Source organism: Pogona vitticeps, chromosome 2 (genome assembly GCF_051106095.1).
Source record: "Pogona vitticeps strain Pit_001003342236 chromosome 2, PviZW2.1, whole genome shotgun sequence".
Classification (NCBI taxonomy): domain Eukaryota; kingdom Metazoa; phylum Chordata; class Lepidosauria; order Squamata; family Agamidae; genus Pogona; species Pogona vitticeps.
The window spans coordinates 120,569,869-120,641,957 of NC_135784.1; the positions used below are offsets into that span (position 1 = coordinate 120,569,869).

At 40.5% G+C, this 72,089-nt stretch overlaps 1 long non-coding RNA gene across 1 annotated transcript; it reads right to left on the reverse strand.

The window, feature by feature from the left end:
* Positions 1-26,350: 26,350 nt before the first annotated feature.
* On the reverse strand, positions 26,351-45,570 carry LOC144586874 (uncharacterized). Its single transcript, XR_013541945.1, has 3 exons — positions 36,712-45,570; positions 35,173-35,307; positions 26,351-33,288 (listed from the first exon to the last, which is right to left on the reverse strand). It is a non-coding gene; the product is annotated as an uncharacterized LOC144586874 (long non-coding RNA).
* Positions 45,571-72,089: the final 26,519 nt, after the last annotated feature.

Consider the following 72,089-nt stretch of genomic DNA (forward strand, 5'->3'; position numbering starts at 1 on the left):
AATATAAAAGAGTGCATCTTCTAAGCTTTATGTGAGCTGGAATTAGTCTTGGAGCCCTAGGCCTCCCCTGGTAACATTGACACTACTGAGGACTAGGAACTGAACAGAGTATCTATCTATCTATCTATCTATCTATCTATCTATCTATCTATCTATCTATCTATCTATCTATCTATCTATCTATCTATCTATCTATCTATCTATCTATCTATCTATCTATCTATCTATCTATCTATCTATATCTACCTACCTACCTACCTACCTACCTACCTACCTACCTACCTACCTACCTACCTACCTACCTACCTACCTACGTATTTATTTATTTATTTATTTATTTATTTATTTATTTATTTATTTATTTATTTATTTATTTATTTATACCCCGCCCATCTGGTCTATACGGCCACTCTAGGAGGCTTCCAGTGTGGCATAAATACAATAAAATAACACAAAAATATTACATAAGACAACCAGTAACAAATTATAATACAAAAATAGAGTAAGTAATAAATAAATAGAATAAAAGCAAGAATAATAGAAAAATCAAGTATTGACAGGAGGGAAGGCCTGGATGTACATCCATGTTTTTAGTTGAGTTTTAAAAGTACCCAGCGTGGGGGCCGCGCAAATCTCTGGAGGGAGGTTGTTCCAGAGGCGAGGAGCCACTGCCGAGAAGGCCCGATTGTGTGTCTTTTCCTTCCGGGCTTCCCTTGGCGTCAGGCTCCTCAGCCTCACCTCCTGACTCGCATGGGTGATCTTGGTGAGAGCAGGCGTTCCGCCAAATATTGAGGTCCTAAACCGTTTAGGGACTTATAAGTAAGCATTAAAACTTTGAAGTCAATGCGAAACGAATGGGCAGCCAGTGCAGCATGGCCAGAATGGGAGAAATATGCTGGTATTTTCTCACTCCAGTAAGGAGTCTGTCTGTCACATTCTGCACCACCTGAAGTTTCTGCATCAGCCTCAAAGGTAACCCTTTAGAGTGTGTTACAGTGGTCTAATCTTGAGATTACGAGTGCATGCACCAAGGTAGTGAGCGCCCCCATCCGCCAAAGATGGAAAAAGGTGGTGCGGACTGCCAACACCACCTGCATTTCCTTGGTGAGCGTCGGGTCCAGATGTACCCCCAAGCTGTGGACCCCACTCTTCGCGGCCAGGGTCACCTGCCCCAAAACGTGAGAGAGTCACCCAAGCCGCCAACCACGGGGCCACCCACCCTCGGAACTTCAATCTTGTCCAGATTCAGCCTCAGCCCATTTTTCTGCATCCATTACAGTACGGCCCGCAGGCAGCGCTGGAGGGACAGGACGGCATCACCTGCAGTTGGTGAAAAGCAGATGTAGAGCTGGGTGTCATCAGCATATTGATGACATGATGCCCCACAGCCCCTGATGACCCCACCCAGCAGCCTCATAACAGCATTGGGGAGACAATTGACCCCTGTGGAACCCCACATTTGAGACTCCACGAGGCTGAAACACTCTCCCCAAGCTGCACTCTCGGGGGGGCGGTCGTCCAAGAAGGAACGGAGCCAGGCGAGCGCCAGGCCACCAATTCCTAACTCAGAGAGCCTCCCCAGGAGGATACCGTGGTCGACGGTATCGAAGGCCGCTGAGATGTCGAGGAGGACCAACAGAGACATTTTGCCCCTGGCAGCCTCCCTCAACGCCACGGTACAGGGCGACCAATGCCATCTTTGCAAAGGGCAACCTGGATTCCCTTAAGGTAGGCTGTGGTGGGGGAGACTGAGGGCATGGATAACTGCAGCCAAGGTAGGGAGGCAACAGGGGTAGTGGGAAGGGAACAGACTATGGGGATGGGGGGGTTCAGTTTTTTTTTTAATAGACAGCCTGTCTAAAAAACCCAAACCCAACAAACTGACAAACCAATTGATGGTTTATCAGTTCATGGGAAGGAAGTTTGTAGTTTGTCAACATTTTGGCAGTTTGTCCCCATCTCTAGTTGTGATACATTTAATGCAGACTTTGCTAATAACGTATCTCATTGCCCTCCCAACCCCGGAATAAGACGCGAGACACTGAGTATGGGTTAAAATATGGGCCACACTTTATTAATATACATCCATAATCCAAACTTTTCATTCACAAGGAGGGGCCTGCCGTAGTGCGGAAACAGTTAAATGGCGTGAGTATCTAAATACTCCTAGATCAACGAAAGGGCGAGTCCCCGGCCCCAGGCTCCAGTGACCTTAAGGATAGCAAGAACCTGGCCGGCCACTAACAAACACCCCCAGACCTTGATCCCCTTTATTTGAGGATTGTTAGTCTGGAAGTGGCCCAGCGCATCTTCCCTCCACAGGCACTGTAATCGCACGATCCGCAGTGCCAGGCGGTAGGATGTACTGTTGGCTTACTTGAAATTACTGCGGGACCCACCGTAAATGCCTGTTTTTCCGCACTGCCCGCCAGTGTGACCGAAGCTGCTTCCACCAACTTGCCACAAACCTCTTCTAGTGTGGGATAGGCAAAAACTCCCCCATCCACCGGCCAATCAGGATGAGGGCCAAAATTCCTATCCGGCCCCGTAACGGCAACCAGAATAACTCACACTAGAATTGGGGAGGGCGGGTGGTGCCCGAAAAGAAGAGGGTGTTCCGGAGGGGAAGGCCCTTTAAATACCCAGCTTTTCCCCTCCCACCTGGGGATCACGTGAGGCCCGTCTCGCGATATCCCGGATGGAAGGCAAGGCCAGCTTCGCTGCTCGAGGTCCAGGGACCCTCCAGCGGCTGGATCATTTTTGGAAAGTTGGGAAGTTCTGCTTACTGAAAAGGCATAAAGTTGATTTAATCAAATTGCTTAATGTCTGTGCATTTATCACTCCAAATTGCCCCACAGGTAGATATAAAGATGTGAAAATCTGTCCACTTCACATTCATTGCTTTATATATATAAAATTACAGGACTGAAAGGATTTGGAGTGGTGGGCAGAGGTATCAACTTTGTATCTCCCAGATATCATTGGGAGATCTAACAGCTTGCTTTAGAAATTCACATTGTTGTAGAGTGTTTGGGATACGTTTGTGAAATACAAAATACCACAAAATGGTGTATACACTTTCTAAAAATGCAGGGGGGGAGAATTAAGAAGACATGTTATGGAAAAACACATGCAAAAACTGTTAGTGGGGAAACTGCTTGAAATGCAGAAAAGTTTGACCTTTAAAGCCCTAAACAGTTTGGGGTCTAGTTATGTAAGGGACTCCCTGGCTCATTATGAATCTTTCTGGATGTTGTTATGTCCAGGAGAAGCCCTCTTAAAATACCAACTTTTTAACAGCCTGACTAACAAGCAGGCAGCAGAGGGCTTTCTCTTATGTGGCTCTCACACTACGGAATGCACTCCCTTCTGAGTTGTGATCCATTTCCATCATGACTGATTTTAAGAAGGGAGTAAACTCACATTTTTAAAGACTGCTATATAGTAGCTAACCTGCCCTGTTGTGTTGTTTTTAATCTGTATCTTTTCCTGATTTTAATGGTTGTTACTGTAGGGCTGGTTTTTTTTACATTATTATTGTTATTATTGAAATGTGGTTTTATCATTTTTTATTATTTTAAAAGTTTGTAAGCAGCCCTGAGTGTTATCTTTTAGTGGAAAGGTGGGGTAGAAATGTAAAACTAAATAAACAAATAAATAAATATTTTGGAAAATACATGCAAATGTCTCCCCCACCCCTGAGACATTTATTCAGAGGAATTCAGGCAAATGCAACAAAGTAAACATAGAGGTTTTTTCATTTCATTGCCGAATCTTACCCGCATGCCCATCCCATCCAGCTCCATATTCCGTAGTATGATTTCCACTTCTCCATAAAAGTTTGTGCATATTTTAGTTCTGCTTTTAAAAATGTATATATTTTCACACAACTCTCTTAATATATTTATATATTTTCCCCCTTGTCCAAATTGTGTTGCTACACATTTTTTTCAAATATACTGTATATGATAATTTGTGCACACTTTAATCTGCACAGAAAGTGGAAGAGAGAAAATGAATCTGAAGCCCTTCTGCAGCTCTCAGTGGAACAAAGGTCAAACGTGCAATCCTGCTTTTCAAACCAGATTACATTGTATTGTAGGGCATTAAGTCATCTGACTTCTAGTGACCCTGACAGAATTTTAAAAGGATGTGAGATATTTAAGTAGTGTTTTTATCACTGTCATTCCCCCATAAGTTCTTTGGCCAAGTGGGAATCTAAACCCAGATCTCTGGAGTCTAACACTGTACGTTTTATACCACACCAGCTTTTTAAAGAGATCACCAACCATCAATTAGGTAATTAACAAAAATCCTTATGTGATATAAGTCTATTTTCCATCTGTAGGCAGAAGAGAGAATAAAGAGGAGGTGAACTGTATGTGACATCTTGAGCTCTTCAGAAGAGGTTTAAGAGGAAAAAGATACTATTAATTATCACTTAAGGGGAGATAAAGATACAGTATACTGCTACCTGAAGTGGCACCAAAATGTGTCCCCCTACAAGGACTGGCAAGTCTTGCTTGTACTACCTGCATTATGCTGCTTCACTTACACTACGTGGGTCATAGTGGAGAGTTCTGACTGAATGGAATCCACCTAAGAGTGGAGGACAAGTACAAGTAGCTCCAGAGCTAATGAAGTGGTTGGGCCAAAGCCAAAAGGACACTCAGCTGCAGATGTCCATGTAAGTGAAAGGAAAGTCCGATGCTTCAAAGAAAAATACTGCATAGGAACCTAGAATGTAAGATTTATGAACCTTAGGAAGCTGGATGTAGTCAAATAGGAGATGGCAAAAATAAACATTGACATCCTGGGCGTCAATGAACTAAAATGGGTTGGAATGGGTGAATTCAATTCAGATGATTATCATATCTACTATTGTTGGCAAAAATCCCATGGAAGAAATGGAGTAGCCTTCATAGTCAACAAAAGAATTAGGAAAAGCTGTACTGGGATACAACCTCAAAAATGATACAACAATTTCAATATGAATGCAAGGCAGACATTTCAACATCACAGTCATCCAAGTTTATGCACCAACCACCGATGCTGAAGAGGCTGAAATTGATCAATTCTATGAAGACTTACAACACCTTCTAAGAATGATACCAAAGAAAGATGTTCTTCTCATTATAATGCTAAAGTAGGGAGTCAAGAGATAAAAGGAACAACAGTAAGTTTGGCCTTAGAGTTCAAAATGAATCAGGGCAAAGGCTAATAGAGTTTTGTCAAGAGAACAAGCTGGTCATCACACACTTTTCCAACAACACAAGAGGCGACTCTACACATGGACATCACCAGATGGGCAAAATTAGATGGATTAGGTTCTCTGCAGCCAAAAATAGAGAAACTCTATACAGTCAGCAAAAACAAGACCTGGAGCTGATTTTCGCTCAAATCATCAGCTTCTTCTAGCAAAACACAAGCTTAAACTGAAGAAAGTAGGAAAAACCACTAGACTAATCAGGTATAATTTAAACCAAATTCCTTATGAATACACAGTGGAAGTGAAGAACAGATTTAAGGAATTAGATTTGGTGGACAGAGTGCTTGGAGAACTATAGATGGAGGCTTGTAACATTGTACAGGAGGTGGCAACAAAAACCATCCCAAAGAAAAGGAAATGCAAGAAAGCAAAGTGGCTGTCCAAGGAGGCCTTATAAATAGCAGCGAAGAGAAGGGAAACAAAATGGAATGCAGACTTCCAAAGAATAGAAAGGAAAGACAAGAGGGCCTTCTTAAATGAACAGTGAAAAGAAATAGAGGAAAAGAATAGAAAGGGAAAGCTAGAGATCTGTTCAAGAAAATTGGAGATACTGTATTAAAGGAACATTTTGTGCAAAGATGGACATGATAAAAGACAAAAATGGTAGGGACCTAAAAGAAACAGAAGACATCAAGAAGAGGTGGCAAGAATACACAGAAGAATTATACCAGAAAGATCTGGCTGTCCCGGACAACCTAGAGAGTGTGATTGCTGACCTTAAGCCAGACTGGAGAGTGAAGTCAAGTGAGCCTTAGAAAGCTTGGCTAACAACAAGGCCAGTAGAGATGATGGCATTCCAGTTGAACTGTTAAAAATCTTAAAAGATGACACTTTTAAGGTGCTACACTCACTATTCCAGCGAGTTTTGAAAACTTAGCAGTGGCCAGAAGAATGGAAAAGATCACTCTACATCCTAATCCCAAAGAAGGGCAGCACCAAAGAATGCTCCAGCTACCATGCAATTGCACTCATTTCATATGCTAGCAAGGTTATGCTCAAAATCCTGTAAGGTTGGCTTCAGGAGTATGTGGACCCAGAACTCCCAGAAGTGCAAGCTGGATTCCGAAGGGGCAGAGGAACCAGAGATGAAATTGGTAACATGCACTGGATTATCGAGAAAGCCAGAGAGTTCCAGAAAAACATCTACTTCTGCTTCATTGACTATGCAAAAGCTTTTGACTGTGTCAACCACAACAAACTATGGCAAGTTCTAAAAGAAATGGGAGTGCCCACCACCTTATCTATCTCCTAATAAATCTATATGTGGGACAGGAAGCAACAGTTAGAACTGGATATGGAACAAATGATTGGTTCAAAACTGAGTAAGCAGTACAACAAGGCCGTATATTGTCTCCCTGCTTATTTAACTTATATGCAGAATCGATCATGGGAAAGGCAGGACTAGATGAATCCCAAGCCAGAATTAAGATTTCTGGAAGAAATATCAACAACCTCAGATATGCAGATGATACCACTCTGATAGCAGAAAGTGAGAAGGAATTAAAGAACATCTTAATGAGGGTGAAAGAGGAGAGCACCAAAAATGGTCTGAAGCTCAACATCAAAAAAAGTAAGATGATGGCCACTGGCCCCATCTTGTCCTGGCAAATAGATGGGGAAGATATGGAGGCAGTGACAGATTTTACTTTCTTGGGCTCCATGATCACTCCAAATGGTGTCAGCAACCATAAAATTAAAAGATACCAGATTTTTGGGAGGAAAGCGATGACAAACCTAGATGGCATCTTAAAAAAGCAGAGACATCACATTGCCAACAAAGGTCCGCATAGTCAAAGCTATGATTTTTCCAGTAGCAATGTATGGAAGTGAAAGCTGGACCATAAAGAAAGCTGACCGCCGAAGAATTGATGCCTTTGAATTGTGGTGCTGGAGGAGACTCTTGAGAGTTCCCTGGACTGCAAAGAGAACAAACCTATCCATTCTAAAGGAAATCAACCCTGAGTGCTCACTGGAAGAACAGATCCTGAAGCTGAGGCTCCAGTACTTTGGCCATCTCATGAGAAGAGAAGACTCCCTGGAAAAGACCTCGATGTTAGGAAAGTGTGAGGGCAAGAGGAGAAGGGGACGACAGAGGATGAGATGGTTGGACAGTCTCATCGAAGCGACCAACATGAACTTGACCCAACTCCAGGAGGCAGTGGAGGATAGGAGTGCTTGGTGTGCTCTGGTCCATGGGGTCATGAAGAGTCGGATACAACTTAAGGACTAAACAAGAACAACAACAAAAGTCCTCAGTACAACTGTTTCCTTCAAGATTCCAACCATAAACCTAAATAATAATTTATTAACATGGAATAAGCTAGCGGACCATGAAGTCTCTCATCACTCCTCCTGTTCCTCTCTTCCTGAGCTCTTACATCTTGATAAGATATATAGTTAAACCACAATTATCCATTGTAACAAAACTCTGGTTTAATTTCAGTTTATTAAACCCTCATTCTAAAGCAAAGTGTAACATTGGTTCATAATCTTGTTTTTGGATATAATGGCTAACTATATAATGCAATTAAACAGGAATGCAACATGGTCCACTGAGATAGAAAACAATATCTTTCTCACTTTAAGCAGCCTACCTCAGACTGGAAGCTCTACATGTGGTTTGTATTAACAACAAACAAACAATGAATAATAGTTCGGAGCTCACTGCATGCTTAACGATGTGAGAAACTATATTGCTCTGGAATCCATCATCTACAAGACATGCAGAGGGAGCGCAAATATGAAAAACTAGAGAACAGAGTGTTTCTGGGAGAAGCAATAGAACTAGATGCATTAGATTTGAAGCCATGCCCCAAGAATTCTGGAGCACTACTCACAAGGGGCCCTTCATGGTCTGAGTGAAGATGATGTCTCCTTTCAAAAATTGAGGGGCACTCCTCATTGTGAAACACACCTTTTCTCCTTATTTTGCACATTTAGCCACATATCTGCTGAAGGGTTTCATTGTGACAGTCCCTTTCTCACTGATCTCTTGAAACCTGGAGTTGCCTTCATTGCAGCCCAAAGAGAAATCTGTTGCATACAAAGGAGGTAAAATACATCCTAAAGTAATTTGAGAGTGTGATATGTATTTGAAAACAGAATGTACTAAATACAGATTCTTGGTATGATTTCACAGAGGTTATACTTTCAACTTTCATCTTTATTTTGATATATGTATATATTTAACTTGTCATTGAATTCATTCCTTAATCACTTACTGCCTTTCAATTTCTGATTGCATTTGACCCTTAAGATCACCCTTCTTGATTAGGAAACCAACTTCATCAACTTAGAAATAGCTGCCTGAAGTACATTATCAGAAAGATAATTTTTGTGGAGAAAAGATATGGGCAAACAAAATACCAGGAAACTGATACATTCTTGTAAAAAACACAGCAAAGAACTTGTATGATTTATAACATTGTTCAGATGTTTACATAATATAGGTTCTCTAGCTGCCTAGAGTGGTCAAAATGACTAGATAGGCTGGGTATAAATACAATAAATAAATAAATAAATAAATAAATAAATAAATAAATAAATAAATAAATAAATAAATAAATAAATAAATAAATAAATAAATAAATAAATAAATAAATAAAATAAGAAGAGACCCATTGTTTACTGTATTTCCATCATAGAATCATAGAAAAGTGAAGTTGGAAGGGGTCTACAAAGCCATCAAGTCCAACTCCCTGCTCAGTGCATATCTGCCAGGTGATTGTCTAAGATTTTCACATATTCATCAAGAGTTTAATCTTACTTGAGCTGCAGAAAGTGGCAGAGTGGGATGAAGAAGGGAAATGGGGAGGTTATTTTGTGACCACCAGTAGAAAAGCTGGATTTAGTCCAAAATGACTGAGAGTGAGTATACATTGACAAATAATGTGGGTAATGTTCAGGGTTAAAGGTAAAGGTTAAGGTTCCCCTTGACATTTTTAGTCCAGTTGTGTCCAACTCTAGGGAACGGTGCTCATCCTGTTTTCAAGTCGTAGAGCCAGCGCTTGTCTGAAGACAGTTTCTGTTGCCACATGACTAGCATGACTAGGGAACGCCGTTTTACCTTTCCACCGAGGTGGTACCTATTTATCTACTCGCATTTGCATGCTTTCGAACTGCTAGGTTGGCAAGGAGCTGGGACAAAGCAATGGGAGCTCACTTCATCACATGGATTCAATCTTACAACTGCTGGTCTTCTGACCCTGCAGCACAGGCTTCTGCGGTTTCGCCCACAGCACCACCACGCTCAAGGATTACAGTGGTCTAATTTGCATTATTTTCTGTTGATTTCACAATATAAAAGTCAATGTGAATCTGCCCAGAGACTCCCTCTCTACATTTTTCCCCTTCTGCTGCTGATGCTTCTACATTTTCTGAATCAAATACCTTTGTATTGGTTCATGCTGCGTGATCACCTGAGCCAATGTGGAGGAGTTTATGGTCATAACATTTAATGCTATTCTAACCAACTACAGCAGTAGTGACTGAGGATGGCAGTGAGGAACATGTCTGCTGTTCGAATCCTCTCTTCCCCACACTGCCTTAATCCTTATCTTCCCTTCCCTTGGTTTAGATCCAAGCAGTCTGATTTAATTGGTTCTCAGGATGTATCCAGGAGGCAAATTAAGACACTGTATTTGTATTTACAGTGATTCAGTCTCACTGATGAATGAGAACATTGAGGTATAAGCACAAATAGTTCAGTTTATTTTCAGCTATGAACTGGGTTATAAACCAGCTTAATCCCAGCTGGCTTGCTGTTTTCACACTTCATAGCCAGTGAAAATGTGGAATGTAGAATAAATAAGCGACTGAGGACAAAGTTTCCACAGTGTCTTCATTTCTAACACCCTCAGACCTAGACATAATATAATCATTTCCCTGGTGGAGTGTCTTCTCACAATGTCAGTTTAGGTCACCACTCAAAGTTCTTTTGCCTGGCCTTATCTGTTGGAGAAAGGATCTGAATCCACTCAGTGATTGTGCTCATCACTTTGGTATGGATTGAAATCCTGCTCTGTACCTTTGATTGCATTAGTCTGGAGGCCTCCAAATATCTTCTCCAAATACCAGAAGAGGTTTGGGCGTAGACGTCAGTAAAGACTATTCTGTTGTTTTTCTGCCTCTGATCTCTGCTCATTCCCATTTATCCCAGGCTGATATTCTTAGGTGCTATTATCACCTTTTCACATTTCAGTGTCCTTTCCTGTTTCTGTAAGGAGCAAACCTCAGCAATGGTGGTTTTACTGGCACGCACAGCATTAACGGAGCGGAGCTACTTTGCTCCCCCCCCCCAGGGATGAGGTGAGATGAGAATCTCGCTTCGTGGCATTAGGGGCTGGGCCAGGGAGTGCAGCATATAGCTGTGCTTCACCTTCTTCTCAGACTCTTTTCTAGGCTTTCTATTACATAGGCATCCTTCAGTCTCAAGAGACTATGGTAACATGCTCTGAATCGAGGAGTGTCCTCTCCAGAGCATGAAGCCCAGGTAAGGTAATATGGAGGATAGGCTGTTACCCAAGCAGCAGATCCCCCCTCTCCACATTGCTGAAATGATCCAATGGAAAGGCAAGAGCCAATACAACTGGTTCCAGCAATGTCGCAGGAGTTGGCAGAACGACACATGCTGCCTTCGGGACTCCAGCTCCGGATTTTGCCTCGAGGTTAACTCCTGAAGCCTTTTCCATGAATGGATATAGCCACAAGGCAGTGGAGGTTTGAAATCAGAGTTTTCCTTTTCCTAGATGGGCTGCCTTCCATGGCTGACGAGCCCCACCTACCCGGCGGGCTTTCTATTGGACATGTTCTTTTTGCCATGTCCAGATAGGCAGTACCTCACCCAACATCTAAACTGGGTATTCCAACTAAGAAGGATTCTTAAAAGACATGTTTCGGTGTAGATCCGCATGTGCATGCATTGAGTCTCCATCGCTGCAGCAAGAGGTCCTTGCTACATCTATTTTGGCACCTGTGAGTTGTGACTTGTTCCCTTCTCTCCTATGAAACTTAACGAAATGTGTAACTTGTCATTTTCTCGGTGGAACATTTTGGGTGGCAAATATGTCAATTATCTGCTGTGCTAGCAAAAGAGCTCGTGGAACTTTATCACTGTAGCAATTAGCATGCAAAGAAGTATGTGTCCTTTTAGGTCATTTCTGCTTGAAAGTGCCTGCATGCAAAGCCGATTTACAATACAGCCCTTTGAGAATATTTTAACTTTTAAGATAGACAAATGTGGCACTTGGCGTTTCCCCTACCTCCACCTCCTGCCCCCATCAATTACAAGAAAAAAAGAATCTGCATGATTTATATTGTGCCACCATTCATAAGAGTTTGTTGGCATTCTCTTCCTTTATCTAAACAGCAATATCCAACTAAGGGGCTTTAATTGCTAGAAACCTTTTGTAAAAATTGGATTTATTATGCTAATTGGTCACTCATTTTAATGAACAATATGTATGCTTGACTGAAGAACAGCAGCGATCCTTATGCTAAAAAGAGGATATTTATACAGTATAGCCATTTGAATATGTACTCAATCCTCTGTGTTTTAGCACAAAATATTTCATTTACTGCACTCTATACAGTCCTTTGCCCTCTATGTTTACCTGCCTGCTGGAGCAATTAAAATTTTAAATCTCTTCTACAACAGGTGTGAAGGAATGGATGGTAATGGATCAGAGGAGAAATGTCCTGGAGGAAGTCATGGTGATAGTATCCTGTACCCTAGTGCTAAGGTCTGACTGTCACAAAACTAGTTCACATATCTTTCAAATATGGATGCCCTTTTATCCATTAGCAACTTAGGGTTGAACTACCTGAAGAAGTACCTTCACCCATATCTAATGTTGACTTTTACTCCACAATATGTCTACTGCAGGAGAACAGGAAGCTGCCTTATACTTAGTGAGGCTATGGGTCTTTTTAATCCAATATTACCAACACTGGCTGGGTGTGGTTCAGTAGAGTTTTAAGTAGAATCTCTCCTAGCACAGCTGGGAACATTGGGGATTCAACTCTGGGCTTTCCACTTGGAAAACAAATGGTGTATTACTGAGCTATAGTCTCCTTTCAGGCCCTTTGAGTAGCATCAGTGGGAGAAATATACAGAAGGCCCGATATGCTGCCCATGTTGACACAAGATGATACTTCACTGGTCTATTTGTGCGGGTGGAAATAGCTGTTCAAAGCAACGGCTCTCCCATTTCCATAAGGAGGTCCTGGAAGCTCTTTATGCAAGCTTCTCAAATGTCAAACCACTGGCATAATGGATCATTGTGCAAGCAGAATGATGAAAGAGGATCCTGCCTTATGCATTTACAAAAGAGAGGGCTTTCTCCATGGTGATGTGGCAACCTTAGAATGCCCTCCAAAAGTACAGCAGGCACCAACTTTATTTTCTTTTTCAGCAGAAACTGTTGGTATAATAATTTCCACTGACTTAACTAAAAATTTTCCCTCCTATATTCAGAGGTGATGGGAACCAACATTTAAAGCCCTCCTGCTCTGTTCTGAGGCAAATCCTCTTTACACACATACCTCTTAACAATTTTGACAGCAAGCTCAGAGGAGATGGGGGAGAGGATTAAATGGAAAAGCAATCAGAATTCCACCAGGCTCATCCATGGGAACATTTTCCCCCTTCCAAACCATTTGATAACATTTTGAATATCATAAACAGGCAGACTTTTGAATCTTGCAGGACTCTTCCTCAGAGTTGGTTTTCCAGAACTGGGAAGAAAAGAAACCACAGGGAAAATCCAAAATTTCTCCTGGCCAGGTGTTAAAGCCAAAAGCAAGAACTGTGTGTTTAAATACAGGGAAGTAGAGGATTACCCTGAGTGACAGGCATATCTTTGTCTATAGAGATGACCTCTACATCCCTGAGGTGAACACTGATACCACCAATGCACCTCAATTGGATTTTTTCTCTCTCTTGTCTGTCTCCATTGTGGCATTTTAGTCTAACTACATATTCTGAAGCTTCAACATCTAGCCAGGATGACATTTGGACTTTTTTGTCCCTCCCTTCAGTCCTCCCTTTAAGTTCTGAAATGATCAGAAAGTTTGCCCGTTTATGATATTTTAGCAGTCCAATAAAGGTAGTACCTCACTCTGGATTCAGGATTTTATACATGACCCAATAGTTGTGCTTCCTTTTATTATTATTATTATTATTATTATTATTATTATTATTATTATTATTATTATTATTATTATTATTATTATTATTATTATTATTATTATTAAGGGACGTGGTGGCGCTGCAGGCTAAACTGCAGAAGCCTGTGCTGCAGGGTCAGAAGACCAAGCAGTCGTAAGATCGAATCCACGTGACGGAGTGAGCGCCCGTCATTTGTCCCAGCTCCCGCCAACCTAGCAGTTCAAAAGCATGCAAATGCAAGTAGATAAATAGGGACCACCTTGGTGGGAAAGTAACAGCGTTCCGTGTCTAAGTCGCACTGGCCATGTGACCACGGAAGATTGTCTTTGGACAAAATGCTGGCTCTATGGCTTGGAAACGGGAATGAGCACCACCCCCCAGAGTCGAACACGACTGGACAAAAATTGTCAAGGGGAACCTTTACCTTATTATTATTATTATTATTATTATTATTATTATTATTATTATTATTATTATTATTATTATTATTATTATTATTATTATTAGTAGTAGTAGTAGTAGTAGTAGTAGTAGTAGTAGTAGTAGTAGTAGTAGTAGTTTACTCATTCTTCCAGGTTTTCACACAGAGTTCAATTCTTACAAAACTGAATTATTAACTTTTGGGTGACTTCTGGGCCACTCAGAACAACCCACAGCCCTACAATGAAAGGCTTGCATATATACTGTATTTCCTTGACAATTTGTGTTCTTGGAAGCAGACCTGTCTGAGCAAATGCCAAACACATATAGAACCTAAGATACCACCATGGCCCAGAAGTCATCCAACCACCCACAAGTGTGAACAACTGCAATGCTTGGCTTTTCAATAAAGTTTTGGAAGAAGGAACTGTATCACAAAAATACGAGCAGGAAGAAGAATATATTTGGACCTGATGAGATTCTCCATTTACTTCTTCTTTAAACTCTTGCCTCTCCCATCCTTGCTGGTGTTTAACAGCTACATTGCCAGTCTCAAAAATACTGAAAATCAAGTATTTAGTCTCTGGGCATATGTATAATACATCATTATATCTTCTTGATTCCATTTTAAATGTCATAAGTCACTCTTAGAAATCCTGGAATTTGTAGTTTAGGCACCTTGCTATGGAGCCAGAGACTGAGTGTTTGATTCCCCACTGAGCCTCCCTGACAGGAGCTGGACTCAATGATCCATAGCATCCCTTCCAGCTCTTCAGTTCTAAGATGATGATGATGATGATGATGATGATGATGATGATGATGATGATGATATAAGATATTCAGATTTCTTTGTAAGGTACCTCTAGTAGACTCCTCTGAACTATAATAACAGAAAATTTCAAGCATTGCTTAAGATAGAGTCACGACTGTTAAAGCGGAATCAAACTGTTTTTAACTGTTTACTGTAGATTGTTGTTGATATTTAGTGGTTAAGTCATGTCCAACTCTTTGTGACCCCATGGACCAGAGCATGCCAGGTCCTCCTGTCTTCCACTGCCTCCTCATGTTGGTAGCTTTGATGACACTGTCCATACATAGATACACTCTCTAAATGGCATTTAGCACAGGATCATTTGAAAGTCCTCTGTAAAAACAATCTAGAACATTGGAAACCCAGTTTAAAAATAATGTAAGGCCGTTTAGTTGCATGTTCAGATTAGTCATTTGAAATTTTATTTCTGAAATGTTATGTACTGATAAATGGTGCCATGAATTACAACCCCCAAGAATCTTCTGCACTACAAAAATTGCTTCTGCTTTGTGCTGCATTTTTCCACAGAGTTTTCATCACACATTGTGTGCATACTTCTCAGAAGAAGAGACATATCCCATGGAGCTCTGAGAAATGCTCCTCCTAAGAACAGAATACAAAAGTTTCAACATTTTGACAAAGTATGGCAAATTTATCTATGGTAAGGGGTTGACTCTACCTACTGTGTGGCAGCAATCAAAAACTGAGTTCACAGGCAATCCAACAAGGGGATTGTACATGTTGGAAGGTGCTCACTTTGTTCTTCAACTTAACACAAAGAAAATCAACAGTTTCAACACTGGAGTTTATGTCTGAAGTTTATTGTTGTAAAACAGGGTGACTTTCAGGTCAGCAGCAGAGTCCTTTAAAGACTGAACCATTCCCCTGCTAGTGTCGTCTTCCTAAATAGTTGTCATGTTCATGTCATACTTGTGTCTATTTATTCTTTTGCTGACCTGCCTGTGCTGTATAGACAGCAAAATGACATGACTGTCCTGCTGTGTCCAAAAATATTTGCATCAGAGAATGGAAGCTTCTGTACTAGTGAGGGATTTGAAACATTTAGGATGCATAATCTGCCCCTGTGTATTTCATCAGAATTGGTGAGAACTCATGACTGGAGTGGGAGTGGGACACAGATCCCGTTTCTAGTCTGTAAACCTCCCATGATCACTGTCTTATCAGCTGTTTGGACACAATATACAAGGGAAATGTAAAAGGTCTCACTTCAAACAATGGATCGATCACTTGTCATTTTAAGTGCAGACAAATTTAGTTTAGGCAGCATACAGTTATGGATGGAATTAACCATATGATTAATAGTATATTTTAGGAAACACTTTGTCATGAACCAGCCTCCCTCTAGGGAGCGCCGTTTGTTCGGTCAGAGTGTCCAGGCATTTCTGTACCCCTTATCAGCTGGCTGAGTCCTAGTAACACCAGCTAGGGCATAACATAAATCCTTTCTCACAAGTCTGATCTAAAAGATTCCCTCTTTCGCCTGCTTAGATCTAACAAGGTACAGGCACTTGGTTTAGTAGTCCTTTAAGACTCACTTAAGCTCAGAAAATAGGACTCTGTAAATAGCAATTGTGGCCTCAGTCCTCCCCCTCAGGGATTCAGGATTGTCAGCCTTGCTGTTCAAGAGACCACCGACTCCTATCTTTAAGATTAAATATTTTTATTGAAAAAATAAAGTTTCATATAGAAATCAGTTTAGTGCATAAGCATTAGCATCTGAATGCACTTTCTAGGATTATTACAGTTAAATAAGAAAGACTTATTCTAAGCTAAATATAAAAATAGCTAAAACTTCTAAAAGCTTCCTTCAGGGTAGGCAAAAGCAAAAGGCCCCTCTCTTCATTCTCTACTTCCCTACATTCTCAATTCCTTACCCCAGCACATGGCATAAGGGAAAAAGGAACTCAAAAAATCTTCTGGTTTATAAGGAACACTGCACACAGTACAACATTCATTTTTCTACATGCTAAACTCCTCCTTTCTCTTCTGTCTTCCAAGTTGTCAACCAATTATAATTTGCGGTGGTAAAATTAGCTCCTTCTCTGATTCTCCTGAGAATGCAGGTGTTGTTTTGTTCCTCCTATCTTCTCCTCAATTAGGACGGAATGTAGTATCTGGTCTCTTATCTTGTCCTTCCTGTACCAGCCAGAAGAAAATTTCCTCACCCTCTCTTCAGAAAAACATTCCCAGCATTTAAAAATGATTTTCCCACAGGACAATTCAGCTTCCATTTTACAATTATCAGGACTACATAAACCATTCAAATTACAGGCTTTAAATCACATATTCACGATCATGACACACTTCAGTTCTTGTCTGTATGTTTTCTCAAGCTCTGCAACTCCCTGTTGAGGAAGGTTAGGTCACCCACAGTATTTCTACATAGTCCTTCTAGCAATTATGCCTTTAATTGATGCACCCTTTAGGCAGCTACAGTATATTGGTCTGTTGTAGGAACAGGTTTCATTAGCATTGCACACCAGGTTTAGCCAAAGACCAAAGTCTAACTAAATTGACTGAGTTGTATGAGGCCTGGCTCAAAGCAGGATGACAAGATTTGGTTTGTGTGTAAAGTGAAGTAAATATTTCTGTCCAGAGCACACCTCAGATCAGATGGGTGAGAAAACACTTCTACCTGCAGAATGCGGCAGCCAGATTACTTAGTGGAACAAGAAAATTCCAGCATATCTCTCCCATTCTGGCTGCTTTGCATTGGCTGACCATTCGTTTCTGCATTGACTTCAAAGTGTTAATGATGACTTATAAAGCCCTAAACGGTTTAGGACCTCAATACCCGGCAGAATGCCTTCTCCCACCTAGATCTACTCAAGTCACTCACTATAGTCAGGAAAGACGGCTGAGGGGCCTGATGCCGAAAGAGGCCCGGAAAGAAAGAACAAGAAACTGGGCCTTCTTGGCAGTGACCCCTCAACTTTGGAACAGCTTGCCGCCAGAGATCTGCCTGGCACCCTCGCTGGGTGTTTTTAAGAGCCAGTTAAAAACTTGGCTCTTCAGGCGGGCCTTCCCTCCTGGCAATACTTGATTTCCATTTTTCTTGGTTTTTGTTGTTATCTTCCCATCTTGATTATATTATTATTGTAGATTTTTAATTGTTCTTTTTAAAATTTGTTTTGTGCACAATATATTGTGAGCCACCCTGAGTAGAAGGGCGGGATAAAAATCTAATAAATAAATAAATAAATAAATAAATAAATAAATAAATAAATAAATAAATAAATAAATAAATAAATAAAACCATTTTGGTGTTTTCTCTCTCTCTCTCTCTCTCTTTTAAAGCATATTTTAAAGGTAACTAGTATGTAACCACATGAAACTGTCTGGAGTTTGGAAGATTTAACCCTATTTTTGAAATAATCTCTTATAAGCATAGAAGGTCTTATAGTTAAGGCTGTTGCTAAACATGTTCTGCTACATTTTGTTTTAGTTTGTATTCAGAGTAAAAAAGAACCTTAAGCAGCAAAAACAGCTGTTTGATTTTGTCACTTATTTTCTTTCCCTAAACACAGGATTAGGTAAAGGAACATCACCCACCCCACCTCACAGCTGAAACTCTACTTAATATGGTATCGGACTTGCCAATTAACCCTTTTTTCTCATTAAGAATTGAGTTTTGCTTTGCTTAATTGTACTGAGGTTATGCCAAGGTATCTGGCTGTAGAGGCAGAGGTTGGAAGTTCAATTCCTCACTGTGCCTTCTGCAAGGAAAGCCAGACTTTGTGGCCTTGGGCAAGCAGCACAATCCCAGAAATGCCCCCAGAAGAAGCGGATGGTAAACTACCTCTGAGCACTCTTTACCTGGAAAATCCTGAAAAAGGTCACTATGAGTCTGAATTGACTTTACAGCACACAATGTTTATTATTCAAAAACACCAGGCAGTCAATCAAAATTCTAAAAGCATTGACTGGTATTCTATAACAGATACTTAGGTTTTTGGTTAAAATTTGTATCTCTTAAATATTGGCGCGGTATGTATGCTGTTTCTAATATTACCATTTTTTGTAGCTCTGATGGTGTGATTTCTAAGATCTGCAACTGCTTATAGTACTGTGTGAAATTTCTTGATATTGTCACCAAGGCCCCAATGACGACGGGGAACACCAAAGTGTGTTTCATCTACAAGCGAGAGGTTTTGATTACCAGGTCCCTGTACTTTGTTAGTTTTTCCAATTCTTTATTTTCAACTCTGGTATGGAATTGCAATGTCAAAGATCCAGACATTTCTTCATTCTATTGCTATTGTATCTGGTGCATTATGTTCAAAGTGTGTGTCAGTTTGGATCTAGAAATCTCACAAGATCTTCCTCATTTTCTGACACCTCTACTCGATGTTCCCATGTTTTTTTGGAGGCTGGCAAATTATATGTTTTGCATAATGACCAGTGGACTAATTTTGCCAATCTATAATGTCTAATTTTATAATCTGTTTGTGCAATCTTTGGACATTCACGGATGAGATGTGACACCTCCTCCTCCTCATCATCACAATTACAAAAAAGAATTCAAACTATTTCTGGGTTTCTAACACTAGGAGAATTTTGTTCTGTCCTTCAAGCAGCAAGTTATTGCATCCAAAAGCACAGACCTAAAAACAAAAATGCAATCATTGAACAAACCACTTTGTCTCCCTCCTGAAGTAAGGCATTGAGGATCAGATTAAACATCAAAGGTTAGATGAGAACTGATCTAAATTTTTAAGTAGAAAGATATAATACTTTTATATCCACTGTGGTGTGGTGAATAGAGTGATGAACTAGGACTCGGGAGGCGTAGGTTTGAATCCCTGCTTAGCCCTGGAAACTCACTTTATGGGACTGGCAAAACCACTCTCTCACCTTGAAAGCCCTTTTATGATCACTATGAGTTGGTTCTGACTTGAAGACATATCATCATAATAAATAGGTTTAGGCAACTTTTCTTCAGGGATAAAACCCTGAAGTAAGCAAAATGATGGCCAGAGTTTCATTATGTACACCTGCGGGATTAAGTCAAACAGTGTAAATCACAGTGACAAATTGCTGCTATTTAAGAAGTTGATTTGTGTATTTCTCAGTGTGCACCAGCTGGATGGCTTCATGCATAACAGGAAACACAAGCTTTGACTTCATAACTGGTGACTGCTGATATATATGTACTTACTTACCCCAGAATACATCCAATGGTGTGTATGTACTGTATGTAAGTAAGTAACAGGATGTTTAAAACCACATCACACTGCAGTAACGAGGAAATTCCCCTCCCCACACAAAAACGGGGAGAGTAAAATGAGGCAAATTTGGAAACTGGCAAAAAATCTGAATCTTCCTGTCCTTCCTTCATACTATTGGGTTTAGGCAACAGATTACTTCCAGTGTCTTTCTTGGCTTGGTTTTGAGTCAAATATTTTTGTGTTGCCTCTTTGTTAAATGGACATGTTTCCTGTGAGGAAAACCGTAGAAGAACACATGTAAGGGGAAACATGGCACTGGCATTTCCAGTGGAGGAGTCAAGCAGGGGACAGACTAGAAATAGAAGAATGTTTCACAAAAGGGGTTCCTTCACATGCAATGGAACAACCAGTAATGTATATGCCTTGTCCCCCAGCTTATTCAACTTATATGCAGAATACATCATGCGGAAGGCTGGACTGGAGGAATCCCAAGCCGGAATTAAGATTGCCGGAAGAAATATCAACAACCTCCGATATGCAGATGACACCACTCTGATGGCAGAAAGTGAGGAGGAATTAAAGAACCTTGTAATGAGGGTGAAAGAGGAGAGTGCAAAAAACGGTCTGAAACTCAACATCAAAAAAACTAAGATCATGGCCACTGGTCCCATCACCTCCTGGGAAATAGAAGGGGAAGATATGGAGGAAGTGACAGATTTTACTTTCTTGGGCTCCATGATCACTGCAGATGGAGACAGCAGCCACGAAATTAAAAGACGCCTGCTTCTTGGGAGGAAAGCGATGACAAATCTTGACAGCATCTTAAAAAGCAGAGACATCACCTTGCCAACAAAAGTCCGAATAGTCAAAGCTATGGTTTTTCCTGTTGTGATGTATGGAAGTGAGAGCTGGACCATAAAGAAAGCAGACCGCCGAAGAATTGATGCCTTTGAATTGTGGTGCTGGAGGAGACTCTTGAGAATCCCCTGGACTGCAAGGAGAACAAACCTATCAATTCTAAAGGAAATCAACCCTGAGTGCTCACTGGAAGGACAGATCCTGAAGCTGAGGCTCCAGTACTTTGGCCATCTAATGAGAAGAAAAGACTCCCTGGAAAAGACCCTGATGTTGGGAAAGTGTGATGGCAAGAGGAGAAGGGGACGACCGAGGATGAGATGGCTGGACAGTGTCTGCGAAGCAACCAACATGAATTTGACACAACTCCGGGAGGCAGTGGAAGATAGGAGGGCCTGGCGTGCTCTGGTGCATGGGGTCACGAAGAGTCGGACACGACTAAACGACTAAACGACGACGACAAAAATGAAGGGGCTCTTGCACAGTCTGTAACAACCTGCATCTTATTGTCTTTACAACACAGCCACATTCAAATCTATGACTTTCTAGCATCAGGAAAGACTTTCTTTGATCCTCAGAGTGAACCAAAGCTGGTTCCAAGAAAAGGACTGGAAAAACAACTTTGCTCTGTTCAGTCTGTGATGTATTTGTAAAAACATTAATGTATTCCAGTGCTTTGGCATGTGTTTGTGAAGCACAACTGTAGACCTTTGCTGTACTATGCGGCTGAAGAAAAACATGGTTGTTTTGACAGAGAAAGATGTGCAGAACTCCCAATGCTTGCCGATAAATTTGCTATGTACAGTTGTGTTCATGCTTATGCTATGGAATGCAAATGTAAATTCTTAAATTGGCTACCGGCAAAGCTTAATAAAATGAGTGAGAGAAAGCTGTAAAAGCTCATCTATAGATGGCCTCAGTCAATTTGGAGTTTTTAACTCCCCCCTCACTGTGATATGGAGGTCCTCCAACCACTATACATCTGAAAGATCCAACCCCAGAGAGCTCTAGACCCACAATGTCACTAGCTACTTCTATCTCCCTGGCCTTCATAGCTAACTTTGGCAAGTACACATGGATAGTTAATTGACAGACTACCTTTGTCTCATCTAACCACTGTTTGTACTCAGCATAATTCATTCCTTTTGCAAAGATCTATCTATTGCTCTCTCCTTTTTCCTCAAAGGACACAAAAGACTATCTCTCTAAAACCTGATTAAACACATAGATGTTCAGGCCTAAGAATATATTTTTCTGAAATATATTTTTGTCCACTAGAGGGCACAAAATGATACTTTTTAAAGACAAAACAATGGTGTGATGTAACAGGGGCAGGGGAAGCTCACCAGATGCCCATGCCAGTTACTATGACAGATTTCAAGAGATATTTTCCACATAGTAAGAGGGCAATAAGAGACAAAGATGCAGAAATCCATTTTTTTAGTTACCTGACATTCGGTTTGTGGGAGAAAGAGAGGCATTCACCTAGTTACCATGGTGAATGACAAAAGTGCTGCAATGCCTTCTGTTGCTGACAAAGTAACTAAGGTAAAGAAAACTGAGCTTTCACTAAGGTGTTTCTCGATCAATAGATGGCAGATGGTAAGCACAAGCCTAGATGTGTATTCACCATTGGGGTGAAAGGAAGTGGGTGGAATTTACTAGGGAACAAAGGAAATCAAAGCGGGGAAGGGGGTGGAATGTAATTTTCCTGCTGCCTTTTTGGATGGATGACACTGCTAGTTAAGAACATAAGAAAGCCCTACATGAACACAACGAAGATCCATGTACTCCAGGATTTGTGAGCCAGACATATTTGAAATGACTGCAAGCAGTGCCCACAAAAGTACTTCTCTCCCTTGTGTTTTGTCCTGTAGCAACTGGCATTTAGAAGTTATCATGAAGCCTCTGAACACTGAACTGTTATGTTTGCCCTGCAGAGGCCTTCTTTGAATGAATCTCAGGCACACAACCATCTGCAGTGTCAAAGAATATCTAATAAAGCCAGGTCTAGAGGCACTCCACGTGTCGATAGGGGCTAGGGATGGTATTGGGATTTTGCTGGGTTACCGCGCTCTCCGCGACCCAGCCACTTCCCTACCGGAGCTGGCCGACTCTGTCTCCGCGGCATTGTTGGGATCCCCGAGGCTTCTTGTCTTGGGTGATTTCAACGTGCACGCGGGGGCAGAGACTACAGGGCCAGCTCTTGAGTTCTTGGAAACCATGGCTTCCTTGAACATGTCCCAACATGTCATCAGCCCCACCCACGTGGATGGCCATACGTTAGACCTGGTTTTTTCCACCAATTCGAGTGAGTGTGGTCTGGTGGTGACTGACCTCGTGTCGGTCCCCTTGTCATGGTCAGATCACCACCTAATAAAATGTAACCTCTCAGTGGCACTCCCCCCTCGCAGGGAGCAGGGACCTATTTCTGTGGTCCGCCCTCAAAGGCTACTGGATCCTGTTGGATTCCAGGAGGCCACGAGAGGTGTTTCAGCTGACCTGGCTGGCGCTCCTGTCGAGGCTCTGGTTGACAGCTGGTCCATCGCTGCCACTAGTGCTATAGACACAATCGCGCCTAAACGCCCTCTCCAGCTCAGAGCTCGGCCTGCGTCCTGGTTTAACCAGGAGCTCCGAGCGATGAACCGATATAGGCGAAGGCTAGAGCGTAGGTGGAGGAAGAACCCGACGGATTATAATTGGATAGCTGTTAGGGTCGCAACTAACCTTTACCTGACTAACGTAAAGGCTGCATGTAGATCATTATTCGCTAATCAGATAAGCGAAGCGTCCAACCAGCAGGTGGAGTTATTCCATATAGTGTGTGACCTATCCGGAACTGGTTCAGGTGATAGGCCTTCCCCTAGTTTTTCACCTGACCAGTTTGCAGCCTTCTTTAAATCTAAAGTGGAGGCCATCCGCCGGGAGCTCTCTCCTTTTTTAAATACATTGAGTCGATCAGAGATGTCCAGCGCTCCATCTTGCCCGGTGACTTTTGACTCCTTTCAGCCTGTAACGCCTGACTCTGTGGCCAGGGTGCTTGATCACTGTTGAGCCACCACCTCCTCCCTTGACCCTTGCCCAGCCTGGCTAATCAAAGCAGCCAGGCCGATAACAACAGAATGGGCCAGAGTAATAATAAATGGGTCTTTCCTTGAGGGCAGATGGAAAGGAGACACTCATTAGGCCCATAAGAAAGAAACCTAGTTTGGCAGCAGACGAAACTGGCAATTATAGGCCTGTCACCAATGTTTCTTTCATGAGCAAAGTGGTTGAGAGGGTGGTGGCCGATCAGTTTCAGGCCCACTTGGACGAAACAGATGCCCTGGATCCATTTCAGATGGGCTTCAGGCCGCGCCACGGTACAGAGACGGCATTGGTCGCCCTGTACGATGACCTGTTGAGGGAGGCCGACAGGGGCAAAATGTCTCTGCTGGTCCTCCTCGACATCTTGGCAGCCTTTGATACCGTCAACCACGGTATCCTCCTGGGGAGGCTCTCCGAGCTGGGAATTGGTGGCTCGACACTCGCCTGGCTCCGTTCCTTCTTGGAGGACCGCCCCAGAGCGTACAGCTTGGGGAGAGTGTTTCGCCCCCATGGAGTCTCAATTCTGGGGTTCCACAGGGGTCAATCATCTCCCCAATGCTGTTTAACATCTATATGAGGCCGCTGGGTGTGGAGCTTCATGTCATCAATATGCCGATGACACCCAGCTCTACATCTCCTTTTCACCAACTGCAGGTGATGCTGTCCTGTCCCTTCAGTGCTGCCTGTAGGCTGTACTGCAATGGATGCAGGAGAATGGGCTGAATCTGAATCCGGATAAGACGAAAGTCCTGAGGGTGGGTGCCCCCATGGTAGGTGGCTTGGGTGACTCTCTCACATTTGGGGGGTCACCTTGGCCGTGAAGAGTGAGGTTCGTAGCCTGGGCATACACCTGGACCCAACGCTCACCATGGAAACGCAGGTGGCGTCGACTGCCTTTTTCCATCTTTGGCGGATTGTCCAGCTGCGACCCTACCTCGACACTGGGACACTCACCACCTTGGTACATGCGCTCGTAATCTCAAGATTAGACCACTGTAACGCGCTCTACATGGGGCTACCTTTGAGGCTGATGCGGAAACTTCAGGTGGTGCAGAATGCGGCGGCCAGACTCCTCACCGGAGTGAGAAAACACCAACACATTTCTCCAATGCTGGCCGCAATGCATTGACTGCCCATCTGTTTCCGTGTCAACTTCACAGTTTTAATACTTACTTATAAGGCCCTAAATGGTTTAGGACCTTGATACTTGGTGGAATGCCTGCTTCGACCAAGGTCTACCCAGATCACCCGAGCGAGTCAGGGGGTAAGGCTGAGGAGCCTGACACCGAGAGAGGCCTGGAAGGAGAAGACACGAAACCAAGCCTTCTCGGCGGTGGCTCCTCGCCTCTGGAACAATCTCCCTCTGGAGATTTGCACGGCCCCTGCACTGGGCATCTTTAAAACCCAATTAAAAACATGGTTGTTCATTCAGGCCTTCCCTCCAGCCAACTCTTGATTTTCTTTTTCTTAATTTCCCTATTTTTATTTTATTGTAGTTGTTTTGTATTATTATGTATTTCTTTGTGTTTTTATTGTATGATTTTATAATGGAAGCCGCCTAGAGTGGTCCAGTGGTCCAGATAGGCGGGGTATAAATAAAATAAAATAAAATAAAATAAAATAAAATAAAATAAAATAAATAAATAAATAAATAAATAAATAAAAAGCTGATACAGACAAGACACAAAATTGTTCCCCATCAACAAAGCAAAAAATGCAGACACCCATCTATCACAGTGACAAATAATCTCTCCTTATCACACAATACACTCACAACAAAAACACACTGATCACCATAATCACCCATCTCCTGAAAAGGACAAAAGCTGATCTCACAGCCATACTCAACTCCCAAACAAACTGCACCAGAGCACAGAGTGCTGTTCTCTGGTGAAACGTTAGGAAGAACAACCTTCAGAACACGACCAAAGAGCCGGAAACACCCAGAACAACCAAAAAATGCCGAGTTTATTCTATGATGTTCATGGACTGCAGTGTCTAATGGGTGATTCTGCCTTGTTGCCTATTCTTATTAGTAGAGCCACCTGTTGGACACAGCAGTCTGTGAACATATGTATGTGGGAAGGGCTTATGATTTCTCCCTTAGTAGCTGCAAGCATGGCTGTATACTTTGGTGCCATATGCAAGTCTGATCTGAAAATACATGTTACTACCCATGCTGAAATATTTATCTGTGAGTATAAAGCCCCAGAGATGTGTGGCTTCATGAGATTGATACTCTCAATAGTTCGTAGTCCATCCTTTTGAGGGACATTTGTAAAGCAACTCTTCCCCACCTCCACAATCTTGTATAGTTTTGTCAGGAAATTAACTGTATCCTTACATAGGTGAGATAATTGATGACAGGAATGTAGTTGTGTGTGTTTGTTTGTTTGTTTGTGTGTGTGTGTGTGTGTGTGTGTGTGAGAGAGAGAGAGAGAGAGAGAGAGAGAGAGAGATGCTGCAATGGAGGCATATGGCTGCCTCTTTGAAAATTGTTGCAGTGCCTGAAAAGCATACTTATTAATATCTTTTAGTGATTTTTTAAAAAATTGCACAGCCTTAAACACGAAGAACTGTACTCATGCAGTTCGGCATGTATAGGTACTTCTAATTATGTCTTATTGGTGCTACCATGTATCACAATCTGACAGATGAAGTTAGAAGCAAATGAGTAACTTTCCCACTCTCTAGTTTTTTAATGTATTTTCCCCATTGGTATTATAACTTCTAGTTCCAACAGTGTGTCCTCCTTAATATAGTATCCATTATGAGATAATAGAGTGTCTAATCTACTCAAAAGCCACATATTTCTAACCTCACTATTTTACCATGACTAAATTATCAGTGGCTTGCTGGGTGGGGGGTGGGGGGTGGAGGATGGATCCTAAACCTGTCAGTTTTTCTATATCATAATTAGCCATTATTAGGAGTTAGCACTATCTTTAGCCAATCTCCTGGATGTTTATGTCCTTCAGCTGATATTCACAATGCCTTAACTAATTTTGCATCCTTCTAAGCTGAATGCCAGCAGACACTTGGCATTTCTAAATGGCCATCTAAATCCTGCATAATCTTTCTGGTGTCATCCTAGGTTATTTGATCAACTGCTTAGTATTGTGTTATCAGCAAATGTGTACATCTTTTTATTGATTCTATCAGCTAAATTGTTTTGGTAGAGAGCACAAGGACAAGCGATGGGGCTAAAAATACAAAAGCAAATAGTTAGGGGTATTACCTAAACACTCAAGCATGTGCTTCATTATACACAGGGCATAGACTAACTCCTTTTTTGTTTGTTTGTTTTTTGAAGATTGCTGAAACAAAAAGATTTGCAAACATAGAGGTGACCCTTGAAAAAACAACACCCCCTCATTCTTATAGTGGTTTGGGGGTTTGGAACCTATGACCCTACACAACTTGTTGGAGAATGAATCCCATTGTTGGTAAATAAAACACTTAAACAAAATAAACTGTCTCAACACAGATGGCTTTATTTTATGTTATAGAGTCGAACTGCAATTAGAGGTGTAGAGCAATGAAAGTCCAGAAAAGTCTTCTGTGGAATAAGGCAAACTGTTCATACATCGGTAAGTATTTTATAGACTTGATACAAACATTGTTTATGCCCTTTATTACTTTCTTAATCTTCACGGTATGTTGGGACTTCCCAGTTCTGGTCAGCTGTTTCTTAACATCATACAATATGGAATGCTGTCAGTCATACAATGCCTTTGTTACAGCACATTTCTTGACATTCTTCATCTTATTTGGCTGTCCTTACTGACCTTAGAGAGGCCATTCATGAACCAAAGCCTGAATTGTGTGTCAGGCATACATGCTGTTTATAACTCATATTTTATACATTTTCACAGGCCCAAAAAGCACAACCAATGGTCAGACATGAGGGAAGTTGCAACTCGACAACAACTAGTGAGTCATATGTTCTACATCCATCATACAGATCAACACAATGATGCATTATGTTGCAATATGATTGTTCTGTAGAACTACTTATCCGACATATAAGCAGTCACATTTTGTCTCTTCACTCCACCATTCAGATTGAAGGGACAAAATGTGACTGCTTGTATGTCAGATACAGTAGTTCTACAGAACAATCATATTGTAATATAATGCATCATTGTGTTGATCTGTGGAGGTAGCCCATAGATTGGGAAGGGTCAGGCACTTTGCCATATCCTTACTATTTAGGACATTTTCTAGTTCCTTCATAACTGCCTTTCCAGTCTCAATCTCCTGTTAATGTTTACCATAGCCATTCTGGTTAATGTCTTAATCAAAGTACAGAAAATAATGATTTTTTTACTTCTTTAGTTTCCATACTAGCTATGTCATTCTGCTGCAGTCATTATTTTTGTTGTCTTGATAATAAACTGTAATCCTTTCAACTTTAACCTTCATCAGGAATTGTTTCAGATCATTACTCTTTTATGTCCGTCCTTATTGCAGTCTCATCTGTATATATTAAATTATTCATGTGATAATTTTCACTTCTTTTTCACCTCAAGGAGCTTTCTGAATCATCTCCATCCAGCTTTCCATGTGATATGTTCCACATATATATATATATGATAGTTAGAGAGACAGAATACGTATCTTTGTCTAATATCTTTACCAATTGGAAGTCATTTTCTTTCTTCATAGTCTGTCCAAAGTGCAACCCCTTGTTCAAAGCAAGAGATTGTACATCAAAACAGTCAGAAGTTGTCACAACCTATTTCTTTTAAACAATCCATAGTTTTCCCTGGCCTACATAGTCAAATGTTTTATTGTAATCTGGAAAGTACAAACTGATTTTCCTCTAAAATTCTTTGATATGGTCCAATAGTCAACGTATATTTGCAATATGATCTCTAGTGTCTCTTCCCTTTTTAAATCAAGTTTGCTAACAAAATACTACATAGACCATGAAACAAAGTGGAAAAAAGTTTTGAAAAACTGAATTTCATGGCAACCTCTGCAAATTTTAAACTTTTGCATCTTTAATTAAGCCAAACACCCTCTTAGAATTTGTGGTTAAAGGTTCTCCTGCAGTTTACTATTTTTTTAAAAAATCAAATTGGTCACATTTAAAAGAACAGCCCAAAAGTGAATTTTGTACCTGATTGGTGTGAAGGTTTGAAGGTACAGCTTTCACACTTTTTGCCCAGTTTGGCATTCTGATGGTAAAAATAACTTGAAGAGATACACAACATATGAAAATTATGTGAGGTGGCAACAGAACAGATGGTGCAAAAATGTGTATAACATTTCTGGAACAAAACCTTAAAAAAAAAAGATTTTAGAGACTTTCAGACTTTGGGCCAAGATAAGGTTGAAGGAGGTGAAGACTTAAAAGGTTGCATTGGTCAGGAAATACAGACCAAACAATACGTTAGAAGTAACTCATAAAGCAAGGTAGTGTTTAAGAGTTATGACTGAAGCAAGCTTAAGAAAGCCAATCACAAAACAAAACAAGCTAATTTGCAAACTGTGAGAAGTGAGAAAACTGTTGGGACAATTACACACAAGCAGCACTTACAGAATTTTCTCATTTAGGTTCAGATTATTTGTAATGTAGGTTCTTAAACTGAGGTGCCAATAGCATGCAAAAGTCCTGTGTCCATCAAATCTAAAAAATAAAAATTGCTGACCAATTGAAATGTAACCAAACACACTGATTAAATGTGACTTCTTTTTAATTGCAGTAATTGAACAATCTACCATTTGGAATAAGAAAACAATCTAAGCCAAATCCTCCTAGTCATTCATGCAGGTCCTGTGGCATAGCACCCAGAAAATACCATATCCAGTAGGACCTGCCTATCCACTAGATCAGAAAGTGGATTCACTTATCTGCTGCTATTTCACTCCAGTGTCTAGAGAACTTTATTCAGTTAGAATTTAGGTGGTTTGCAATCTCATGCACACTTACCTGGAAGAAAAGTCCCCTGAATAAAGTGGACATGACTTCTGAATTGCTTTGGTTCAGATCATATTCTTGTTGAAAAATGACCATTTCAGATTTCAAAACCAAAAGTACATAGAACTACAGCCTAATAAGGTCACTTAGGGCCGGTTAAAGGTACAGTGGACCCTTGACTTACAGACAGCTTGACTTACAGACTTTTTGAGTTACAGACTTCTCTGGCCGCAAAATTTAGGTTTGACTTGCAGACTGAGATTTGACTTACAGACCAGAAAAAAATCAAAATGGAACAAAAACGGCCTGTTACGGGATTAATCGGTTTTCAATGCACTGTAGGTCAATGGAGACTTGACTTACAGACTTTTTGACTTGAGAACCGCCTTCCAATACGGATTAAGTTCTCAAGTCAAGACCCCACTGTATGAGGTGCCATTTGGTACAATCTTTGCATCTAAATGGCATCTTGGAGCTCAAGTGACCCTATTTGGTTTGGCTCCTTCTGGTTTAAATTTCTGATATCCTGAAGTGGCTTAGTAAGGGAGCCACTTCATGATATTGGCAATTTGCATGCTTCCTCTGCTCCTTGGCAGATGGTATGGGGAAGTGATTTTTTTTAAAAAAAATTGCAGTAGACAATCGCTGATGCTACAACACTGTGGCCAGTTTCTCGATTGATCCTTTAAGACAAAGCAATATACAGTATATATATATATCTCCTTGCTTATTAAGTCACTTCACAATATCAGAAATTTCAACCAGAAGAAATCCTAAGAGCCAGAAGACTTGCTTTTGGTCCATTCCCATTGATTACACAGGCTGGAAATGAGCCAGAGCCAAAAAAAAGTGGAATCCTCTGACAGGAGCTCAGAACCCTGTGAGCAGGAATACCCTGGGGGCGATTCCATTCAATTATATCACATGATTACTGGAAAAAGAAGTGAAGCAACTCTTTCCCACAGCAGATCAAATAGCAGGCTAAATGCCCATCTGAATGCACCCAAGGCCCCTTCAAAGCCTGAAGTATTTGTTGTGGGATTGTTTTCTTGTTGCTGTTTCCCCACAGCCTTGTATCATTACAAACATATCAAACAAGTACTGATAGAACTGCTAAGAATCCAGTGCATTCATCCTTACAAATTGCTGCAGCTTTGTAAATAGCAAGCAATTTTACATTTTATTATCCTGGTACAATACCACAGTGTACAATCTGAATGACAAATAGGAAACCACACTACATGACTGTGCTTGGAAATCTGGAGGAAATTGCATTAAAACAACAAGAACCTGTAATCCTGCCATTAGATTAGGAATCTGATAGCACAGTGAATTTTTATGAACAAGAAGGTAGACTAAACACAAAATGTCATTTATTTTTAATAACAAGAAGAAAGTGCAGAAATAATAAGTATTTTGTACATGTTAGCTAGTGTCTGACTATAGGCACATGGAATTCGTCAAACAATAGAAAAAAATAATTAGTGGTTGCAAAATCCAATAATATGGAGGCAAGCATTATCTGTGGAAGTAATAAAGGTGGAAAAGCCCAGTCCTCAGTTACATCTGACTACTTGAAGACGTGGTTTTCTATCTGTGTCATACATTTCAAGTGTTTCAGAATAGTTTGGGCTCAGCTTAATTCATAGCCTGAAATGGGGTATGTGTGTTCATGCCCTACCTCAGAAGATGAAGGTAGGGACAGTGGAGAATGAAAGAGTACCTTGAAGTACCTCAGGAGAATGTGACTTCCTTCTTCAAAAGGCAATTAGCCCAGTCAGGCTGGCAGCCTTTGTAGGATGATTGTAGAGCAACACCCGCGGCCAAGACACAAAACATTTTCAGTCAAGTTTCTGTTACGGATTTGAGCTTCCGGTGGGGCTGAGTATCATCCTTGCTGGATGGGCAACTTGAAGCCTGTTAAGGGGATGGAACAAGTGGCTCATGGAAGGGAGGCTTAGGGAGTGCTGAATTCATTGGCAGCTCCCTGGTGTGCACGTGCGCTCTCTCTCTCTCACTCACACACACACACACACACAGAGAGAGAGAGAGAGAGAGAGAGAAAGAGAGAGAGAGAGAGAGAAGTTTCTGGCTTGAGATTTTCCTCTTTAGGTGTAATACTTAAGAAGGCCTCAGGTTATAGAGACCCATTGGGGCCCTGAGGGACTCAAATTACTTAGCAGTGTGTTATTTAGCAGTGTGGGAATAAGTGGATGGATTTCTGTTCTAGTGAGCTGGTAAGGCCACCCTTGTTAGAAATCAGTTCTCACCTGTTACTAACTTTGTAACATATAAGAAATTTGATTCATGGAAATCTTGGTGCTATAATTGCCAGGTGTGGCTATTGGCCCACTAATGGATTCCTGTTTTGTCCTGGGGTCAATTGTCCTTCTTCTTTCAGGCATTGGGGTTCATCTTTCAGGTTGGGGCAATAACATTTTTCACACCAACAGTGGGCCTTAACGCTGCCTTAGAAATCCTAAGGTTTGTTTGTTTGAAAAGAACATTTTTGGTTCTTGGGGGATCTGATCAAAACTTATAATAATAATGGTGCCTCCTAAGAAGTGGAAGTAATAAAGGTGGAAAAGCCCGGTCCCCAGTTACATCTGACTACTTGAAAAAATTCAGATGGGTCAGTGCAGGGATCTTTGAGCAAGAGGGGGCCTTTGCTGTTTGGGAATAAAGCAAAAAGGCAATTGCTATGAAAATCATATAGGATTTGCCCATAATGGATTGTTTTCTCGTTTCAGTCCTTGGTTGAAATCTTAGCATGGTAAGCCACAGTAGAGTAGGTCCATTGAATCGGGGAATTTCATGAGTTGAATCCTCCATAATTTTTATTAATCCACAAGGACCTACTCTACACTATGCTAAATCATTGACCTTATGGAGGAGGTGACTCATCGAATCTTCAGTGATTCAATGGCCCTACTCTAGTGTGACTTACTATGCTAAGCAACAGGATTTTGGCCATTGTCAGCAGCACCCCTCTCATTTTATTGCATTAAGGAGATTCCCTTATCCCCCTATTGAACTTGAGACTGTCAGTACTGATGTAAGCAAGAAATAGGTATGGCTTGGATGTTTCATAAGGCAGTACAAGATCGGAAAGGGTGGAAAGTATTTGCTAGTTCTAGATATTTCATGTTTCCCAAGTGGATTTGAAAGACACAGCAAAGCATGGGTGGATGGAGGGTCAATTGTCAGCTACCATGGTTTATGTCATTACAGAACATCACAGCCAACCATGGGGCACAAATCTTATGGCATCAGTCTTAACATCAGATTTCCTGGCTTTCTAAAGCATGAGTCACAATGAGATACCCTTACCTTTGGTCTTCAACCAGCAGGTGTTTTGATTATCAAATATGCTTGCATTCCAATACATCCATCGTGGAATGTATTACCTATAATTTATTCAAGGACAATCCTGTGAGAGAATATTGGATTTTTATTAGTTCTAGTTGACAGGATGGAGGATCATCTTGAAGACGATGCACAGATGGTTCATAATGACGTATTTTCAGTGGCAAACATCCATAGTAATTGGTCCTTCAAGCTACCCTGTGGGTACAAAATGTTGCCATAAGTCTTTTGAACACACATTTACATATCACATGTTGCAAATCGTTTTTGCAAGACAATCAGATTACTTAGGAAGAAGAGAATGTATAGCTTTACCCCTATTTCTACACACTCCACATTGGTTGCCAAAGCAATTCAGAATCTCCATTAAAATTCAATCCAAATTAACTAGTTTAGGGAGTAAAATTAAATGATTTAAAACTTACTAAACTATCCTTTGTGGATTTACACTTGACAGGTAAATCTAGAAAAGGAAATTATTGGGAAAATAATAATAAATAGTGGACAAACATATTCCTTCACCAGATGACAGTCCCAAAGGAGCAGCCCTACCTACTTTACCATGACCAATAAAATAATTATACCCCATAATGATTGTGCTAATATGTTACATCTATGGCAATATCATCCATCATAGTCCTTGTATTTGAGTCACTTATGTACTAAGTTAATAGCACTGTTAAAATATAGCAGATGGCAAATGATAGGTTCACTTTTACCAGCCTTTTCTTCTAGTATTAATTCACACTTAATCTCTCACTTAAATAATAATAAAATTGCATACTGTCAAGCTGATTTTGACTTATGACGACCCTTTCTGTGGTTTTCTAGATAGTGAATGCACAGAAATGGTTTGCCTTTCTCTTCTTCTGGGGGCACCCTGGAACTATGTACAGTGGTGCCTCGCTTTACAATAGCTCCGTTTAACGATGAAACCGCATTACGATGAACTTTTTGCGATTGCTTTTGCGATTGCTTTACAATGTTTTCTATGGGGGTATATTGCTTTGCGATGATTAGTTCCCTGCTTCGGGAACCAATTCTTCGCAAAATGATGATTTTCGGACAGCTGATCAGCGGTTTCAAAATGGCCACCAGCAAAACAAAATCCCCCCCCCCGCTGTTTTCTGGGACCGATTCCTCGCTGCACAGGCAGCGAAAATGGCCACCCTATGGAGGATCTTCGCTGGACGGTGAGTTTCCAGCCCATCGGAATGCATAAAACGGGTTTTGATGCGTTTCTATGGGCTTTTAAATTTCGCTTTATGACATTTTCGTTCTACAGCGAGTTCGCTGGAATGAATTAACATCATAATGCGAGGCACCACTATAGTTTGTATAAATCCACACAGATTGGCTCTGCTCACAGGAGGCACAGTGGGGGATCAAACTCCCAAACTCTGCCTCCATAGCCAGATACCTAAACCACTGAGCTATCCAACCAAACTGGTTCTCTTCTATCTTGAGGTCAAACTATAAATTCAACATAAGGAACATCAACACCAATTTTGGAAAGTACCGTTGTAGATGGAAGATTGACCACATGTTTTGGATGCTTCCTGCCCCTAAAAAAATAGGATATTTATTAGGGACAAGTCCAATCCTTCTGCAGGACACGATCTTCATTATTTATTTTTAACCCTGAGCAAACCATTCAGGGTATAGCCCTTCCCTGCACATGCAGTATAGAGAGCAGGTAACAATTAAAAACATAGTTCTGCTTATTGTAAGAGCTAATCCCGCTTTTACCTGGGAGCAAGGAACTCAAAATCCCAGATTACAGGGCTGCAACTATATTCCTGTGCTAATGCTGGATCAGATCCTTCCTCTTCTGCCCTTATAACCAGAAATGGGGCCCAGGGGATAGTAACTTCCACACTTTATCTTCTGCTGAATTGAAGGACAGGATTAAGGGAAGTTAAATAGAAGAGAATGTATGTGGGGAGTGCCCAGACTATTCTATGTCAGATGAAGAAGACAAAAACAGTCAGAAGATATCTGACCCCTGGCATTCCCCTGACATTCCCATTCAAAGTGAATGGGAAGAAGAAGGTGGCTTTCTTCTTTCACTGGACTCCTTACCAGCTGATTCGGCCAGTTGTCTTCTGCTTGATCACAGTCTGATTTGGAATGGCATGATCAGAAGCTCTCCTTAGGATGTGCAGTATGAGGAGCATTTCTTGTTGTAGTGAAGTCTCTCCTTAGTGCCAGCACATGCTGAGCATGTAAGAAAGAAGCCATATATTTTGATTAATATATTTTGACATCTTTGAACTTTAAAGAAGTTTGCACTGTATCAGATTGCTACCTTTGCGACTGGAAAACCTACATTGCTCTTTTTTGCCTGTATTTCAGATGCCTTTGACAATCTTTTTAAGATTAAATATTTCACTCATTACAGTGTTTTTAATGTAAATGAGGCCACTGGGATGGATACCTACCACCCACATCTAAGGCAAGCATGGCAAAATCTGCAGCTTTGAATACCCCAGACTCATCATCTCACCTCAGAAATTACCCTAAAGGGAAAGTGTGCTGATGGACAAAGAGAAACAATATTTTAAAATCATTCACCAAGGAAAATGTCAGTCCAGAAGCTCAAGAGTTTGCTTCTTCGCTTCATTAAACGGGGAAGAGATCTCCTGGGAGGGCCAACACCCCCCCCATTCCTATGATAGAAGATGACATGAAAGAACCTCTCATAAAGATCAAGGATCTCCAAGCTGTTAATCATTCTCTTGGGCTGCATATGTAGAAAGGGCAGGTCTAATCTAAATGAATAGCCAACCCTGCTCAAACAGATCTGGGAGAAAAGAGATGGAAGCTTTATCTGAATGTTTGTGTAGGGAATACTAATGTAGCTCTTTTTCCTTCCGGTCTGAACATATCAAATACCTTTTAGAGAATGAGAAATTGGTTCCATCCTGTTTTATATTTTCTACTTTAACAACAGTTCTTCAAAGATTCAAGCAAAGGGTTATAAATCTTCACTTGTTTTGTTCTGGCTCATGAAGATGAGAAACAGCAACCTTTTTCTCCTCATGGTAAGGAATGCGGGTGGTATTTTTGGCAGCACTGATGTTTTGGAAAAATATTACCTATTTTATGTCAAACTGAGAAATCTTTGCATTTGGGCAAATTGCGCAAATCATCCAAAGCCAGGACAATCACAGCTTTGTTTAAACATCTGAAGCACAGGATGGGTTCTTTCAGTCTTTCTTCATGTCAGTTGGTCCTTCGGTGCTAATTGTTTGTGGGTATGTACTTCTCAAAAAGAAAGAACATTACAGATATTTTGCACACATTATACAGACCTGGGTTGAAAGCTCTTACTCTGAGCTGGAGATGAGGAGTCTTATTGGGTTTTAAAATGCCACAAGAATTATGCCACAAGTTGGTAAGGCAACTGAAGCATTGATGGCAAAAGATGGACCAAAAGGTAACAGAAGGACTAGGATTGATCCCAAAGAATTTCAGGAGAACAGATAGAAATAGATTTTCAGTGGATTTATTTTTGTTATTTCAGAGTAAGGGGGGAGGGGGAGGAGAATCTCTTTGCTGTCTGGTTGCACGTTATTAGAGCAGGCAGGTTGGGGATAATTAGTGTGGGCCCATCCTTACCTCTGGTCTGCAGGCTTTATAAATTCACAGCCATCCACCCAGTTGTAATATTCCCCAAGATGGCTCTGAGATGACATATTCTGGAATATTTGGTTAGACTCTTGATCATGGAAGCACTGACAATGATGGGAGACGATGAAGCATCCAGCAGAGATATTAGGGAGCTGAAAACACCAAACAAAGTAGAGACAACTGAGGATTTCATTTCAGTTCATTTTTACGATTTTTTGAAGTTTACATGTTTCTCCATGCTTCAAGAACTTCTTAGCTGACCTTCTCTGTTAAAATAGGCTCCTCTGAGCTTTCCCTTTGGGGCTTCTATATAATTGCTTCACTATCATCTCAAGTGATACTCAATGATGGCAGCTTGATATCAATGCAGTGTGCAGTGTTTCCCCTCTTGTTTATGTGTATATTATCTTAATTGACTATAAAGGGATCACAGAATAGTAACTCTCAGAACTCAGTATTATTTTACTGTTAACCGTTTTTAAAAACATCCTTTCAAGAATACTATGGATGCTGGTTAAAAAGCAATATAATTTTATTTAATGGGTGGAGATAAGTTTGCTGCCGGATTTTTGTGAATGGATGTTTGTAAATCCCTACTTGAAACCATAATAAAAGGCTTACATTTAGTAAAAAATATTCTCAATTAAACAGTCTGAACAAAAGTGATTTTAGTTCCCAAGCATATCTGCCTAAATAAACAGTGAATGATCCAATATTATTTCCTTAATTCAAAATCGAGGGGTGATGTGTGGACTCCAGATTCCATGGCGGCATCAGCACTGTTATGTTTGGCAATGCATGACTAGGTAGCAAAACAAATCTCTGCATTTCTTATTACATTTTTATCTTGTCCTTCCTCCAAAGAGCCCAAGGCAGCATAATATATTTAATGTATGCCAGGAAAGATAGCTATCATTTGTTCACCCTTTGTCCTTGTGCTTTTCAAGACTGGCTTTTTAATCTGGGCTGACAACTTCTTAGTGCTCTGGGAGGCACTATTTTGAGACCCCGTGTATCAAGGTTTTGATCCTCCACAACCAAAATGGCGTCTACAGTTGCTGAATCATCCAGAAAGCCTAATCCTTTATGGCCATTTGAAGCATGTGACGAAGGTTGCCTAACTGGGGTCGGGTAATTGGGGCTTTGCCTCAAGGCACCAGATTTAGGGACATAACAGCTGCTCTGTTCTGAGCTCATCCCTGACAAGCTAAAGCTGGGAGTAGCACCATAGCCCAAACGTGCTTGTGAAATGTAGCAGAAAGCAAAATACTGCCCCACACTTTGATTCCCTGATTTGCTCCAAAACAAAACAAAACAAAACAAAAAAACCTCAACTGATGTGTGCACTACCAAAGTGTGGCAGTTGCCATTCTTCCTGCATCAAGGAGCTTGCTTTCTGAAGTGCCAGCTACGGAACCTGTACAGATTTAAGTTTAAAATTAAATTTTGCAGTGCAGTCCTATGCATGGCTATGCAATTAATGTGTGGTTATAAAAGCAAATTGAGCATGTAATTGCTAAAGTTATATTTTGTCTCAGTTACTTCATGTATTACGGGGACGTGGTGGCACTGCAGGCTAAACCGCAGAAGCCTTTGTGTGCTGCAGGGTCAGAAGACCAGCAGTCATAAGATCGAATCCATGTGACTGAGTGAGCTCCTGTCTCTTGTCCCAGCTCCTCGCCAACCTAGCAGTTCGAAAGCATGTAAATGCAAGTAGATAAATAGGTACCACCTCAGTGGGAAGGTAAAACGGCGCTCCCTAGTCACGCTGGCCATGTGGCAACGGAAACTGTCTTCGGACAAGCACTGGCTCTATGGCTTGGAAACGGGGATGAGCACCGCCCCCTAGAGTCGAACATGACTGACTAAAATGTCAAGGGGAACCTTTACCTTTACCTTACTTCATGTATTACTTTCACATGATGAATTACAAAAATGATTTGGGGGCATATTTTGTGCTGCTTTTCCTGTGTGCCAAAATTACGAATAATGGCTCTCTGCATGTAGGCTCCACATATACTGTGGTGATGATCTTCACTTCTGTCTACCTCCCTTCATTTCACTTTATTTTGCCATCTGTGAGATTCCTATAGCTTTAAAAAGTAGCACCAGATGGAGCCAGTAATTCAGCAGTTACAATCTCCCCATTTCTTATATATCACTTTGATAGGGCAAGTTCTTTTTTCTTTCTCTTCTGTTTAACATATGGTATGTAAGTTACCATATGTAGGAAGAATTGATGCCTTTGAATTGTGGTGCTAGAGGAGACTCTTGAGAGTCCCCTGGACTGCAAGGAGAACACACCTATCCATTTTGAAGGAGATCAACCCTGAGTGCTCACTGGAAGGACAGATCCTGAAGCTGAGGCTCCAGTACTTTGGCCATCTCATGAGAAGAGAAGACTCCCTGGAAAAGACCCTGATGTTGGGAAAGTGTGAAGGCAAGAGGAGAAGGGGACGACAGAGGATGAGATGGTTGGACAATGTCATAGAAGCTACCAACATGAATATGCCCCAACTCCGGGAGGCAGTGGAAGACAGGTGGGCCTGGTGTGCTCTGGTCCATGGGGTCACGAAGAGTTGGACACAACTAAACGACTAAACAACAACATGTAAATTAAGGTTACTGTTGGAAGTGAAAGTTATTATTCCTTGAACATCTCACATACCATGGAAGCCTTTCTGTTATAAGCCAGAAATGACTTGACAGCACACAACAAAAACAACAACTAGCAGCAAGACTGGAGATAATCCCTGATCACTCTGGAAACCTGTACTGAAAAAATCTCCTGCAAGAAAATCATGTTTATCTTGAAAGAGAATGATTAGTACCAGCCACTTTTTTTGTTATTACACTTGTGCCCCGCTGGACAATTACCCCGCTCTACGGCGAATCTGCTTTATATTGATTGCTTTTGCGATCGCAAAACAATGTTTTAAATGGGGAGGTTTTGCTGTGCGATGATCGCTTCCCTGCTTCAGGAACCGATTTTTGCTTTACGATGATCAGCAAACAGCTGATTATTGGGTTTCAAAATGGCTGCCGGCTGAAGAAAATGGCCCCCTGCTGTTTTCTAGGACGGATTCCTCGCTTTACAGGGATCGAAAATGGCCACCGTATGGAGAATCTTTGCTGGACGAGCAGGTTTTCAGCCCATTGGAACACATTGAACGGTTTTCAATGCGTTTCAATGGGTTTTTTATTTCGTTTGACGACGTTTTCGCTCTACAGTGATTTCACTGGAACGAATTAACATTGTCAAGCGAGGGACCACTGTATTTGGAAGGAATCCAGACATCAGGAACTGTAACACTGACTTTGAAAAAAGTCATTACAAAGGGGAAGAACCTTTGACTTTCTGTCTTTCTTATAAATTGGTTATCAGAATAATTATAAACATAAACACAGAACTGGAAATGAGATCTGAACTTTTGACCCTGCTAGTCAGGACCAAATGAAATGACTCCTAAGTGGAGACATGTTTAACTCCTTCCTGGTCAAACAGATATTTAAAACAGTTTCTGCTTCTGGTGCAAAATATTTTAAAAGATGCTTTTAAAAATAGAGAAAAAAATATTCAGAAGTGCATTAATTTAAGATGTAAAATTACTGGTTTTTGCTTTGTAGCTAGGGATGGCCTTACATTATTTTAGCAAAGATTTGGTGCCCATTTCACTAATATTGTCACCATATAATTTGGTAATTAAGGAAAAAATTCCAGAGATTATATGTGCCATCACTACACTTCTGATACTGTGTTCCCCCGAAAAGAAGACAGGGTCTTATTTTAATTTTTGGTCCACAGACAGGGTCTTATATTAATTTTTGCTCTAAAATTGCATTAAGACTTATTTTCAGGGGATGTTTTATTTTACAGTCTGATTGCTGCACAATGCTGCAAAATGGTGGAGGATGGGGTTTCACCTAACTGGGGCTTATTTTGGGGGTAGGTTTTATATTACAAGCTTCCTGCAAAATCATACTAGGGCTTATTTTCAGGTTAGGCCTTATTTTAGGGGAAACAGGGTATGTGGTGAGTGTAACTATATGAGTTACTGAATTCCAAAATGTCATGTTAATAGAAGCTCTGCTCAGATCTTGCAAACCAACAGTATCTCATGGTACATCATTCTTTTTTTTTCCCCTCCCTTCCTAGCATTCACTACCATTCACACAGGGGAAAATTCCAGAAAGGGAGTCCTTTTTTTCATCAGTTAACCACTTCTGACCCAAACACAAAGCAATTGTTAGGGCTGTTTTTCAACAAGTGTGAATAGTAATGAGCACAAGATGGTATCCTGTAGACCAGTGGTTCTTAACCTTTGTTACTCAGATGCTTTTGAACTGCAACTCCCAGAAACCCCAGTCAGCACAGCTGGTGGTGAAGGCTTCTGGGAGTTGCAGTCCAAAACTCCTGAGAAACCCAAGGTTAAGAATCAGTGCTGTAGACCATCTTGCCTGCTTCCCTTGGTCTTGTCAACATTCAAGCTGCCTTTTTAATGTAAAGCTTGGCATCCTTTTTCCTGCTGGTAACACAGGCAGAATAATATTGTGCAGCAACCTTGGGCCATTTCTTTGCTTTTTGAATCGGGGGGTACAGAAGCACAATATTCCACATTCATAAACCTGAGCTTTTTTTAAGAATTAAATTTAAAGAGGTATGAAACCAATACATATTTGTGATGTAAATATGTTCTTGGTACCTGATTGATCAGTGAATTATTTCAGTTCATTTTCAGTAGTGGATAACTGTAGATTGGAGTTCTATTGGACTTTACTTACATTTTTGTCCAATATTTGAGCAGGACAGTGTCTAATATTAGCCCTTCTCCTCTCTGGGTTGTCTGCAGATAAGAGACTAGCCCCTCTGCGTGACCAAGGGCCCTGGCAAACTGGAAGTCTTACTCACAAGGAGAACCTCATCTCTACAGATTCATCATTTTTCACATGGAGAAGATTATGGTGGAGAGAGGAAGGGTTACATACTGTTCTGCCTGTGCACGGAACAACAGCAGAGTAAGTAAAACGTAAATAGGGTTATTTAGATTTATTTTCATTTTTACACATTTCTTAGGCATCCTCTGAACACTCACATCTGATAGTAATATGTTCCTTTTCTCTCAAAATTCTTGCTGGTATTCCCTTTCACAGCCTTATGTAATGTACTCATCCAGTCGACTGGGTCATAATCTTCAATACACACTGCGATCTATGCAGTGAAAATACCTAAAAATTCAATCAGCCTGTATGCTCTTCTACTTTCATTTGATTATTCCCCAATGAATGACAAGATAAACTGAACCAAAATTAATCCTTTAAGTGACTTATTAATAACTTAATGACTCTCATTGTCCCCTTAGTTAGCAAGGTGTGAATCAATACTTGATTTAGATATTTTAAAATACCCTTTTTAAAAAAATGAACTTTTGGTTTCTATGGCAAACCAAGATGGGATGTGTGTTTTATTTGTGTGGCCAAAGCAGTGATGTCATTCTTTGGCACGCATTCTAATTTTCATTGGTCCACAGGCACTCAAAGCTAGAGAATACAATTCAGTTTACTAAAAATGGAAAACCTTATGAATGAAGCATACTTATTGTTGTTTTTTTCAGAGAAACAAAATCAGGACCTCACTACATCAGGCATTAAAGAGATAACATCTGTCTAAATCAAGGGATAAATTAGATTTTTAAGCTTCTAAACACAGGTACTGGGCAATAAGCCTACAATCCTATACTGTACACATATGCCTGTGAATACACAACACTGAATACAGTGGGATTTAACTTTTAAGTAAATATGTTCACAATTGCACTGTTCATCCTTCATAAAAACATATGTCAGCACAGTGATGTGGAAAATATGTAGGATAATACTTGAAACAGCTACGATTTTGAGATTATTTGGGTTGAGACTTCCATCTTGACACTGTGAGGAGACAGCAGGAGGAGGACAGAGCTCCATCCCCTGGGCTGAATTCCAACCTGTTTGGGACCTCCCCAGGGGGTTAAAAACATCCAGAAGAGGTTGTTGTGAAATGGGGAAGATGCCTATTTATCATGGAGGTGATGGCGGCTACCCCTGTTTGATTCAGGAAACTGCCCAATCAACCAGCAGGCAGAAACAAGCAGCTGAAAAGCTCACTTGTGAGTCATCAGCAGCTGGCTAATTAACATTGTTATCATTGGGTGAGAAATATTTATAACTATTCTATTTTATGACCATCCCTGGATGAGACAATCCCTATAACAGAAAAGTGCCTCTTAGCCTCACCACTTAAAGAGCAGCAGTGAATCTGGATAGGGAAAGAGATGCAATGAGAAGCAAAGAAAATAAATTGTACACTAATTAGACATTTAATTATACAGAAGGAAGTTTGGTACTACTCCTGCTTTAGAAACTTAAGAAATCTTTCTCCTAAAATTATTTAACAACTCTGGAGTTAATCTGGTTAAGTTATGGCTATAGCTATTTACAGCTATCTACAACATTGGCAAAATGCCCAGAACATTGACCTTGAAGACTTTATGGAGAGTTTGACTTCTTATTTCTCTGGGGACTGACTGAAATGTAGACAAATTAACCCTCAAAAGCCTAATTCGGCAAAAGTGGATTTTTTAAAAAACTGTATCCTGAGCTCTGAATTTGATTGGAGCACAAGCCAGGATAAAATTAATACAGGAATGGACTGCTTCTGGGGCTGGATTACAAAAGACATCAGGCTATGAATAGAACCATTGATGGAACTACTTGATGAGCAAGTGTCCTTCAGTCTAGAAGCGAGAGAAATCCTACACGTCTGAGACTGGATTCAAGTTTAACCCTAAACATGACCCATCTATTAAAATAGACCTATGGAAGCAAGTATTGATGGAATTGGACTGATTACTACTAAGCAACTGGACAACATTCACTTGGAATACAATCATTTGATATCTGGGACATAATGCTACAACAAGAAATTTTTGGGGATGAAACAAAATCTACACTTCAAACAATTTTGGAAATAGTGAGATCCCACAATGAAGAGGCAAAATTATTCAATGAGCAGTTAAAGAAAGACTATAATCAACAGGAGACAGGGAAGAACAAACAAGGAAATGTGGGGGTGGTGGATGATGTATGCCAATCAAAGGAGGGGCTGGAGGGAATCAGAGGAGAAAATTTAGGAGATCTAATTCTAACGCTGGAGCCAAAGAGAATCTTAGTGTGCTGAGGGAAGATAAGAACCAGCAGATTTAATTAAAAATAGCCTGGAAGATCTATTGAAGATAGATCAAGTGCAAGAAATGACCACAGATGGTATAAGAGATGGCAAAATTTTTAGATAGATAGGAATAAGAATTGGGAAAAGACAAATAAGAGAAGGAGTTAGAAAGATGCAAAGGTAAAAAACATTAAGGTGGCCTTCAACATTGAAAACATGTATACACCTAACTTCTGGAACTGTGTGGGACATATCTTGTATATAGAAAAGAGAATCAAATTGAAATAAGGGATCATTAATCAGGGTTAAGGCATAACAAGGTGGTTTTTAAGATAAATTGAAGCTAGACATAAGAAAGAGGTAAAACAAATAGTACTTAATATATATTGGATATGATATTAATATAGACATGACAGAAAATGTGGAGATAGAAATGGCTAAACAATTATATAAAGAAAATCTGTATAAATGCTTTAGGTAATTGATGTAATTGATGTAATAAAATGTTTTAGGTAATTGATGTCAAAAGGGGACAAAATATCCCCAGTTAGAGAAGGAATAGTAAGAGTAGTTGTAATGATGGGGAAAGGGAAAGTAGACATGGTCTAGAGGGGCGGGGTAAAAATCAAATAAATAAATAAATAAATAAATGCATACATCTTATACTAAATATCTAGCCCTTAAAAAAAAGACTCAATACATTGCAGCAGTCCTTGAGTAATACCCCCTGACACATACACATATACAAATTCACATTTTTGTAGCCTCCCAATAGAAATTAGCTACATTCTTGTCTGATAAATCATACACCATGAAGTTATTACTAGTTCACACTGCAAACAGAGAAGCCATATGTGAACAATCACAGAATGCTTTCAGAGTGCCACAAATGTGATGTCCTTGCATGACAGGAAATGCCACTCCTTGACATGTTACTTTCGAGGGATCTGTTGAAAACCTAATCAAATCAAAGCTATTTATATATCTCCATGACAACCACAGGAAGGAACAAAGATGGGTTCTAACTTGGCAGAGCACTGTTCCTCAGAGACTGCTTGTGATAAATTCTTTCTCTAAATTTGTAAGATTGACCATTTTAAAATTAAAAAATGTGATGCAATTAAAACTGGGAGAAAGGAAAATAGAAGTCCCTACACCTTATAAGGAAGATGCCAAGCAAACAGCAAAGGAGAAGGAAACCCTGTATGATAACAGTGCCACCCTTATGGAGTCATAGATTTTAAGCTACCAAAGGTTTTCTAAAGTTCCTGGTTGCCTGATTAGCTAAGGAGATAGATTATTAATTGTTCTGCTCCACTTGATAACAAAGTGTTCAATCAAGATAAAATAAGTAGAATGTGCCATGAAAAAGGTAATATCTCAGAATCAAATTAAATATGATAAAAACTCAATTTACCTCAGTATAATTTTTCATTGACTCACTGATAAGGAGAGCAATATCAGGAAAGGAATGCAATAAGGTTTTGTGGAGTGCTGTATTATAGATTACTACATTTGATCTCCTTGCAGTCCAGGAGACTCTCAAGAGTCTCCTCCAGCACCACAATTCAAAAGCCTTCTTTATGGTCCAGCTCTCACTTCTATACATCACTACTAGAAAAACCACAGCTTTGACTATGTGGACCTTTGTCAGCAAGGTGAGATCTCTGCTTTTTAAGATGCTCTCTAGGTTTGCCATCACTTTCCTCCAGTGGTGGGATTCAAATAAATTAACAACAGGTTCTATGTCCTAATGATCATACAATCAATCAATCAATCATTCAATGCCCAGGACAGTGGGCTCTGATGAGGATTTCTTCCACAGTGGTCTCCCTACTGCCTATTATCACAACTACTTCTCACATGATTAAGACACCTGGATAAGTGTATCTGTTTGGGTATACCGCTGCTGTTACCCTCACCATGGGCATGTGCCAAAAACACACACACAAACAAACACACACCTCACTATGGGTGCTTATGACCAAGTTTGACAGAGAACTGACACATCTCTCCTTCCCTTTACCTCCTATTTCGCCCTATAGCTCACCAGTAAAAATTGCTTCCCTCCCCTTTCCTTTTCCTGAAATGACTGATAGCCCTGTTTGTTGTTACCTGGAGGCCGCCTGTAGCAAACAGTCCTGCCCTGCCCTGCCTGTCACAGCAGAACAATGGAGTAGGAGCCAATGAGAGGACGGAAGGTGGAGCCAAGGGGGGAGGGGCTGGATATAAAGGCTGGTGTATGGAGTATGAGGAGAGAATCTGGTAGTGAGAGACAGTGTGAAACTTAAAAGTGTACTAAGAGTGAGTTAGAGATCTGAAAGAACGGAACATCTTAATGGAACAGAGTGTTAATAAAGTTTTAAAGTTAAAGTGGAACTGATTCAAATACAAGTGATTAGCAACCTGTGATTTACCTATTGAATAGTAATCATATGTTAACTTCCCTGATCTAATAAATTGAGTTAAGTTTTAAAAGCACACACGTATCCTTGATTGAATGGTATTGAGGTAGCAATACCTGGTGGCAGCGAAGAAAGAAGAAGGGGCAAGAACCTCGTGAAGGCCTGGGGGAATAGGGGCTTCAGAAGAGATCGCTACACCGCCTTTGCGCACTTGTTGTGTTCTCCCCCCCCCCGCTTCCTTCTGGCTTGGAAGGTATGGTCTCTTTTCAGTCTGTCGTCACTCCACCTCAACCCCACCACCTCAGTCGGTCCTTCAGTTACTGACTCTTCTGAGGTCTCCTCCTCCTGCATCTTTCCCCTCCACCCTGCACCCACCACTTCTCGCCAGTCGCTTTGAGGGGTGTTGGTGTTGGTGGTGGCACTGGAGGTGATGATGGTTTCCCTCAGAGCCCTGGCGGGCTCCCCCTTCCCAATCATGCCTTGTCAATCACCCCCCCTCTCTGCCTCGAGGCCATGGGCTTTCCTCCAGTGACGTTAAGGACTCATACTCCTCCCCCCTTTACCCCAGTGACACCTCTGCTCTTTCCAGGGCTTTATTTCTCTCACCCACACCCCACCTCCGACGGCTCAATGTGGCGCAGGAAGGGAGGCAGCTAATTGTGCCCCCTCCCCCCTGCTCATCGCTGGTCACCTGGCCCCTCCTCCTTCATTCATCTCAGGCCAGCAAACAGTTCTACGAACCAATAGTACATTTAGGAATCGGTTCTATAGAACCGGTGCGAACTGGCTGAATCCCACCTCTGCTTTCCTCCCAAGAAGCAGGTGTCTTTTGATTTCGTGGCTGCTGTGACCATCTGCAGTGATCATGGAGGCCAAGAAAGTAAAAGCTGTCAATGAAGGATTAAAAAAGTGAAGGGATCATATCTGTGAGTATTGACACGCAATGATAAAAAATTAGGAAAGAAGATAAGAAGTCTAAGGAACAGTGTACAGTATATTCTTTATCTTAGAAATGAAACTCTTTTTCTGCCCTCTGTGCCACAAGTTCATTGCTTAAATCATCAGACCTCATGACTTCATTGCCATTAATTTTAGGTCCAGGGAACAGAAATAACAGGAGAGACAGGGGGAGGAAAGAAAGTGTGGAAAGAACACACACCCTACATTGCCATTTTAAGAAAGAATCAAACATAATTGCATTTATTTGGCTTTTAAAGTCCTTCACATACTCTCTTCCCAGTGACTATCTTAAGAAAAATTAAGACAAAACAGGGAAGCCAGCTCTGCAGACTGATGCTCACACTGTTTTGTCCTGCCTGCACCATCCAATCTATGACCTGGTCTTGCTGTTTGCAGTTCTCCATTTGGTCACTGAAAGGGCACAGCCCCATTTGGTCCCAATCTATGCCTGTTGTTTGGGCACAGCATAGATTAAGTGGCTTGTGCATATACTTAATTTATGTACATCAGCTCCTCACTGGGCTGTGTCTAATTCTTCATTAATTTTAAAGATAAATTACACATCTAGAATTACTATAGTTTAAAAAATTCTGCCTGTCTGTCTTAATTTAAGGGAAGGAATTTATGTCCCTGACACTTTCTTACTAGGATGTTGCTGCTAAGGGATATAGTATCTCAGAACCGCTTCTTCAGAAGCATGCACAATTTCAGCAATCACCTTAATGTCTGAAGAGTTGAGATAATGTAAAACCACATCATATTAATGTATTATTTAAAGTGCTTCTTGCTTGCCTTTTAAGAATACAGTCTTCCTAAAACAGCTTATATTATTAATCATACAATTCCATATTAATAAAAATTTTATTAAAATCTAACCTTTCAGTTAAAGGCCCTCTGATATTAGGTAAGCTTTTTATTTCAAAGCATATATTATAATTTTGCTTTGAATTTTTGATTTTGATTTTTGCATAACCATTCTGTTTTAATTTTTTATGTGTGTTAGTGTTTTATTATGTTGTAAACTGCCCAGAGTGTCCTTGCAGCCAGATGGGTGGTATAAAAGTCAAAAATAAATAAATAAATAAATAAATAAATATTATAGAACTTTGTTTTCGTAAGTCTTCCTGGTGTAGTTCAGTTCATCATGTTACATGGATAATTTATTCCTTTTTTTTTTTTAAATACAACTGCAACAGATGACTTTTTGGAAGGAGAGTCCATTGTAACATTTCATTTTCAACAGAATGACAGCCTCAGAGGCAGATCTTATCTAGGCTCCTTTTCTTGCTTCTCCAGCCATTTGGGTTCCCCAAGGCATAGGGTTGCCAGACGTCCGGCAAAAGGAGGACATGTCCTACTTTTCAGGATCATGTCCTCCGCCCGGCAGGCAAAGGTAAAAAACTTTAAAATGTTCAGCTTTTGTATCTCTACCCCCACCAGCAAAAGAAGCCACCTCTCCCTGTTACTTCCTTGGTTGCTGCAAGGGCGTTTGGTTTTTGATTGGAGATAAGCCGCTTGGTTGTTTAGGGCTGCTACAGCCCTGGCCAATCAATCCGGGGCTTGTGAGAGAGAGGGAAGAGAGGCTTCATGAAGCTTGTTTATTGCTTCTGCCTGAGCTGAATAAAGCAAGAAGGAAGGTGTGAGAGAGAAACCGGGTGGAAACAGACAGAAGAGATGTGAGTGTGCTCAGAAAATACCTCCAGAAAAAGCTTGATTCATCATGTCTCATTATTTGCGAGTCACTACCTTTCCAAGGTGTTCCAAATGTTTTATTTTAAAGGTGCTATTGTAGATATTTCCTCTCTTATGTAAATATGCAAATACTTATGTAAATACTTCTTTCCTGTAAGCCCAAGTATGAAGTCCGACAGTATTGTGCTCAGATGCATGAAAAAGGTGAACCTGATGCTGTGGTAATGTCTTCCAATTTTCCAAAAAATTTTATTCTGTGGAAGAGAGTTCCATTTTTCTGCCTTTCTTTTGGTTTCATCTTTGAGCTTACTGTAACACTGTAAGAGGATAAGGAATGGTGTATTTTTTTTCCTTTCAATTTCTCATCACTTACTCATTCTGCAATTTCTCCAGCTATGCAAACTTCTGATCCAAAAAGGCCCCAGGGAATTTGTTACCTTATGCTGTCTTCCCTCCACCCTTGAGCTTTGACTGAATTGTGGGTAGTTATGGGGGGGGGGCTGCCACCTGACACAGAGATGGTCGTACATTTGAAAGACAAAGCATGCACACTTTCATCATCTCATAGTTCCAGCACAGGAATTTTGAATCTTGCCCAGGAGAATTTATCTGAAAGTTCTTCTCTGTTAATATTTTGTTTGAGGAGAATTCCATGTGCAGAGTTTTCCCCCATGCTTGTGGGAGCTGAAAATTCACACACACACAGGTGGATTTCTCTCAGCTTGAGAAATTGCAAAGGGTGGAGAAAATTGCTTTGTGTGTGTATGTGTCTGCAAATTCATTTCCTCCACCCTTTGCATTTCTCAAGCAGAGAGAAATCCATGCCTTCTTTTTCCCCCTGGTTTTTATAAAGTGTATCAAATCTGCCACACAACTTTTTAAACTTTTTATTTCACTTTATTATGCTTTTTTAATGTGATTTCTTAGTGTACTTTGTTTTAGTAGCTCTTATATTTTGTTTGATTATTGCTGATTATTTTGTTTTTATGTTATTGTTTATTTCTGTTTTTGTAAACTGCCCAGAGTGGCCTTGGCAGACAGATGGGTGGTATAAACAACAACAACAACAACAATAAATAAAACAAGGGGGATGGGTCTCCATTAAAGGAAGGAATAGATTGTCTCCATTGGTCCTGGGAGCCCAGTAAGTGTACACATAGATTTGTGTTTTTTTTAATTTTTTAACACTTTTAAAAACAAGAAAACACAGTGGCCAGTGGATTCTGAGTTTTGTAGTCCAGAAAATGTAACTTTCCCAGTCTTGACCTTTCAAGACTGAGTAGGTTGAATGGTCATGGTATTGGCCCATGATCAAAGAGCTATTCTCCCCAATACTTAATTCCAAAAGCAACACGCCCCCACCCCACCCCGTGCACAGAGCCCACCCACCCCAATACGTCCTCCTTTGTCCTCCTTTTTGGCTTTCAGTGTCCTCCTTTTCGTACCCATGTATCTGGCAACCCTACCAAGGCATAAGATTGATCCACTTGTTTTCTTTATGGCAAGGAATCTGGGCATTGGCTTCGGTGATTGTGCATGACCCTGGCAGGATCAGGTCCAGAGTTCTCTGAGACCAAATGAACGTTGGCCCTTTCAGGACTCCAGCCATGATCTCAAATGCTTGAATGAAAAGCCAACTTCTAGTTTGGTGTCAAAATAAAAGTGTCAGTGTAGCTGCCAGGACGGGTTCTTTCCACTGCAAAGAGGGGTGCTACCATATTTTTCCATGTATAAGACACTACTTTTTACTAAAATTATTAGACTAAAAATTGAGGGTCATCTTAAACACTGAAGTAAGCCTAGGAGAAAACCATGAAGTTGCAAAACTGCCCATGTCTCTGCAATTGGTTTCCAAACCAGATAATAATGCAGCACCTGAGGGGCCAGATCTATTTTCACATGAAAAAGAGAAGTAGCCTTCTGATTCAGTAAACCAAGTTTTTCTTTTGTTGCTAGTTATGTACATATTCAACAACCCATCTGCCTCCAGTCATGAGCGAAACTGCCAATAGCTCGTCTCTGCAAACAGGCTTCCTTCAACCACAAGCCTTATGTAAATGACATAGGCTGATGCAGAGGAGAGTGTGTAGGCAGAGAGTGACCAGCAAAGATGACTGAGCCCATAAAGATGTCAGAAAATTAAAAAAGAAAATAAGTGAATGTCTTACTCTGCAAAATTCAAACTGAATGTAATCAGTTATGCAAACATGGCTGAATGAAGTGATTTGCTCAGCTAAATGTGATGCATAATATCATAGAACTGGTATGTAAATGTTGCCTAATTACTGTACTAAAAAGCTGTTCCCTTCTAATGTTTAAAATATTGATTTCTGAATTTTGGGTCAGACAATTAGGGGACGTCTTATACAACTTATACATGGAAAAATACGGTATATTTCGGCATTATATTGGCTGAAATTCTGTTCCTTTGTTATACATGCAGAGGATGACTCACATGATTTTCAGGATCTTTCAGCTGGGATTCTTTGACATGTGCCATGCCAATGGGCATGCAAGCTGCCGAGAATCCCAGTGGCAATTGATTAATTGCCAGCTAAAAGTGACTGAATGTTATGCCTTTTGCAACATGTATAGCAGAGCAACAGGATTTCACCCATTGTATGTTTTATTAATATTGTACACAGCTTTGAGGTTTTTCAATACAAGCCATTTATAAATAATTGTAAAAAAACAAATTATGGAAACAAGTATGCTTTCAGGTGGCCTGATGACAAGAAAAGATAGAAGCAATAAATTGTATGTGCTTTTTTTCTGTACTATTTCTAATAAAATATGCTATTTTAGTTCATTTTGGACATGGAATTAAAAGTGCTGAACTAAACCAGAAACAGAAATAATCATAATTTCATTTCTGCTCTTTTGTTTTCAGTCCCTATAATTCTTATCATAGGCCAGGATTAGATTTAATTTTATTGTCATGCTTTTGCTTTGATATTATGGCACAGCACCTATATTTCTCACTATTTGCAGGTATGCCTGGCTGATAGGAACGCAGACTGTTATATGCTAGTATTACTCCCTTCCTAGAAACAAGTGAGTGGTTCTCAAATCTGCTGCACTACAGGAGCATTCTCCCAATGAATTGTCATAGTAAATACATACCTGTTCCTTTGCAGGATAGCTTTGGACATTCAAAGAAATACTGATGGAGGGCCTTTTAGTGATTTCTGCATTATTTATCTGGGTTTCCTTATATAACAGATAAAGATGGGACCAGTATACCTTCCCTGTGGTGATATGCTTGAGTTCCAACAGCTTGTGCTTTTTCTGCCTCTTTTCACAGGAGAAGTTATGGAAGTTCCCATTTTCCCTGTTACACAGAAAAGTCATCGGTTGCCCCCTGTTTTTCTCCCATGGTGCTTTCCAGAACATCCAGCTCTGACAATGAAATCTATCTTGAAAGTGCCCTGGAGTTCACCTAAAAATGGAGCAATTTGAAGCAATCACAGGTAGCTTATAGAGATAGCAAAGGAGGTGTCTTACCCCCAATTTTAAGGAGGGCGCCCACACACATGCACTCTGATCCTCAGCCATCTGCAGAAACATTGCGTAGCAGGGTGCCTGGAAGGGTCAGTTTGCCAGCTGGAAAGAATTGTGTGTCAGTTAGGGTTAGCCCTATTAGTTAGAGTTGAGTGTGATCTGCTTTTGAGAAGACGCTGTGAATAAAAGTGTTGCCTTCTCTCTCTCTCTCTCTCTCTCTCTCTCTCTCTCTCTCTATGTGTGTGTGTGTGTGTGTGTGTGTGTAAAGAAGAAAACAGATGTATAATTGTTAAAAAGTAAAATAAAGTCTTAGGACTAGTATATTACAGAAAATGGCAGCTTGGAATATTGGCTTAAATTTTGATTTTACTTGTTTATCGAATCCCTTTTTTATCCTTTTGCAAATTAAAAAAAACATCTTGGTTCACAAACACTGATTATTATAATTTTAACAGATAGCACCGTAAGCCATTGTTGTAAGCTATTATGTCCACATATGTATAACATTGGCCAGTGTTGCCACAACAAACAAGGCTGTATTTCATACTTCATACATACAAAAATGTTCATACTTTTAAAAGGGACAAATTGAAGGCCATTCTTAGCAGTGGTAGAGTTAACACAGTGGTGTAGACTGGAAACATTTACTGTTCGCCTGTAATGGTGATGAGACTCATCCAAGAGGAGTTGCTGTTCATTAGTTTAAATGGCAAAACCAAGCTTAGTGCAGTGGGTTTAGGAGAGATTGTCATTTAAGAGGTGGCACACACAGGTAAAGAAGGTGTGTGAGAGATACTGTACTGCTTGTTTAGAATTGTTTTGTAATTGGCTCCATTAGTAGACTTTCATTATTATTCTTAACTGTTTAATTGAATTTTAACAGCATAACACTTTGTTTTTTCTTAGTATCATCTTTTGCATCATTCCTTGTATGAGAATGGCAGGATATATATGAAATAAATAAACAAGTTAAATGTTTATTTATTTCATTTGTCTCTGTTACTGTCACAGTTCATGAGCTGTATTCAGAAGGAACAATCATTTTAAAAGAAAAAAATCTCATGCACTGCTCATACCCACACATACACATAATTCCTACTGAGCCATGTGCTCAAAACACTTGTATAGTGAGGAGAGTGAAAAAAGAAAGTAACATGATCTCAGTAAAAGGCAGTAGTACAGAACTAAGAAGGACAAAATACAGTCAGAAATCAATGACTATTTGGCATTATTCTCATTCGTGCACAGGTGACAGGATACATTTCAGAATTATTATTCCCTTCTTCTCTGACTCTGCTGAAATGTTCCATAAGGCACTTGAACCAGTGAGCTTATTTTGTAGGGAGAAGGAGATCCCAAATAATTGGTTGAGAATTCTTTCTCAAAGCCTTTAAAACGAAGTAGTTTATCTCCTTTTTGAAAATACATATTCAGCACTTCTAGTGCTTCCCCCATCTCTCCTTGATTTAAGGATATACAGTGGTGCCTCCACTTACGAACGTCCCTCCTTACGACCATTTCGAGTTATGAACAGCTCCATCTGCAAAATTTTTCTTCTACTTGCGACCGGAGATTCCACTTACAAACAGAAAAAGGCAGAGGACAAAAGACGGGAAATTCAAATTGCTAATTGTAGGTGGCGAAAGAGACTGCTTCTTTGTAGCTCTTTCACCCCGATGGTTAGAGTGAGTGCAATCGAGCAGGGACTGCCTTGCTTCTGCTTCTCAGTGAAGGTGTGTGTGTTTGCAGGGAGGCTTGGGACTGCCCATTAGGTAAGGTAAAGTGCTGTTTTCTGCTTTTTAAAAACTGTTCTGGGTGTTTTTGCAGCGTGGTTTTAGGCTGGGGGTATGTGCTGTGATGGGTCTTGGGGGGTTTGTTTGTTCTTTGGGTTCCCCCCATTTCCGATGAGTCCTGCATGTTTCCTTTGCATTTTCCTTTGTTTTCTTTGCATTTCTGACCTTGTCCCTCTGTTCTCTGTGCATTTCCTATCTGCTCGGTTTGTTTTCTGTGCATTTGCAATGGGTCTTGCACGCTTGATTGCTTTTCTTCCCCCTCCCTTTGGCCAGAAGGGATTAATTGCGTTTCCAACGAGTCTTGCAGAGATTTTTTTTGTATGTGTGATTTTTTTCTTCAGCTGGAATGGATCAATTGCATTTATGGGAAATGGTGCTTCAGCTTAAGACCATTTCGACTTACGTACATCTTCTGGAATGGATAATGGCCGAGGCACCAATGTATTCTAAAGAAAGTGGTTAAGAATTTGGATTATGAAATATTGATTTAAATCCACCTGAGGCATGAAATCTTCTGGAGGAGATTGCCTACTCTCTCTCTAGGCTTGATGTAGATCAGCCTTTTTTTTTTTTTAAGATAAAGTAGATCACCACTAAGTGAACAACAACACATTGAGCTCAATGGACAAAAATATGAGATAACAAATTTAATTACTACTACGTGTGCTCCTCCCCCTCCTCCTGTACCGAGCTAGACCTGTGAATGCCAGATTTTGAGAAACAAATGTAAGGAGGACAGCATAACCCTCCCTGATTAAGATTTGGTACACAGTCATCTCATTCTGGACCTCTAAGCTGGAAAATGACACTCAGTTCTAACAGATGGGGCAGGGGAAGGGAGGATTCTAGTTGCTGGTTCATTTCCAACGTTACGTCTTTAGTGTACAGTACTGGCAAGATTCCGGCTTCCAAATGCTGGTCAAGCATAGCAAAACTTTGCTAGTACGTACTTTCTTTCATAATTTTACAAAGGCATTTAAAAAATTCAAATCGTTGCTCAAAATTTCAACCAGTCAAGAGCCCCCATTCTCTAGAAGCCTGAATAAAGAACATTAGTAGTTTTCAGCGAAGGTTGACAGAAATGTACAATATGCTTGGGTTTTATTTTAATGGAGAAAACGGAGACCATGTTAATTTTCAGCACTCTCCAACTTGCTCTGGGTCCACTAGTCTTTACCGCTTTGAAACTGGTAGATTTATAGACCTCATCGAGTAGACCATGCTCAGTTATTCACTCTAGAAGCTTTTTATATAAGCAATTCAAAATAGAATGTTGAGGTTTTTAACAGCAGATTTTATTTATTTGTGAATGTGCCCCAAGTCCTCCATGGAGATGCTATATCAAAGAGATTTACAGTCCCAGACACAAGGCTCAGAGTCAAAACTTCTCTTGAAAACCAAACTTTAATTTAAAAAAAAAAACAATGCCTACAGACAATTTTAACTATTTAAGTCTTCTTTTAGCCTATCCAAGCCAGGCCAATTCTGGGCAGTCCTTAAGTCCAAAAATAGTAAGTTATTACTATTTCCTTCACCATACAATTCTTTGGAGGCTTAAAATTGTCTCCACCCCCTCCTGTCCTCTTCCCTGGAAGGAGGAAGCCATGCACTGGACTGTTCCCACCATTCAGCCAGAGATGGTTCAACTGCCTCCTCTATTGTCACAGCTAGGTGGGAATGGGGTTCATTGGCACAGGATCTAGCTATGGCTGACATTACTTCCTCTGAATGATAGTGTCCTGTGGCCAGCTGAAGCTGGAGGCTTGCAGCACTTCCTTGGGAGGCTCAGGTTGGGGCATCCATCCAGGTCTTCCTTTCATCATCTTCTTCAATTCTCCCCGCCTCCTCCGCCTCTTCCTCAGCTTGCTGTAGCAGCTCTAGCTACCATTTTGCATTCTCAGTAATGCCTCAAACCTAGCATTATTCCAGAACATGGCAGAGAGTCACTACGGTTGCTACAGTCAATCAAGTAAGCAATCAATTCTATGGAGAATATTTGGAGAAAATCCTGTGATATAGATTTCTATTCTTATTTTTTTCTTTTTCTTTTTCTTTTCTTTTTTGCAAGCAATAACAATATTCTTAAAGTTCATGAAGGCAGTGAATCTGAAAAAAAATTGTTTCAGTTCTACTTTGGTTTCTACTTTCTGTCCACGCTGGCATAATGAAATTGTGTTGACATGGGGGTTATAATTACCAATGAGAAGCTTTGCCAAAATATATTTAACTCACAGGAGGTTGAATTGTAAGTGTTCGACTTCTTCCTGGAGGAAAGCTGTGAAGTAAATTATTAGTTTGTCATTATTTCTGTGTAGCTTCTATATATATAACAAATCATTTAAAATGCATATTTATCTGATTCTAGCAGCAATCTGACATAGATTAGGCTGAAATACAAAGGCTTTCTCTAAATCATCCAGTAAGCTTTGCTGCTGAAGAGGGATTTGAACTGGAGTCTCCCACATTAAAATTAAAAGTCTTCAGAATTGCTGGATAGATATTGTGGCTCAGTTGTTACTTTCTTAGGTGAATGCCTTTCAGTAAAGGTCCCCTCACTTCCAACATCTTTTCCATTCATTTGTATTCAATTCACATATTTTGCTCAGTGTTTTATAATGCTTTCTTCCAAGCAGATAAGAAATTCAATCCAGAAATTCAATTGTTTTCAAAATTTGGTCAGGAGTCTTACCATAAGGACATTTCTACACATTAGGCTTAAAGTAGGCCTTGCATCAGTTGGGTGTATATAATTCAAATGTAAACCCTACATTGGCTAAAACAGTGAACTTCAAACATCAACATTTCTGTAACTTCTTCCCTGACTAATCTTAACACTATTCCTATACTGAAAATCCTCCTATGGCTGTTAGCCTTGCTTGGCCAGAAGATACAAGGAGGCAGCCCCTTTACATGTCATAAAAAAAGGGGGGGGGATAAAGGATGACAGTGATCTGCATAAAATTTCATATGCTAATTGCTACGTACAGAAGCAATACTAGAGATGGTTTTAAATAATAATAATAATAATAATAGAATCCATTTAATACAAACAGCGTTTGTTTGGATTTTTGCCTGTTCCTTTTGCCTTTTTCTTCCCTCTGAGCTTACTGATTGCAGTGCTTCTCACTCAAGTGCAGAAGACAGTAAGCGAGGGTTTGGTGTCTCTTTTACTGTAGATGGGGAAATTTCCAGGCCTGTCCTCTCCCATCTTAGCAGTCATTATCTTTAAATAACGCTTGGACCAGACAGCCTTTCAAACAGAGGATGCCTTCAAAAGGAAAATTGGTCTCTCAAATAGAGTGCTGTCCTGTCTAAAAGAGTACATGTGGACACCATAGCTACAGGTACTCATTGGAGATATCTTTGGTTCAAATAACTCTTCCTTCCTCAGAGAAGCCTCAAAAGACCATTTTCAAAAGAAAGGGGATTGAGGGGGAAAGGAACACTTCTATTACACTATTCCACCCATCCGAATAGCAGCCTCAGAACCTTCGTTGTTTAGTGGAGATGGGCCAGAATTGCTTTTTCTAGCTATTTAGGGGCCTGAAGGGTGAAAATCATGAATGTACACATAGCGTTTTGTTTTGTTTTTGCCCAGTGGAAATATGAAATCACAACCATCCAACTGTCCTTGCACTGACAGCTATGCATACATCTTTTGTGAGATTCTCATCCAATTTAGGTAGCCTTCTCTGTCTCTTCCTTTGTCATTTTTCTCCCTTCTAGACTTACTGAGGGTAATCCTGCACCAACAAGAGTGGACCAAAGCTTTTCACCACCACAGATGTATTAATCTAATGATATATGCTAGGATGTTTTTGTTACCTCCTATCACAACCATTGTTAACCCCATCAATGTTTGTTCTTTGTTTTGTTTCAGTTCTCCTGTGTGATCTTGTTCACCCAAAAATCTGTGTAAATATCTCCCAACTGAGCCGGCACTCCCTGCATCTGAAAATGTAGGTTGCAATCCATACAGGCTTATGGTAAATCTAAGACTCAAAATCTATATCATGGCACAATGATTCAATGTCCAAAATCCTGTTGTCATACGTTATGCCACGGATCACTGGTGACATCATCTGCTCTTTTGGGAAGTTGAAAGCTTCCTATTCCGCACTCCCTGTTAAGCTCTAAGGATCCCTAGTGATCCCCTTCAGGCCAGGAAGTTTCTGGGAGTAGTGGAATAGAGAAGGAAATGATTTAAAACCAGAAAATCAGTGCTGTCACTCCAGAATGTGCAGCAGTAATTTTCCTGCTTTAAATCATTTCCTGTTCCCTTCCACGGCTCCAGAAGTAAAAAAGGTTCTTGGAGCTGGGTGTGATGGCAGGATGGGAAGGTTTTAATTCCCTGAAATAGCTGCTGCAAGAACATGGCTGAGTATTATTGTTATTATTTTTTTTAAAATTATCATTGGAGACTCTGGCATAAGTTACACCAACAGGATTCTGGCTTATGAATATGCCAAAAGAAACCATTTATCCATATGGGCCAATACTGTCTACACTGACTAGCATTAGTTCTCCTGAACTGCAGAAAGAACTCTTTCTCAGCCTCCATTGTGGAGATACCAGGCCCAGAATCTGGGACATTTTGTACTGAAACTATGTTTTCTACCTCTGAACCATTTCAGTCTTTTTTCTAGTCACCTACTCCAGTTTGCTGCAATACAGAGGCACACTTGGATATAACACTCTGTTTTAGTAGATTAGAGGTAGTAGCTAATTGATTATAACACATAAGATTCACATTCCCATTTTTGCTTCTTACATTGAGATACTATCATGGTCAGCTATTGCCTTCTTCAATAACACTTCCCCAAGCTGCTGTTCCTCACTGGACCCAAAAGTCCAATTTCTAAGCAACCCCAATATGAGAGGATGCTGGGGGAAAGGGAAAGCTCAGATTGGTTGTATTATTTTGTAATTATTCTGACCAGGAATGATGGTCTAAGTACTGAACTTGTAACTATTGACTAGAAGTAATCAGTCTGATTACTGAGAATTATCCTTCTCAGCCACACTAGATGCTGTTCCAAGTCCTCCATACAGAGCATGTTACCATAGTCTCTCGAGACTGAAGGATGCCCAATCTAATCTAAATCTAAATCAGTCTGAACACTGGTAGTAAAGTTTAAAAACATTCTTCAGGTTTTCAATAAATCTGTCCTTCCAAAGAGCAGAAGAGACTTCTAAACTTATTTACAGAAACTCCCAGAAATGGCTTCCACGAAGGCGAGTTTGCTTACAGCCCATCATGGAGTCTCCATGTTCAGCTGCCTCCATCTGGCATGGTGGAGCATTAAAAAACCCAAGATTTGGCCTCTGAGAAAAAAGTAGTAAGAGGGGATGAGGAGGCTTGAATTGTAGCAAGTATACAGTCCCTGGCTGGCCAGCCTAAAGCTCCCTCCACTAATGTAAACCATTTGCTACATGCGTTGCTTCAATATTCCAACTGAAGGAAGGAATAAGCATCTCTTTATCACTCTCCCCTGTAAATATATTCTTCTCTTCACTTTGGAAATACTGTGTTTGCTGCCAAAGATCTTGTTCCACCCTTACTGATGGATTTTGAAATTTAGTAAGTTATTCCTGGTTTTATATTGCAAAAATGTATGGTGGTGCTGACAGAACCACTAGGCAGAGAAACCTGTCTTCAATAAAGGTTAATAAAGTCGATATTCTTTGCTTATCTTCGTTTTATTGTCAGGGGTTTTCTTTCCTAGACATACCTGACCGGTATTACAACTATTTCTCTGACAATAGAAGAATACTAAAAATTCAATAATAACCATTCTTCTTAAAATTGTTTTTCCTCCAAACAGGAGATAGCATTGAAAGCGAGCAGATGCAGCCGTTTGCTTTCTATATAGGTATTCAGAGAAACAGCTGCAAACAGAGACAATGCAGAGGTGGAGACTGCATTTTATCTTTAAACAAGCTGGAACAGTATTATTTGTTCATTGAAAGTTCATATACATCTTAAGTTTTGCGGTAGAGAAACTACTATCTGTGATAGAGTAACCAGCTATATTTTTATACACGTGCATCTCTAGCAGTGATGGTTTGCTCTAAAGCAGCGCTTCCAAGATGGAAAGAGGAAGGCCATCCATTATTCCACAAAATGTTTCAGGATGGGTAAATGCTAGAGAACCTTCCTCTAAGATTTTTAGGGCCCTTCCTATAATTCCCATGATTTGATGCACCAGGTCTCTGTGTTATCCATCTGCCTCCATTTGCTCCCAATCCTGACACACCAGAAAATTGCCTAAGAGATCATAGCTGTGTGTGTTAGTTCTATGATAATAGGAGCATTATCGAAAACACTGTAACCTGTGTCTAATCAGCAGTTGGTATGTAAACTGATTAATTGCACACCGTTTGAGTTTCTATGACTTGCAAAGGGTTAATTGGAGCATGCAAACTGTGGACTGTGATCTGTATAAACCATGGTTTGTAGCTGGGCACATTTTAGTAAAGTGTAGACTAATCACAGTTTATACAGTTCTGGATTTAACTTTTTAAAGAGATATTTCAAAGAGAAGCAAATGCTTCCATCTCCACCTTGTGGCCAGAGTAGAGAAGGAGAGGGGGAAGCAGGGCTGAAATCGTGATTTGCTCCTATCAGAAGTTGAAGGTCAGTTGCTCTCATTAATCTCTCCTCCCTGCTTTCCGACAAAAGCAGGTCATAAGCTGAAATCCTGTTCCACAATTATTCACACAAGTGTAACTTCTGGAAATGAAATGTCTTGAGTTAAGAAATCTTTGTAGACATTATTTGTTGCTTACTGAGTTGGCTTGCAATATGTAATGTCTATGGCCATTTCTTACCTTATGGCAATTTGCGTCAAAAAGTTATGTCATTTGCTTAACTACGCAAGAGGATTTCAGCTACAGAATCATAAAATTATAGAGTGGGATGTGTGTGTGTTTAGTCGTTTAGTCGTGTCCGACTCTTCGTGACCCCATGGACCAGAGCACGCCAGGCCCTCCTGTCTTCTACTGCCTCCTGGAGTTGGGTCAGGTTCATGTTGGTTGCTTCGCAGACACTGTCCAGCCATCTCATCCTCGGTCGTCCCCTTCTCCTCTTGCCATCACACCTTCCTAACATCAAGGTTTTTTCCAAGGACTCTTTTCTTCTCATGAGATGGCCAAAGTACTGGAGCCTCAGCTTCAGGATCTGTCCTTCAAGTGAGCATTCAGGATTGATTTCCTTTAGAACTGACAGGTTTGTTCTCCTTGCAGTCCAGGGGATTCTCAAGAGCCTCCTCCAGCACCACAATTCAGTGGGAAGGGAACATCTAATCCACCCCCTGCCAGTGCAAGCAAGCCACAGCTAACAATTCCATGCAGATGAACTTCCAAACTCTGGTAGTTTTTCCTTCTGATGTAGTCTTTCCTCCAGTGTTCCACGATGTGAAGGAGAGAGCCTGACATTGGCTGAACTCCTGTTGCTTAGCATAGTAAGTCATACTAGAGTAAGCCATGGAATCAATGAAACTTAGAGAGGTGTTGGCTGACCAGATTGCCTCCTGATTCAATGGGCCTGCTGTAGTGTTCTACTACGCTAAGCAACAAGATTTAAGCCAGTGCTTACATGGGTCCAACGATACAACATGCTTAATCCTGGTAGGCCTGCTTCTCTGTGTTACACTGTTTCAAGTGCTTGCCTCCTGCTTGTTGTGTCTCCCTCCTTCCTAGAGGTACCTTCCCTCTATTGCTTTGCTGTATCCAGAGCCACTCTATCTTCCCGGAGGAACTATAGCATGGATAGGTGGACCTCAAGCTGACGTATGTTATTTTCCTAGGTGATGAGCATGGCACCAGGGATACAAATCCTTGTTTGTTTTCTCCCCACAGGTGAGGAAGAAGAACTGTAAAATTATTGTTCTCAATCCACGAGATGGCAAAATATTTTGCTGCACCCTCTGCAGGAGAAGAGAACAAGAAGAAAGATTGCTTATGCCAATTGAGAGAAATTTAACAAGAACATGAAGTCAAAAAAGCATTTCAATACAAGTAACACACCAAGTGCAACATGGGAAAGTTTGCTCTTTGATTGTGCTTTGAGGATTGGAAACACCAGGGAAGGCATTTGTGACTCTTTTAACCATCAGCCCCTTTCCTGTGCTCATTGTGTCTCTGCATCATTTGTGTTTCAGAGGGACAAGTTAGAAATTTTACACAGGCATTTTGCAAATGTTATGAAGATCTTGATCAGATAAAACAGCATTCCTTGTCTTGCATTGCCTGGAGGCAAGAAATTCCACATGGTTAACAATTCCTTCTTAAAGCTCTTTGTCAAGTTGAAATACCTAAAATGATAGGAACAAATAATTTAGCAAATATTCTTTACATCCTGAACGGGGAGGTTTCAGATCACTGAAACAGCTCCCTCAGCATAGGCATCTGTTTGTCCCACATAGCTGATGCTACAGCGCTCCAGGCCACCTCCACAAATGCTTCTGCTAAGTGCTCATTTTAAAAATGTCAATTTATTGTCCCTCTTCATTCATTCCTGCTTATAAGCATGCAGGGAGTCTTAGTTTAATTCTCAAACAAATTCTTAACTTTAATAATAATAATGTGTCATCAAGTTGATCCTGACTTGTGATGACCCTTTTCAGTGTCTTCTAAGTATGGAATACTCAGAAGTGGTTTACTAGTCCTTTTTTCTAGATGCACTTAGAGGCTGGGGAGCCTCTGACTATACAGGCTGGCTTTTCTCCTGGCAAGAACAGTAGGGAACTGAACTTCTTGACAGCAAGAACTGTTTGACAGTAGAACAACTGCCTCAGAAATTGTTCAAGATTTTATGACAAAGACTTTTATCACATAAATGAGGCAAGAAATGCCAAATGTTCAAGCTTGATTCAGAAAGAGAAGAGGCATTAGAGATTATATTGCAAATATCTCTTTGCTACTAAGATGAAAAAAATCAGAAGAAAATCAAAGCAACACCTTTGACTGTGTAGATCACAAAAAGCTGTAGATCATTCTAAAAACAGAAATGGGCATCAGTGTTGATTGTACTGATGTGTAAGCTAATCTCTAGACAAGAGGCTGCTGTTAGATCAGAATATGGAGAAACAGAATGGTTTCCTACAGGTAAATGTGCCAGACAAGGATGAAATTTATCTGTCAGTCTGTTCAATATATGTGCTGAACTTATCATACAGAAAACTGAATTAGATTTAGATGGAAGCAGAGTGAAACCTGGTGGAAGAAACGTCAATTATTTAAGATCTGCATATAATACTATACTACTCTTAGAAAGCAACAATGACTTGAAATGACTGCTGATGAAGTTTAAAGAAGAAAGTGCAAATGAATTATTATAGTTTGATCATTTGAAAGACATAAATCATAACTATAGAATAATTACATAAATGGTGAGAAAGAAACCCTTGCGTTGTTAAAACACATTTTATACCTTGGTTCAATCATCAATCAAAATGAAGCAAAGAAATCAGAAGACTGAAACTTGAAAAGGCAGCTATGAAGGAATTAGAAAATATCATTAAAAGAAAGGATGGTGTATTAGAGATCAAGACCAAGATAATACTGACTAAAAGATTGTCCTTAATTACTATATGCAAAGCTGGGCAGTGAAGAAAACTGATGAGAAAAAATGTGATTCATTTGAAATGTGATATTAGATATGTGATATTAGAATAGAGCTTTATCGATACCATGAACTGCCAGAAAGCCAAAGTGGGTTCTGAAGCAACCAAGGTTGAACTCTCATTAGAGTTTAGAAGATAAAATTGCTAAACCAAGGGTATCAGAATTTGTACATATATTTAGAAGACAAGACTCACTGGAAAAGAAAATGATATTAGGGTGGGAAAAGAGGAAGGATGAGTATTAAATGGATCAATGGCCTTTAGAATGCAAGACTTTAAGGAGGTTAGGGTCTTTTGTTGTAATATCATCAAGATGCTTTTGATTTATGGTGATCCCAAGGTATGTCAGTTGTTCAGAGAATGATTTAACATTGCCACTTCCCACTGAATTTCCATGACCCATGTCTCCTGAATCCAAGTCTGTTACTATTATACTGGCTCACTTTTGGAACTTTTTGAAGTCATCATTCATTCATAGTGTCACCATATGTTGAAGGGTGATGTCTGACCTGACCACAGTGACACTCGCCTCAGTTACATCCCAGCTGGATTAACTGAGCACGCTCTATGGGGGGGCTGCTTCTGGAAAGTGCTTGGAAACTTCAACGGGTCCAAAACACTGCAAACAGATTGTTAATTGAGGCTGGTAACAGAGCACATAACTCCTCTGTTGCAGCAGCTCCACTGGCTGCTGGTCCATTTCTGGGCACAATTTCAGAGTGCTGGTTTTAACTTATAAAGACCTAAATGGCTTAGATACCTCAAAGACTGTACTCCCTCTATGAGCCTACCCACTTTTTAAGATAATCAGGGGATATATGTCTCTCTGTCCCACCGTCCTCACAGCTGTTATTTTGTGGGGATATGGGAGAGGCTCTTCTCTGTTGCTGCTCCCTGTCTCTGGAACTCTGCCCCCCAACCGCCAGGCTGGCTCCATCATTGCTGTCTGTCAGAATATAGAAATTTTATAGGCCTGAACCTGTATATGTGTTTCATTAATGAGCTGCCATTGTGCACAGATGTGAGAATGCTGAATCACTCTGGAGCTGATGCAATGACTTGAAATCAGAAGAAGACCAGGTGCAAGAGGATGAAGTCATCTGTATTCTGATTGGACTGAACAAAGCCATGTACATGTATATAAGTGGACTGTGTCTTTGCTTCTTTCTCTTCCTCCACTATCACTTGCTGCCATGCATGCTGCCAGATTGTATAAAGAGTTCCTGCCGTGCTGTTGAGATGCCTGCCTGTATATAACTGTAAATACTTGTAAATACAACCGTCTTGCAACAAAGAAGAACTTGTAAGTGTCTTCAATAACTCTGCGTATTTTACTGTCCCCCAAAAACCGTGACACTGTCCTTTGACAAACAGGCCAAGACCTTTCTCTTCAGGCAGGCTTTCCTGTAGTGACAGGAATTTTTTTTAAATGGGATAGTTTACATGTTGTTGTTTTTAAATAATGTTTTACCCAACTTTCTTAATATAATATTATCAATTTGACTAATATTTGAATAGGTCATTTATTTTTTAAAAAAGCTTTAATATTGTGTTTTAATTATATAAGCCATGTTGGGTCCTTTCTGAGGAGAAAGGTGGGGCAAAACTATTTTAATTAAACATCAAATAATAAGTAACAGCAGCAGCAACCAGTAACTTGTTACTTTCAAACTTTCTGAGAAATTCAGTATTAGTCCCATTTAGAGGAAGCCCATATAAATGAATGGGGACTTTTTAATCACAACCAGACTTAGGCTCTATGGATGTCACTGGAATCATTCTACTCCTCTTGGGACTACTCTTGTCCTTAGCCTTCCAAATAACATTAAACCACATGTTAGTGTCATACCTGCATTCAGACAATGTCTGGCTTACCAAATACGTTTATGTTGTGCCTTAACCCATTTAATGGTGAGTCAGCACACTGTCATATGGGTTCTTAATTGTGACCAGGTAAATTCTCTGTTGGGAGCAGAACCCATTTGACTCTGGGGAAAAAGTCTTCCAATAAAAAAAAATAAACAAAGCAAAAATGTTCCCATTCAAGTTCTTAATCAGTTTTGTTTATAATCCCCAAAGGAGGGTGCTTCTGTCTTCTGTATTAATAATTCAAGGCTCTTCATATGTCTGAGAATGAGTGAAGGAAGATAAATATCTGAATAATGGGGCAAATATCAGTTACCTAGGGACCCTAACGTCATTGGTGCTCCATAGAAACAATCTTACTTTTCAACAAGGAAACGTCACAATCAAAGCAAATCTGGAACAGATATACTAAAGAGGTGATAGCAAAATAAGATACTTACTATAGACATCACAGTCCATCCTAATTACGGAAAGAGTGTGAATCAACCACTTCTTGAACATTTCTCACTAAATTGAAAAGCTCTTATGTACCAGGTATTATAAAGTAAATTTTGGCCATGAAACCCCACATGCAAATTCCAGCTTCCCTTCTGGTTTTGTGCCCTTCCTTCAAGATATAGGTAGTTGCTACCAGTACAGTACAAGGAAGTTGCTGAGTGGGTAGAAGGCTTTTATAGTGATCTCTACAATTAATCAAAGCCTGGGCTCCAGAAGAAACTAAATGTTCTTTTTTTTTTTTACTGATCACTAATCACTGACTCAAACGTCAAAAGTCAATGAGCTTCGGTGAAAATTCAAACTTCAGTTTTAAGCATTGCAAAAGTACCAGATAGAATCACTATTTTAAACAATAGCAAACACAATTTGAGCCAGACATAGCAAGCCTGTTCATTTGTCTCCATAAAAGCAAGAGAAATTTAATCAGCCAGATTTCCACCAGAGGAAAGAACTTGGGGGACTGAAGCCATTAGATACATGCTTGATTTTAGGATTTAAGAAAATATAACTTTCAATCACTGTGTTATATAACGGGCACTTATGAAAGAGGTCTAGCTCTGGAGCCTAGCAGTTCCCATGCCATTTTAAGCAGTTACTAAAAGGCTTCACACAGAGAAAAAAAAATCCTGCTATGTTTTCAAGATTGCAAAGGACTGGGCTAGGGCACATATTAATTTTGCACAAGAGTGAAAGCATTTAAAATATATTTTTGCCTTCAGCAATAATTAATGATTAAGTAGCTATGAATGGGACTTTCTTACGTATAAGCTGTATATCTTACCTATGGTTTTCAATTAATTCAGTGTATAGTGGAAGTTTTTGTTCTCATGTTCTTAATGGCATCTACTCATTATTCTTATTAACGCCTGTTCTTAAAGGCAGCTGCTTGGTGTTGTTGCAAAAACTGATATTCGGAAAGCACAAAACACCACCAGCTTTTTCCCGTATATGTTGAGCAGTGGGTAAGAGCAGTAGCATTCCTGGAGTTAAGGGGGCAAAGAATATGTTGAATATTATTTCTCTGGCTTTCACAATTTCTTCCCTTCTGCCCATTACCATAATTTATCAGAAGAACAGTAATAATTATGGATGGGTGAAAGTCCTTCAGTTCAAATTTGCAATGCGATTCTCCCAAAATAAACAATTTGGGCTCAGTTCAGATCATTTCCAAATTAGTTCATCAAAAACTATTTCTTCCACTTTGAATTTCAGCCCTCGGCATATTACAGCTGATTAGGAAGGTGGTAGAGGCCGGAGGCCTTCCAAAACCTTTTGCTCTTCCCTTCATTTCTCTAAAACATCTTCTAACAACAGCAAATGATCCAACGAGAAGGATTTTTTTTTCCTTTTTGCCCTCAAAGCCTTATTATCACATTGAAGGGGGGTGTCGTAGAAGAGGAAGAGAAAAAAGAAAGAAGCCTTCTCTCCCCCCTTGATGACCCCCGGCCCCAATTACCTTCCCTCAGTACAAAAATTGAATTAGAAAAAGAAAGCTTCCATTGCCATTGGGGGAATGGAGAGCAAGCAGGGTTCACCTTCTCATGCCTCACCTTACTGAGTCATCTCCAAAATGGGAAGTGGACATCTTGAAGCCAGAGGGGGCCAGTGAACAGAAGGAACTCAACAATCTAGACCAGTGGTTCTTAACCTTTGTTACTCAGATGCTTTTGAACTGCAACTCCCAGAAACCCCAGTCAACACAGTTGGTGGTGAAGGCTTCTGGGAGTTGCAGTCCAAAACTCCTGAGTAACCCAAGGTTAAGAACCAGTGATCTGGCTGATAGCACCCTTGGGGGAGCTGTGGGTAGAAGGGCTGAGGCCAATTGACACAGTGGGAGATGAGGAAAGCCTGGTAGATATCAGACCCGTTTGCCTGAGAAGAAAGCTCAGAAGGTTTTTAGCAACAGCAACAACAGCATCTCTGAGGCTCTTTATAACTGAGCTGGATGCCTGAGAGCGGCATGGTGAGAGCTAATGTTTCTGTGAGTTTTGTTACTTAGGTTGTGGGATACAACTCATTAACAGTGTCTCACTCATGCTGTGCCCTTCTTTGCCTTGCCTGGATTGCTCAGAACAATTTATTATATAGCTTTTCATAATTCTGTAAAAAAAAAAAAAAGAATTTCACCTGGTTCCTTTTATTTCACCATGAGAGACATGTTTGGTGAGTCTGCAATCAGAAATAGTTCAAAGAGGCAGTCAAAACGTCTGCTTCATTTGGGCAGTCCATAGAAGACTCTCCCTCCCTCCCTCCCTCTCTCTCTGTCAATCTCTATCTCCTCCCTCCCTCCCTGGGTCAATTCACTTCCGTCTTTGTGCTCTTCATCCTCTAGGGCAGTGGTTCTTAACCTTTTTGAAAGAAACGCCCCCTTGACCCATTGAGGAAGTTATCATCGCTCCCCTCCCCGCAGTGATGATTTATTTATTTATTTATTTATTTATTTATTTATTTATTTATTTATTTATTCATTCATTCATTCATTCATTCATTCATTCATTCATTCATTCATTCATTCATTTATGACACTTAAATCCAATGACCCCTGAAAACAAAATTAAATTCCAAGAAAATGAAATGCCCCCCAAAAAGTAACATTTAATGATTTAGTTGCAAGTGAATTTTAAGACTCAAAAAGAAATATAAAAAGGGAATAAAAACAAATGCAGGAACTAAAAATTTCAAGACAAAAAGTCTGAAACTAAATTGAAATTGAAGGAAAATATATATTCATGCACACTGTAAAAAGGCTGCAGCCATCTTCATAGGTTTGGCTTGCTCCAGTGCCCCCCCTACCGCCCCCTTCTGCTCCAGCGCCCCCACGCCGCCCCTTTTCATTCTACCGCCCCCCTGAAAAATGAAATCGCCCCCTGGGGGGCATTATCGCCCACGTTAAGAACCACTGCTCTAGGGTAGTGGTTCCCAACTTGGGTCGGGAATTCTTGGACTGCAATTCCCAGAAGCCTTCACTGCTGTGCCTAAATACAGTCCCCCCAACACCCCAGGCCCCCTCAGCACTTCCACATCTCAAAAACATTTTTTTTTAACATTTTTATTTTAAAAAGTCCTCTGTGATATCCAGTGGACATCAGGGCAATTTTACCATGCCCCCCCCCCCAGCTGTACAAGCAGAGTCTTTTAAAAACTGGAAAGTCACTTAGATAGTTGAGGAACTCCCCAAAAGTGAAAGTGCTCATCACAGACATTGAAGTGTTGTGAGAGAGCTCTTCCAGTAAAACAGAAGAAAGTACGTGGAGGTGGTGTATAGTAGGGAATCTGGCCCTGCACAGTCCAGGGATGGATATCTGGACATGGCTCATCCTCATACTACAACGTATTTGTTAAGGGACTGATATTCTGAAAGAACTATATAGCAGAGTAGAGAGATAAAGGATATCAGCTTAGTCTGCACTGGGATGAAGATTGTGCTTACTGCATTCCTCATTTTCTTTGAGCTAGGGCAGTGGTTCCCAACCTTGAGTAACCTAGGTGGTCTTGGACTGCAATTCCCAGAAGCCTTTGCTATGAGCTGTGCTGATCAGGATTTCCGGGGGTTGCAGTGGAAGAACATCTGGGGATCCAAGGTTGGGAACCACTGCTCTAGGGCTTGCTTTGCTGTGAATGGCCCAGTTACTCCCTCTTCCTCCTTCCCGTCTTGGTTTCTTGCCTGATCCTTGCTTGCAGCAAAGCCCATCATCCACAAAATGGGTGGCCTTGTGATTTTTTTTCTTCATTTCACCCTTCTTCAGGCCAGCTCACCCCGCCTGTCAGTAACAAGTAACAGACTTTTCTGGTTCCAATGAAAAATAGTAAATTACAGGCATGGCCATTAACAGGCAAAAATAGTAATGGTATTACAGCTCATTGCTGAAAAATGTAGTTCATTACTAAAGTAATTATTAGACAAATTGCTCTTAGAATTGGAGTTAATTCCAAATGTTGCCATAAAAGGTATATTTGAGGAATCAAAGCCATTTATGGATTCCCCATTGTCTGTGATTAGATTATAAGGTCTTTCTTTACAGCAGTTGTAGCGCCACCGTCCTTAAAAGCCAGCCAGTAGGTTACCATTGTAATGTCATAATGCAGACAAACACTGCTGAGAGTATCATACGAAACACAGAAATGGGGAATAATTGATTGTATTTGTTTGTTTGTAATAGCTGTCTCCCACGCAGTGGTGCGCTGATTAGAATGAGTTATGAGCTGCTCCAATTATTCTACTTTTTCTTTGAAAGGCTTTCTCTTTGTGAGTGCCTCGTGGCATGGTATCAGCAGGATCTAAAGCATGGCAGAACTTCACTCTGTGCCCTCAGTAGCATGGAATGCCATCAAATCTGCAGGGATTCATGAAGAAAGATGTGATGAATTTTCTGCAAAGCCAAATAGAATGTAGCATTTAAGGTGCCTTGGTGCGAGGGTGTACAGGATTGTGCAGTGGTTAGAAAGAAGCAAGGGAGGAAAAGAGCTAGGGTCCAGTTCTTGCCTCTGTTGCAGCCTCTGGTCTGTGCGTTTATGAAGGATTTGTTGAGCCAATATTAGACTTGCAGAATTTGGGTGGAAGCGACTTAGGCTTAGCCTTGTGCAGCCTGTCTTTTTGTCTGAGTTTCCTAGGGTGGAGGAGGTGTGGAACTGACATGATGCAGCTCTCCTCTCCTCTTGACAATTCCACACTCTCCTTTAGGGGGCACTCTTCTGCCATCATATCTTGCTCGGTACAACATTTATTCCTCTCTGCAAACCTTTGAGATCAGTCAGGAAAAGGGGGAGCAGCTGGCACAAGAGCATTTCTGACAGAATATGAAGATTTCTGCTGACAGGGGTTAGCTTCTAATCCTAACTTCCTATGACTGGCCCATCTTTGAGTGAGAATGGCACTGTGAGCCTTTTTTTTAAGTCAATGGGACTTATCAATAAGTGGGCATATATGGGATTGCTTTGTTAGTCATCAGGCTCTTTAGGTCCCTTTCAGCCAGCCACTTTCCATCAGCCTATGCAGGCTGTTGTGAGAATAAAGAAGAAGAAACAAGTGCAGCAACCTGAGCAGCATATAGAAAGTATGAGATAATCTGTTTTCTTGTGGATGGATTATTTACGTAAGGCTTGTGCTCCCAGTGTTTACGGTAATTAATCCTAGGAGAGAAGGGTAGCCTTTCATATATTCACATTAGTCAAGTTGATCAAGGGCTTTATGTATTCATTTAATAACCTGTTTTGATTTCTCAGACAGAAGGGAGGAGTAAAGTTTGGGATTATAATTTGGTTTTACTTGTAGGGAGGGGGATAGTTTTCTGATGAGCCTCGTGGCACCGCGGTTAGAGTACAGTACTGCAGCCAAAACTCTGCTCATGACCCAGGTTCAATTCCAGGTAGCCGGTTTGAGGTTCACTCAGCCTTCCATCCTTCTGAGGTCAGTAAACTGAGTCCCCAGCTTGCTGGGGAGGCAATGTGTAGCCTGCATAATTAATTATAATCTGCTGTGAGAGTGCCATCACATTGGAACCAACTTACAGAGACCCAAATAGGGCTTTCAAGGTAAACAAGATATTTAAGCAGTGGTTTTACCAGTTCCACCATCCCCACTGAGATTCCATTGCTAAAGTGAGATTTGAACCATGTTCTCCAGAGTACTAGTCTGTCACTCAATCCACTACACCATTCTGGGAATCTTAAGCACTATGGGGTGCTATATAAGTAGCACACTGTGCCTCCCCCCCCCCCTTTTTAGTCATGATGGCCACCGGTTGATAGCAACTAGAGAATTTGGGAAGTAGTACTCCAAAAAAGTAACTTCTGTACTTGCCCCCTTTCCTGTTTCAGT